The 72,089-nt window shown below is 38.6% G+C and overlaps 4 protein-coding genes and 1 long non-coding RNA gene across 6 annotated transcripts; 1 reads left to right on the top strand and 4 right to left on the bottom strand.

The window, feature by feature from the left end:
* The first annotated feature begins 14,080 nt into the window (after positions 1-14,080).
* LOC113277709 lies at positions 14,081-15,154 on the top strand. Its single transcript, XR_003325080.1, has 4 exons — positions 14,081-14,111; positions 14,388-14,449; positions 14,547-14,605; positions 14,957-15,154. It is a non-coding gene; the product is annotated as an uncharacterized LOC113277709 (long non-coding RNA).
* Positions 15,155-17,702: 2,548 nt separating this feature from the next.
* On the bottom strand, positions 17,703-19,888 carry LOC113282406 (serine/threonine-protein kinase HT1-like). Its single transcript, XM_026531399.1, has 3 exons — positions 19,250-19,888; positions 18,202-18,663; positions 17,703-18,103 (listed from the first exon to the last, which is right to left on the bottom strand). The coding sequence occupies exons 1-3, from the start codon at positions 19,625-19,627 to the stop codon at positions 17,855-17,857; spliced, it is 1,089 nt and encodes a 362-aa protein (XP_026387184.1). The 5' UTR covers positions 19,628-19,888; the 3' UTR covers positions 17,703-17,854.
* Positions 19,889-45,276: 25,388 nt separating this feature from the next.
* LOC113282405 (2-methylene-furan-3-one reductase-like) lies at positions 45,277-47,356 on the bottom strand. Its single transcript, XM_026531398.1, has 4 exons — positions 46,810-47,356; positions 46,102-46,425; positions 45,842-46,001; positions 45,277-45,739 (listed from the first exon to the last, which is right to left on the bottom strand). The coding sequence occupies exons 1-4, from the start codon at positions 47,224-47,226 to the stop codon at positions 45,474-45,476; spliced, it is 1,167 nt and encodes a 388-aa protein (XP_026387183.1). The 5' UTR covers positions 47,227-47,356; the 3' UTR covers positions 45,277-45,473.
* Positions 47,357-47,649: 293 nt separating this feature from the next.
* Positions 47,650-51,648, bottom strand: LOC113282403 (protein EXECUTER 2, chloroplastic). Of its 2 annotated transcripts, XM_026531395.1 has the most exons (11): positions 51,243-51,647; positions 51,034-51,150; positions 50,868-50,933; positions 50,459-50,565; positions 50,286-50,367; positions 49,263-49,988; positions 48,812-48,935; positions 48,553-48,713; positions 48,385-48,459; positions 48,201-48,293; positions 47,650-48,109 (listed from the first exon to the last, which is right to left on the bottom strand). In XM_026531395.1, the coding sequence occupies exons 1-11, from the start codon at positions 51,537-51,539 to the stop codon at positions 48,008-48,010; spliced, it is 1,950 nt and encodes a 649-aa protein (XP_026387180.1). In that variant the 5' UTR covers positions 51,540-51,647; the 3' UTR covers positions 47,650-48,007. The 2 variants fall into 2 exon arrangements, with proteins under 2 accessions (XP_026387180.1, XP_026387181.1); XM_026531396.1 differs by lacking the exons at positions 50,868-50,933; positions 51,034-51,150 and having other exon boundaries at positions 51,243-51,648.
* Positions 51,649-51,974: 326 nt separating this feature from the next.
* Positions 51,975-55,859, bottom strand: LOC113282404 (E3 ubiquitin-protein ligase SIS3-like). Its single transcript, XM_026531397.1, has 9 exons — positions 55,570-55,859; positions 55,367-55,472; positions 55,189-55,262; positions 54,531-54,669; positions 54,353-54,445; positions 53,655-53,720; positions 53,086-53,208; positions 52,827-52,940; positions 51,975-52,619 (listed from the first exon to the last, which is right to left on the bottom strand). The coding sequence occupies exons 1-9, from the start codon at positions 55,596-55,598 to the stop codon at positions 52,224-52,226; spliced, it is 1,140 nt and encodes a 379-aa protein (XP_026387182.1). The 5' UTR covers positions 55,599-55,859; the 3' UTR covers positions 51,975-52,223.
* Positions 55,860-72,089: the final 16,230 nt, after the last annotated feature.

Below are 72,089 nucleotides of genomic sequence, written 5' to 3'. Positions count from 1 at the left end.
TATAAGCTTAATTAAGACTAGATTTTCCTTAGTAATTTCATGTCCCTTCTTTGGTGGTGAGGCTATGTATTTATAGCATTCTTCGCATCGGTTACGTCTTCGTTATTGTAAGGCCCGTCGAGATCTTATGTGCCTTCCGTACAGGTTGTACCGTCGTTGGCCGCATGGCCACTCAAGTCGGACTCTGCCACCTCAGCTCGTCCACGTGCCCTCGGAGACTGTCCAACCTTTGGTCAAGTTGTACCTTGGCTCACTGCGAGCCTTCGCTAATCAGACACTGCCACCTCGTCCTTATCCACATATCTTGAGAACACACGCCAAGTTTGCTTTATTGCATTTAATGCTGATTGGATATGTCAATTGTTTTTGTCCCTTCGACAGCTGCCACCTCCCTGGCCTAGGTTTTAGACCTTTATCTTCACCCTCGAGGTATGCTTCCTCGACATGAGATAAAATAGATTGAAAAGGGATCCGCTGCTCCTCAGGATCCCGTGTATCGCTGGGGATACTCTGTTATTTTACATACGACCACTAATATCGTGACACGTGGTCACAGTATTATTGGTATTCACAGTATGCTTGATCAGGCAGACCTTATACTAAGGCCCCACTCAGACGCTCATTCTAATAGCTGTTGGTGGTGGTTTTTAGTTCATGGCTAAATTTGTAAAAGTCTATCTACCTGACCCGACATCAGATGTAGTAGACATTGATATGTCTATATTCCGCAGGGAATTTGGATAATATATCAAAATCTGATGAGTGCCTATGTCTCTCTTCATATTATATTGAAACTCAAGCTCCTAGATGAATTGTTCACTAGTATAGAGCCTAATGAGTGTATAAGCTCCTAGCTGCATCACTCACTAATGCCGGAGCCTGCCGAGTATTTTTCCTATGCAATGTTCCCCGGCTGAACCCTTAATATTAATATGGCATGACAATTTGTGTTCACTCGCAGCAGAGTACCATGAATTTCCAAGTATCAAGGTTAAAGTCCTTGCATAAAAGTACTCAATCGGAAAGCATACTGCTTTCTGGAAATAAACTTAAAGAACTCTGTGTCAACACATATAATTCAATCAATTTTGTGATAATTCACAAGATTCAGATATTATTCTGACTAATTTGCAAAAATTAGGGTTTTGCGTCATGCGCAGTATATTAGACCCCGTCGGTCGAAATTAAGCTTAGGCGAACTAGGCAATTAATCCGCCATGGAATAGTAGGTGCAAAATCCTACCCAAAATCAGAAAACAATGAATAAAAGGAGCCGCGGGATAGGAGCAGCAACAAAGGGAGGTGTGGCCATGCCATAGGCCAGCCGGCGCCACTTGCAAGTGGCCACACCCCATGTTTCCTGACGGGCCCCTGTTTCCCGTCGACCAATCAGGTAGCCTTAAACCCGCCAGACGCACATGAAGTTGTGGTTGGGCCCATACTTGTCGGCCCATATTTCCCATCGACCAATCAAGTCGTTTTAAATTCGTTACGCGCACTGGAAGTGTGGCCACGCCCATGCTTTGCCGACCCCTCTTTTTATCGATCAATCAGGTCGCTCTAAACCTGCCAAAGTATTAAAAGAGGCAAAATTGCACCAGATGGTCACAATGCCAAATTGACTTTCCAAAACCGCGCCAACATGCCAATGGCGTGCCAAACGTTCCATCCCGCTTCGCATGCTAATTGCATGCCAAACATGCCATGCCGCGATAATGCACTAAACGTGCATACCAAACATGCCAAACGTGTCACTTTGACGCAGAAGCATGCCGAATGTGCCAACATGCCATAAATAGCGCACCTACGTGCTAACCCACCTTCTGTTCATGGCCAATGCCATAACAGACTTCAATTAGGGTATCCTAATTAGAAACACGACCTTGCTTTAGTGGCGTTAATCGAAACCCTAATTTCCAGTCGTGGCCCAAGTTACGCCACTTCGGGCCCCACAACATGCCACGAGTCATGCGGGACCCAGGAAACCCTAAGAATGGCGCCATACCACAGCCACTCATAGCAACCCTTGATGTTGTGGCCGTTTCCACATTATGGCCTTGTTATAGTTCCTTTGGCATGGCTATGGCACCGTTTGCACAAAAAAATCACCGTGTCGTGGCCACATGCCACACACACATTAATTAGGGTTTCGGCATACCAAACCCTAATTTAGGTAAAAAATTTACGCCAACCAAGCCAAGTAATGCTACCCAGAGCAATGGGATTGATGTGGCAACTTGAACTAATGTTCTCAAGCCATATTTGGGTCTAACACCAATGTGCCAAAATCTAGCGGTCATGGCTACGCCAGGCGCTACTTGCACCACCGTGCCACCGGCATGCGCTAACTATGCCAACCATGCCATTGTGCCACTGGCATGCGCTAAATATGCCACATGCCAATGGCGCCATTGTGCTATTATCAGGCGCCAACAGAGTGTGGCCATAATCAATGGCCACCCTTTCTCATGAGTTACAATCTCAGCCGTCCAAATTCGCCACAGAATTGACAGGCCTGTGGCAAGTCTTAGGCGACCATCCAAGACAAGCCTAATAGCATCACATTCTATTCTCCTGCGGCAAGTCTCCTGACTTTGACTTGCCACACATAGCAATATGCTACACACTTTCCACGAAAACACTCAAGACATCAAACATGTCACAAACTGGGGGATGCTCATTAGGGTGTTGGTCTGGCGGTTTACAGCGTGCGGCGTGCAACACCTTCATTATAAGAAAGTGTCAGAAAGCAGGGCAGTTAGTGGCGGCAAGAAGTTGTGGGTGTAAACTAACTTGTTTCCTTCATAGTGGGAGGTTTTTGGCATTCACACATGACCCCACTTCTCCATCACTCCATCATTCCCACTTTCTATGAGATCGGGGTGCCTTCAATATGACTTGTATAAATAGGTTTTACCTATTTCAACCTGTTTGAGGGTGAAAACAGTTTCTGCTGGTTTCGGTAATTTCCTGTGTTGTGGGTGAGAAACGAGCTTAAACCCTAAACAATGTACTACAAGGGAGTACTTTAGATTTGAGAGATCAATCTGTACAAATTCGGCCTAAACCAAGAAATGGTCGTTCCAGACTTGCTTCGGTCACAAAGTGAATGAGAAGGGTTGGTTTTGGGGAGGGAAGCGAAGAGAGTGTTGAGACCAGAATGGTTGATTCTGGAAGAGTAGTTGTTTGACTTGTATCAGAAAGTGAAAGCTAACAGATGGGAAAGCTAACAAGTGATTTCTGAGTGTTGTATGCTCCTGACCAAAACTTGTTCTTTGGTGGAAATAGGTAAGACCTATTTATACAAGTCGTAACAAAACGTACTCTGGTCTCGTAAGAAATGGAAACGGCTGAGTAAAGTGGAAGGAGGTGGTAACGGGTAACGCTTAGAATTGATGTTCCATAATGAAAGAAACGTTTCACCATTACTCCTTGTATTTACTAACCGACTCATTCTTATGACACTTTCTTGTAACCGGCGTAGTGTACGCCGCACGCTGTAAACCGCCAAACCAATACCCTAATGAGCATCCCCCAGTTTGTGACATGTGTTGATGTCTCGAGTGTTTTCGTGGAAAACGTGTAGCATGTTGCTACATGTGGCGTGGCCAAAGGATTCGGCGTTTTTAGCCAAGTTGGTGTCGTGACCAAAGAATAGGCGTCGTAGCCAGGTTGGTGCCGTGACCATAGTGTTAGCACTGCAACCAAGACATTGCCATGAGTTTTTTGGTGGCAGGTTTGTACGGATGAGATTTGCATCTCAGGAGGAAGGGTGGTCGTAGATCGTTGCAACCCTTCGTTTGGCAACCGACAGCATGGTTTAGGGTCGGCATGGTTTTGGCATAATGTAGGCGTGGCCAAAATTAGAGTTTGGTAAAACCATGATGTTTGGCTTTGGGCCGCAAGTTGCCATGCGTTTGGTGGCAAACTTGGACGGATGAGATCTGCATCTCAGATGGAAGGGTAGTCGTTGATTGTTGCAACCCTTCGTTTGGCAGCCAGCGACATGGTTTAGGTCCGGCATGGCTTTGGCATTGTGTAGGCGCGACCAAAATTAGGGTTTTGGTAAAACCTTGATGTTTGGCTTTGGGCCGCAAGTTTCCATGCGTTTGGTGGCGAACTTGGACGGCTGAGATCTGCATCTCAGATGGAAGGGTAGCCGTTGATTGTTGCAACCCTTCGTTTGGCAGCCAGCGGCATGGTTTAGGGCCGGCATGGCTTTGGCATAGTGTAGGCGCGGCCAAAATTAGGGTTTTGGTAAAACCGTGATGTTTGGCTTTGGGCCGCAAGTTGCCATGCGTTTGGTGGCGAACTTGGACGGCTGAGATCTGCATCTCAGATGGAAGGGTACCCGTTGATTGTTGCAACCCTTTGTTTGGCAGCCAGTGACATGGTTTAGGGCCGCATGGCTTTGGCATAATGTAGGCGCGGCCAAAATTAGGGTTTTGGTAAAACTGTGATGTTTGGCTTTGGGCCGCAAGTTGCCATGCGTTTGGTGGCGAACTTGGACGGATGAGATCTGCATCTCAGATGGAAAGGTAGTCGTTGATTGTTGCAACCCTTTGTTTGGCATCCAGCGGCATGGTTTAGGGCCGGCATGGCTTTGGCATAGTGTAGGCGCGACTAAAATTAGGGTTTTGGTAAAACCGTGATGTTTGGCTTTGGGACGCAAGTTTCCATGCGTTTGGTGGCGAACTTGGACGACTGAGATTTGCATCTCAGACGGAAGGGTAGTCGTTGATTGTTGCAACCCTTCGTTTGGCAGCCAACGACATGGTTTAGGGCCGACATGGCTTTGGCATAGTGTAGGCACGGCCAAAATTAGGGTTTTGGTAAAACCGTGATGTTTGGCTTTTGGCCGCAAGTTGCCATGCGTTTGGTGGAGAACTTGGATGGTTGAGATATGCATCTCAGATGGAAGGGTAGTTGTTGATTGTTGCAACCCTTCGTTGGCAGCCAACGTCATAGTTTAGGTCCGGCATGGCTTTGGCATAGCGTAGACGCGGCCAAAATTAGGGTTTTGGTAAAACCGTGATGTTTGGCATAGTGTAGGCGCGGAGATGCGGCTGGCACGGCATGCCATTGGCACATGTGGCATGGTTGGCATGCCTTGGCGTGGAAAGATTGCACAACATACCATTGGCACACGTGGTGCGGCTGGCATGGTTGGCATTCCTTGGCGCGGAGATTTGGCTGGCACGACATGCCATTGGCACATGTGGTGCGGCTGGCATGGTTGGAATGCCTTGGCGCGGAGACGTGGCTGGCATGGTTTTCCATTGGCACATGTGGTGCGGCTGGCATAGTTGGCATGCCTTGGCGCGAAGATGTGGCTGGGATGGTTTGCTATTGGCACGGTGGTGCGGCTGGCATGGTTGGCATGCCTTGGTGCGAAGATGTGGCTGGTACGACATGCCATTGGCACATGTGGTGCGGCTGGCATGGTTGGAATGCCTTGGCGCGGAGACGTGGTTGGCATGGTTTGCCATTGGCACGGTGGTGCGGCTGGCATGGTTGGCATGCCTTGGCGCGGAGATGTGGCTGGCATGGCATGCCATTGGCATATGTGGTGCGGCTGGCATGGTTGGCATGCCTTGGCGCGGAGACGTGGCTGGCATGGTTGGCATGCCTTGGCGCGGCATGCCATTGGCACGGTGGTGCAACTGGCAGGGTTGGCATGCCTTGGTGCGGAGATGTGGCTGGCGCGGCATGCCATTGGCACATGTGGTGCGGATGGCATGGTTCACATGCCTTGGCGCGGAGACGTGGCTGGCATGGTTGGCATGCCTTGGTGCGGAGACGTGGTTGTCATGGTTTGTCATTGGCATGGTGGCGTGAGAATTAGGGTTTGGTATGAAGGTGATGTCGGTCAATACTAAGGGTTCTGCCGTGGAACATGACACATGCATAAAAAAAAGGTACCCTGGTAATTCTTACGTAGGCATGTTGGATGATTCAAAAAATGCGCTAGTGACGTCATGTCAGATGTTAGGTTTTACGATTTTAATCCTAAGCTAAAAACCACCATCAACATTAAGTCCCCTGCTTAGCTCGAAACATGAGCATTGTTGCGAGGTAAGCATAAGATGGTGACAGACAAGGACAAAATCGAAACGGAAAGTCATGGAAAGATGGTCAGGAAGACCCGACTAACCTTTTTCGAGAGGTAAGGAGAATTCGTGATTCTTGTGTTGGCGGCCTTGTGTGAATTATACCCGTGGTGTTGTTGGTTGGGCTGCGGAGTGGTAGAGACGATCGCTGGTCGAGATGCAAGTTATTGGCTTTGGTCTGGAATGGTTTTGCATCCTATGGGCTAGGCTTCAAAACGCAGAACGGAGCCGCTAGCGTAGATTTGGCGTGAAGGGAAGCCACTAGTATTGGCTTGGCTTGGAATGAGCCGTCAACATTGGTCGGCTTGGACTTGGAGCCGTTAGCATTGGTCGGATTGGAATGGATCTGTAAGCATTGGTCGGCTTGGAATGGAGCCGTCATCATTGGTCGGCTTGGAATGGAGTCGTCAGCATTGGTCGGCTTGGAATGGAGTCGTTTGTGTTGCGCGGCTTGGAGTGGAGCAGCAGGCGTTGCGCGGCTTGGAGTGGAGCTATCTTGAGTTCCTTGTAAGGATGACGACCGGCTTCAGTTCCGTGGAATGATGGCAACTTTGTCTAAATTAGTGTTTGGTACGCCGAAACCCTAATTAGCACCCTTTACTAGAATCGTTGTAGAATTCTGGTACGAAATCGGATTTTGACGGTCCGCCCCTCCGTTTCTATTGGAAAAGAATTTCATATCTCCTTACGCGAGAATATTTAGTTTCTGAGCTCGTTTAGGAGGTGAAAACATCCCGACAGTAAAATTCAGGAAGAATTCAAGAGGGATGCTGCAGGCCCGAGGTGGCATAGTCGCGCCCAGTCATCTATTCATGGAGCAAGAAGGAATCTTCACCCTGTTCAAACTCTAGAAACTCCATCCGCATGAAAAGAGGTATCAACCCTCTTATGTTGCTCGTCTGGATCTGTGCTTTCCTCTGCAGTGTCTCTCCAGTGGATTCCAAAATTTACCAAAACTCCACTGCATTCTTGGGATGGATGGATGAAATATATGCTCGGTAATGATCATGTCAGGGCAAATCTTGGAGATTGAGGTTGCGTTGTCGGTTCATCCTTGATTTTAGGTTGTTCAGTGTCTGGGCCTTCTGATCGCGATGATGATATGCCGTGGATGATTGCATGGTAGAAATCTTTCGAAGAAACAGGATGAAATAGATGAGTTGGGAGACATTCTGCTGTCGATGTGTTGCTATCAAGTCTTCAAGGACTTCACCCCAGGAGACACCCTTCGAACCAGCTTCTGAATCTTGGACTATCGTATAGAATGGGATGTGGTGAGCAGTCCCCAGTTATATTTCTGTTAGATCCGATGGCATGGCCGAATATGTGAATGTATCTTTGCGGTGTGCTTTTGGAGTCTTCGATGCACATGTACGGCTTCATGTTGAGAAATTCCTGCGGCTCGTGAAACTTCGGCAGTGATGATGTTGAAATCAGAAATAACCAGGTTGAGGGGAGTGAAAGAAACCCGTGCTGGTAGTCCCCTTGTGTAGCCTACTTTCATTGCATCGCCCTGAATTCATGTCCACGGGATTTGATATAAGCTTATTGTACTCTTCTGTATGTGTTGCTGGATGAACATGGACGAAATATTCTGGATAGCGAAGAGGTAAGAATGAGAGAGTTATGTTGTTTATCGTGTCTCCCTATGTTTCTTCAAGAAAATGTTTCAGCCGCGTCTCTGGAGTCATCTCATGAGTCTTTGATGGTCATCGAGATGGACTGAGATGAGCAGTCCCTGGTCGCATTTTTCTTTAGTTTCTGAAGTTGTTTTCCTCTGAGCAGGCTTGGGATCCGCCGCGGCCTCGTAAAGTGTTGAAGGCGTCTTCTAGACAGAGAGGTGATGATATTCTTGCGCTACACCCTTGAAGAGTAGATGACCTTGTTGTGGCTATGGCCTTTTGATTGACTGTGTCTTCTGAGCTTTGACAATGAAGGGATTCCGTGTAGATCTTTATAGTGATTGATGCTGCGGTGAAGCTCTGGATGGTATCAACAAATGAGCGGCAAAAGTTCTTGGTAGCAGATGTAATCAGAAGAGACTACATTGTTGTGGGAACAATGTAGGTTGGATAGAATTTTATGGGCATCCATGGAAGTAAAAGGATTGGCTGGATGCGTAAGCGAGCGAACTGTCCATGGTCACGAGTTTTGGCGAGATGGATCAAAAGGTGGCCATGACTACGAAGATTGGATGACTGCGATCATGATTCTTGACATGGGGAGTGCGGTGGCACGACCCTTTGCAGGAAGGAGTGGTGTTGAAGCGGCTTCGTCTCTTGGAGAGGACGTTGAAACTCAAGGAGCCAAGCGCTGAAGCTTCGGCTTAGGATCCTGGAGCATCTTATAGACAGAACGCTGAAGCGGAGCGACTTCTGGAGCGAACGTTGAAGCGGAGCGGCTGTTGAAGCGGAGCCGCTGCTGGAGAACGTTAAACCGGTGCCACTTCTGGAGAAAACGTTGAAACGGCGCCTTGCAACTCTCAGAGCCTTGAAAGTTACCATGTTGAAGTCGGAGACCGCGTTCGGTCAAACTCGACATCCCTCAAGTGAACAGAGGTTAGGAGTCCCCAGTTCCATCTATCGATCGTGCTTTCCAGGAGAGGTTGGGGTTGGGAACGGCTTCCCTAGATGGAAACACCTCCTTTCATGATGCAGTGCGGTTGAGGGATGCAAATATGTCTTGACGCTACGCCTTGGAGAAATATAGAATCTCACATAACTATTTCATCATACACTGCATGACTTTGTGGGCGAAATCCCCAGAAATCGTAAAGTCCTGACGGGAAGAGGGTCTCTGTGAACTCAGGAGGGTTGCTGATTTCCTTTGCCTCGATTTTGGAGAAGTCGTTCCTGATCTTTATGTGTGATGAAATTGGATTGTTGATTCCCTTCTACTGGGCGTTCAAGAGCAACGCGGGCCTCTTCATCTATAAACGCACGTCCTACTGAAGTGCCTGCGCCGGATGTTAAAAGTATTCTTTGTCAGCTCTCTCTTAGGTTGACGTGACTCTTATGGTGTCCGCCCCGTCAGTGTCTTGAGGAAATAGGTATCTCTTCCTGAGTTATAAACACGTTTGTCTGAGCCTTACGAGAACCTTTTGTCTTTTCATCAAATCAACAGTGGTAAAAGGAGGTCGCCTTCTTCCGGCTCTTCCGGTATCTTGCCATGATGGTGGAGTAGCAGCGTCTCTGGTGACGGTTGGAGCTATCATACTTGAAGAAACGTTGGGGTGGCGGAAGCGGCTCTGGTTCTGGTGATCGTAGGTGTATCGTGCAGAGATGGCACGGTTTTGATCACGGAGTGCTGGAGCCATGACGTTGTTTCGAAGGGTGAGGATGGCGCTGCTTTGGCTGGTTGTGGAGCAGAGAAGATGGTGCTGGAAGGGTGCAAGCTGTTAGCGCTGGAAGGATGCAAGTTGTTGGCGCTGGAAAGATGCAAGCTGCTGGCACTAGAAGGATGCAAGCTGCTAGCGCCGGAAAGGATGAAAGCTGCTGGCGCTGGAAAGGATGCAAGCTTCTAGCGCCGGAAATATGCAAGTTGTTAGCGCTGGATCGGCTTGGAATGGGTGCTGGCTTGGCATGGGCGGTGACTGTTGGCCTGGCACAGCGCTGGCTTGGCGTGGCGCGGACCGTTGGGCACCGTGAGGCTTGTTCTTGCGGGCCCAGTTGCCTCTTTCCATACGTAGCTCAAATAGGAAATCCTTTCCTTATTCAAATTCCAAAAGTGTTATGCCTATAAAAGGGGTTGGCTTAACTCTTTTTTTTTTCCCGAAAGGCAAACAAAGCGCCTGGTTTATGGTTTGATTTGAATTGATAGATAACTGTTATCTATGAGGGTTTTGGATTATTCTTTTGGAATGAATTTTTTTAGAATAATGTTGTTTTGGTTATGACTATAAGTAGCATAAGTACCCCAGGAAAGCCATGGAATTATGAATGTTGTGCGACAGTAGAAAGCACGAAATGAAACATATGAACAATATGGCTATCGGTTTTTATCATCTTTGTGAAGATTTGAAGTAGTAGACCATGTATTTTTTCTAGGCAAGACTTATTCGGTTTTTCGGATCTCTTAACGAAAAATGAATCTTCCGGGTGCAAGTCCGAGTTTTGTGGGAAACGCCGTCGTGATCGTGGAAAGTCCTCAGTCGTCCCTGAGCCACCTGATAACCGAGTCATCGATCCCTGGTCGGGTCGTTTTTTTCTATCCTCTGGGAAGTCCCCAGACATCCCTTGTCGTGTCATGACTGGTAATCGGGCCGTCCGGTAACTGAGTCGTCGATCCTTGAGCGGATCATTTGCTTCTACCTCCTTGATGTCAGGGTCGAAGTATGATATCGGGAATTCGAAATTGATATTGTAACCGAAAGATCAATATCCCACTGTGGTCGCCAATTGTTTGAGGGTGAAAACAGTTTCTGCTGGTTTCGGTAATTTCGTGTGTTATGGGTGAGAAACGAGCTTAAACCCTAAACAATGTAATACAAGGGAGTACTTTATATTCGAGAGATCAATCTGTACAAACCGGCCTAAACCAAGAAATGGTCGTTCCAGACTTGCTTCGGTCACAAAGTGAATGAGAAGGGTTGGTTTTGGGGAGGGAAGCGAAGAGAGTGTTGAGACCAGAATGGTTGATTCTGGAAGAGTAGTTGTTTGACTTGTATCAGAAAGTGAAAGCTAACAGATGGGAAATCTAACAAGTGATTTCTGAGTATTGTATGCTCCTGACCAAAACTTGTTCTTTGGTGGAAATAGATAATACCTATTTATACAAGTCGTAACAAAATGTACTCTGGTCTCGTAATAAATAGAAACGGCTGAGTAAAGTGGAAGGAGGTGGTAACGGGTAATGCCTGGAATTGATGTTCCATAATGAAAGAAAAGTTCCACCATTACTCCTTGTATTTACTAACCTACTCATTCTTATGACACTTTCTTGTAACGGGCGTAGTGTACGCCGCACGCTGTAAACCGCCAAACCAATACCCTAATGAGCATCCCCCAGTTTGTGACATGTGTTGATGTCTCAAGTGTTTTCGTGGAAAACGAGTAGCATGTTGCTACATGTGTCGTGGCCAAAGGATTCGGCGTTTGTATCCAAGTTGGTGTCGTGACCAAAGAATAGGCGTCGTAGCCAAGTTGGTGCCGCGACCAAAGTGTTAACATTGCAGCCAAGACATTGCCATGAGTCGTTTGGTGGCATGTTTGTACGGATGAGATCTGTATCTCAGGAGGAAGGGTGGTCGTAGATCGTTGCAACCCTTCATTTGGCAACCAGAAGCATGGTTTAGGGCCTGCATGGTTTTGGCATAATGTAGGCGCGGCCAAAATTAGGGTTTTGGTAAAACCGTGATGTTTGGCTTTGGGACGCAAGTTGCCATGCGTTTGGTGGCGAACTTGGACGCCTGAGATCTGCATCTCAGATAGAAGGGTATCCGTTGATTGTTGCAACCCTTTGTTTGGCAGCCAGCGACATGGTTTAGGTCCAGCATGGCTTTGGCATAGTGTACGCGCGGCCAAAATTAGGATTTTGGTAAAACCACGATGTTTGGCTTTGGGCCGCAAGTTGCCATGCGTTTGGTGGCGAACTTGGACGGCTGAGATCTGCATCTCAGATGGAAGGATAGTCGTTGATTGTTGCAACCCTTCGTTTGGCAGCCAACGGCATGGTTTAGGGCCGGCATGGCTTTGGCATAGTGTAAGCGCGGCCAAAATTAGGGTTTTGGTAAAACCGTGATGTTTGGCTTTGGGCCGCAAGTTTCCATGCGTTTGGTGGCGAACTTGGACGGCTGAGATCTGCATCTCAGATGGAAGGGTAATCGTTGATTGTTGCAACCCTTCGTTTGGCAGCCAGCTACATGGTTTAGGGCCGGCATGGCTTTGGCATAGTGTAGGCGCGGCCAAAATTAGGGTTTTGATAAAACCGTGATGTTTGGCTTTGGGCCGCAAGTTGCCCTGCGTTTGGTTGCGAACTTGGACGGCTGAGATTTGCATCTCAGATGGAAGGGTAGCCGTTGAATGTTGCAACCCTTCGTTTGGCAGCCAAAGGCATGGTTTAGGGCCGGCATGGCTTTGGCATAGTGTAGGCGCAGAGATGCGGCTGGCACGGCATGCCATTGGCACATGTGGCATGGTTGGCATGCCTTGGCGTGGAAAGATTGCACGACATGACATTGGCATAGTGGTGCGGCTGGCATGGTTGGCATGCCTTGGCGCGGAGATGTGGCTGGCACGGCATGCCATTGGCACATGTAGTGCGGCTGGCATGGTTGGCATGCCTTAACGCGGAGAGGTGGCTGGCATGGTTTGCCATTGGCACATGTGGTGCGGCTGGCATGGTTGGCATGCCTTGGCGCGGAGACGTGGCTGGCATGGTTTTCCATTGGCACGATGGTGCGGTTGGCATGGTTGGCATGCCTTGGCGCGGAGATGTGGCTGGCACAACATGCCATTGGCACATGTGGTACGGCTGGCATGGTTGGCATGCCTTGGCGCGGAGACGTGGCTGGCATGGGTTGTCATTGGAACGGTGGTGCGGCTGGCATGGTTGGCATGCCTTGGCGTGGAGATGTGGATGACACGGCATGCTACTGGCACATGTGGTGTGGCTGGCATGGTTGGCATGCCTTGGCGCGGAGACGTGGCTGGCATGGTTTTCCATTGGCACGGTGGTGCGGCTGGCATGGCTGGCATGCCTTGGCGCGGAGATGTGGCTGGCGCGGCATGCCATTGGCACGGTGGTGCAGCTGGCATGGTTGGCATGCCTTGGCGCTGAGATGTGGCTGGCGCGACATGCCATTGGCACATGTCGTGCGGCTGGCATGGTTGGCATGCCTTGGCGCGGAGACGTGGCTGGCATGGTTTTCCATTGGCACGGTGGCGTGAGAATTAGGGTTTGGTATGAAGGTGATGTCGGTCAATACTAAGGGTTCTGCCGTGGAACATGACACATGCATAAAAAAAGGGTACCCTGGTAATTCTTACGTAGGCATGTTGGATGATACAATAAATGCGCTAGTGACGTCATGTCAGATGTAAGGTTTTACGATTTTAACCCTAAGCTAAAAACCACCATCAGCACAACCAAACAACAAGTTTGGGTTAGAACAACAACAACACAAATACCAAAGAACTGATAGCTTTCATTCAGTAAGCCAGTTCAAAATTCTGATACAAGTCATAAAATAGCCACACCTTCAGAATTAACCATTCTGGTCTCAACACCTTCTTCGCTTCGCTCCCTAAGACCAACCCTTCTCCTTCACTTTGCGACCGAAACAAGACTGGAACGGCCATTTCTTAGTTTAGGCCAGGATTGTACAGATTGATCTCTCGAATCTAAAGTAGGGCTGCACAGGAACCGTCCCGTCCCATTGAACCGTACCGGAACCGCAGGAACCGTACCGGTACCGTCCCGGAACCGTGATCATACGGGTCAGGTACAAGTACCAAAAACTGGTACCGTGCCTAGAGTAGGTACAAGTAACGGTTCTAGGCTATTCCCGTCCCGTCCCGTAGTACCGAGGATCTGTATCCGTTGATTTTAGGATTAAATCCTGGTCGTTGATATTAGGGGTTATACCCTTTTCTTAGTCTCCATCGTATTCGCGGACATTCTCCTCGTTTCCTTCTCCTTCTTCCTTCTTCCCTCTCTCGTTTTTCAGTTTCCTCTCAGAGAAGAGAATATGCCAAACTTTTAGTTTTGATTTCATTTCCATCATCATCATCTGTATAAGACTTCAGTATCCATTTACGTAAAAGGATCTGCTCTAAAGAATTGTTTTTCTTTTGTATCAACAAAGAGGTGAAGAATCTGAAGATCGTTTAATCCTCTTTGTTCTTTGGTCTTTGTGTATTTTTTTTGGGGTTTATGTACTCTGAAGAACAAGGTTCATGTTCTAATAGATTTCATTTTGAATAATACTGCAGTTGGAAGTAGAGAACGAATATTTGAGGTCATCTTTCAGTGATAATTCTTCAGTTGCTACTGAAAATCGAGGTAAGGTCATCTTTAATCTCTAGTTTTATGTTTTGGGTTCAATTTTGGTTTTTATTTATTTTCGATTTTGATTTTGATTTTGTATGGAACTAAGAAATCATGATAAGCTTCAGTTATGTTTGGGTATGAATGAATTGAATTTTTTGTGAGAAACATATCTCAATTTCAGGCATTGCCATAAGTAAGTCCTTGTTATAATCTAAGGATGTGTAATTTCTTTTGAAATTGAAAGAATGATCTGCAACATGGTTATGTGAAATTGGTTTTGAAATCCAGATTAGCTTTCTGTAATTCCTTTGAATTTGTGGTGCTAACCAATAGTTTCTTTGAAGAAGACGGTGAGTTTCATTTCAAACCCTAGTTTCATTTACCTAATTTTACTTGTTTATCTCATCTCTCTTTTCTTCTCTAAGTGAGTTGCTGTGATTGTCACAGAATCCCGGCGCCAATTTCCTTCTAGTCGGAGTCTGATCGTGAATTTTCTACTCTATTAGGTATGTTAATATGTTATCTCGTTATTGTTCTTTACTGTAGTCTTATTACTGTTTTTTCTTTTTCTGATTTTTTTAGTTTAATTTGTTCTAAATTGGTTGATTAATCAGTTAGGAAGAGAAATCTAGGTTACGAGTGAACCTAATTTGTAGTGGATTGTTCGTAATTATGATATTTATTAAGTATTTGTGATGATTTTAGGTTTATTTACAGTCTATTGGTCATCTTTGGTTTGATCTCTTGCTGTGGAAAGATTATAGTTCTGACTCATTGTCTTACTCTTATCTGCTCTAAGATGCAGGTGGCCCTGGCCCTGTTTTGTTTAACACTTTAACTTTTGTTTTTCATTTCAGATGGATGCAAATACAACTCAAAGTGAAGCTGCAACTGAAATTGGTTCCTCTATTCACCCTACATCTGTACCTGCACCTTCTGCTGATACTCAGCAAGCTGCACAATCTGCTCCAACCGAAGCTAATTTAGAAGTTTAAAGATTTTTGTTAATGTATGAATTCAGGTCTTAAGACTCTTAAAAGTTAAAGTTTTTAAGCTTAGAACTTTCAAGTATTTTTGCTTTTTTTTTACATAAGTAGATATGCTACGGGTAAAGAACCGGATCCGTCCCGTCCCGTCCTGAGTTAAACAGGTACAGGTCCCGTCCCATACTACACAGGTACATGTACAAGGTACAAAGTACAGGTACCGGCCATAGGGAGGTACAAGTACTGAGTTAGACAAAAACCCGTACCGTCCCGTCCCATGTGCAGCCCTAATCTAAAGTACTCCCGTGTAGTGCATTTGCTTTAGGTTTAGATTTGTTTCTCATCCACACACCCAAATTTACCAAAACCAGCAGAAACAGTTTTTACCCATAAACAATAACTTACACGTCCACTATACTCACGCTTAACCTCGTACGTACATTGTACCTACGCCCCATCTGATTTGGTTATACAATAGTCTGGGTGTGACTAATTCTGGTCTCAAACCCTGGATAACCCGACCATACAGTAAAACTTGGATAAAATTAATAGTCTTTGGGACCGGAAAAATTATTATTTTAGCGAAGTTATTAATTTATCGAATTAAAATTTAGCGTGTACAAGTCTAATTGGGACCCGAGTATTTATTATTTTAGCGAAGTAAATAGTTTATGGAAGTTCTACTGTATTTGGATTTAATTCGTCCCACTGTGATTGAATCATAGACCATATTTGGGTATAATCCCCTATTTTAGTCGTGACTATGAACGCTCTGAGAATAGCTCTTATAGTCCTAAATGACTGTGTTGATAGACTGTGTTGGATACTTATAGTAGTGACAAGTGCATAACTATCTAATTATAGTGCCAAAATTCATACAATGAGATACGGCTGCATTCTAATTTATTCTAGCCTTACAATATAGATTTAGCAAGAAGTTGAAAGAAGGAACGGAACGTGTATGGATGCAAAAAAATAAAAAAAATGAGAAAAACCTTATCCGATTTCTTCGGCCGCAACTTGCCTTGAGTGATCATTTTAATTTGCACACAGACAAGCTGAATTTATTGCATATATGTAATGATTCTATAGATTGATACCTGATGTATTAAATCTGTGTTCTTGTTAGGATATTAAATCATGTTTCGTTCTCACCATGTGCTTTTTCAATGTCTTGTCTCCTACTGCATCATTATTTGTATGCTTAAAGCATCCACAGTGGGCGACTAAACCCAAATATTTGGTTTATTAACGAGACATAGTGGGACGGACTATCGATTAAATCCTGACCATCGACTATATTTCAGACTATATTTGGTCTGGGACCAAGACTAAACCCAAATTTAATCGCGTGGACCTGAAGGCTACGCCCCACACCAGGCATACATTTAGTTTACGCCCCACACCAGGCATACATTTAATCTCCGCGCCATTTTTTCTTTTTTCAATTTTGTATGGGGCGGACGTTTACACCTCCGCCCCATAAGATTACTTTGACTCTTTAGTGGGACGGGCGGAGATTTAATCGTCCGCCCCATTTTTTTTTTTTTTTTTTTTTTTAAAACAACGGGCGGATGCACAGTGTTACGCTCGATCAAATTTAGTCTTCCACCGTAGCGTCACACACCAGACTAAACTCAAATTTAGTCGTTTTTTTTGGTCTTTGATCTTTGGTTATACTCGCACCACTGCAGTTGCTCTTAGGCGAGCCAACTGTGTAGGATAATGGACTACCACTGGGCCAGTGCAGCAGAAATTAGGCTTGGAGTTAATATTGTACTAAGTCGGAATACTAGATTAGCTAAATTTGTGATTCATAAGCTTTCACATTTCAGACACTTGCTAGCTAGCTTAGCTTGTTAGGAGTACTAGTTCTTTTAGCTTCAGGGGTGATTTTGCTTCTGATATGATTACATAAAAATTAAAGGTAACAAAAATACGATCTAACATCCACAAATCTTGACAAATTTGAATCGTTTGTTCCTTCATATATTTACATTACAACATTGTAGGTGATCAATCAATAGACGCATAATTGGTGTGAGACAGAAAATCCAGATTCGGTGCCTGGCAGTTTCTTACATGCCAAGATCCAAATCTCTAAGAGCATCCACAGTGGGCGAGTATAACCAAATTTATGGGATGAGATCCTAACACAGTGGGACGGAGTAAAGATCAAATTTGGACCAAAGATCAAATTCCAGACCAAATATGGTCGCGACCAAATCCCAAATTCTAATATAGTCGGGCGTAAATTTAAAGTACGCTTGATGCTGGGCGTAAATTTAAAGTACGCTTGTTAACGGGCGGAGATTTAAATTACGCCCGATGAAATTTTAATTAAATAAAAAAAAAAAAGGAATGAGGCGGACTTTTAAAGTCCGCCTGTTAAAATTTGCAAAGAATGGGGCGGACTTTTAAAGTCCGCCCGATGGAAATTTAATGAGGCGGACTTTTAAAGTCCGCCTGTTAAAATTTACAAAGGATGGGGCGGACTTTTAAAGTCCGCCTGACGAAATTTTAATCATTTACCGTTGCGTCACACCACGGACTAAACCCAAATTTTGGTCTTTTTTTTGATCTTTGATCTTTGGTTTTGATCGCACCACTGCAGTTGCTCTAATGAACCCTTTTACATCCCTATTCGGCTATTTGGTTTTCATTTCATTTAACCAAGAATCATGGAAAGCAGAAAAACATACATGGTACTAATAATATATAGCTATTAAACTATGTTAGGTAGCACAAAATTAAACCGTGAAGAGAAATCTAAGATGCAAATGTAGCAGACTTACGGGCAGTAATACACCTAGGGATGTATCGCTTGAATTGTTGATGTCGCGAAGGTTTGTAAGATGAAAAGAATGTAGGATCTTCTTCAAATGCGTCTGCGTAGCCTTCAAGAATTGAAACAATCTCTTCAAAGTGTGGTCTCTTATTAGGATTGCTTGACCAACATCGCTTGATTAGGTTACTGAAAGCTATTGGGCAAGCCGGATGCAACGGCGGTCTTGCATTCTGCAACAGATCAAGGAAGTCATTGATACAAGTAAAATGAGGTTTAAAACATATGTCAAGGCATATAGAATACTGACAATGAAGCAAATGGTAAGTACCTTCTGGGAGACTGCAAAAGCAGCTTGTTCAGGAGTCATGTCTTGGAATGGTGTTAATGCTGTTAACAGCTCCCACAGGACTATACCAAAACTATAAACATCAACTTTCTTTGTATGATGTTCTTCGTTGATCATTTCTGGCGCCATCCAACGATAAGTGCCTGTGAAACCTTTACCACTTCCGCTCCCACATTGAGATTCTAAACATGAGATCCCGAAATCAGCAACTTTGACACACATATCTTCGTCGAGCAACAAATTTTCTGACTTAAGATCTCTATGAAGTACTCCTTGTGAGTGAAGAAACAACATTCCATGAGCTATGTCGAGGGAAAATTTTAGAACTATGTCTAACGGAACCGAATGAGGTTCATGCTGGTGGAGGTATTTTTTCAGGGATCCCCCTGCTAGATACTCGGTGATTATACAAAAGACGGGAGGTTTCTTACATGCTCCTACGAACTGAACAATAGAAAAAGAAAAACACACCCAAATTCAAAAACTAAAGCTTGGTGTAATAATATTACTGTACAGAAGACAACCAATTTTTTCGTCTCTGTTTCATATGTATCAATATCCCATAAAAGAAGAATTGCAGTACTAGAGTTGACATGAAAATATAATCATTAATGAGGAGCAAAACAGAATTTGCTTTCTGTCTACCAGTTCATCCTAAAGTAAACAACATCTTGAACCAGCTAAAAGGGCTAGGCACGCATAACCTACTAGACTAAAAAACCAACGTGCTAATAAGAATAACAGTTGTTAAATCCTAAAAACCAAACTTTCTTTGAGAGCCGACTTCCAAGGGACTGTCCAATTCATCCCCTCACTGCCGAGGTAAGCCAAACTTTTTGAATCAAGTGATACGTGCTAGACTTCATGTGGACCTAACTCTCTTTGAAAACCGGCTAACTGAAACAGGGTTATTGCCCGGGCGCGATGTGAAACTAAATTTACACTTAGGATCTCAGACATATACTATCAAGATGCAGTACATATGATTAATAAAAGTTGATAAACAAGATTAATAATGAAAAGGGATTACCATAATGATATTAGGATGATGCGGGAGTCGAAAAAGCAAAGCAACTTCAGAGTTAAACTGCTTCTCTACAAAAGAAGCTAAATGTTCATCTTCTTCAGGTTGACTGATCATCTTAATAGCAACATCTCTTTGTTTATAAATCCCTCTATAAATTCTACTATGTCTCCCTGATGCAAATTTTTGGCCTATGAATAATTTAGACATATCAGCGCTCCATTCTTCTTCTCCTTCTGCTCCTTTGATTTCTCCACCAGATGATACTAAATACTTGGACCATGATACTGCTCTTTTGTATTCACCTAGTGACAATCTCCTTGCAGCTCTACGGACACCATTGATGTTGTTGCTACTTGTATTTATCTGCTTAAACCAATTCATTAATCTTTTCTTTTCTTAAAAACCCTCTTACAGAATCTTCAATACTTTGCTAATCAAGCAAAAAATAGTTAATACACTAATACATAAACACCATTTTTCTTTCTTAATGAACACTTTGTGGGAGTGCATAAATAAGTCTTACTTTTTTGTTTTGTTTTTCAAGAGATGAGAAATTTCTGAGAAGATGCGGACGATGATGATTAGACTAGAGAATAGAGAGTGTGTTCGGTTGTTGGTGAAGCTTTTGTGGTGCAGTAAAAGCATTTGTTGTTTTAAGAGAGAAATTGGCAGTTTCTTTTGATTTCTCTGTCTGGAAAAGAAACGTAACGTGGGAAATCCACGATAAGGAGACAAACCGGGTACCCAAATATTAAATACACTTGGTATAGTTTTACCCTTTGGACGAGCACTTTTAATTGTATGAAGTGCCATTTCCCTTCATATTTATGATGGTCAATGACATACATGCTCCTCGGATGTACTTCTAATTATATCAAATGCCGTGGAGTGGAATGAAAGGGATATTAATGCCCCGTTTGGGATTGCTTTTTTTCAACCAAAAGCACTTTGTAACAAATTTTTATCAAAAATTGTGTTTGGTAAAAAAAATTCAAAGTGTTTTTGGAGAGAAGCACTTTCATTTTAGGCCTGCGTTTAAAAGCTACTCAGTACTAGCTTTTAAAAGCTGAAAAAGCAGAAGCTGTGGACCTATATAATTTGATTTAATTGATTCTCTATTTTAACCTTGTTATTTTATTATAAAGACATGTTTTACCCTTGAATATTGTATACTTATCATTATATTTCTAATTTCTATTTTATTTATTTATTTTTCATTTTTCATTTTAAAATAATAATTACAATATAATAATATTTTCTTAAGAAAACATAATCATAATTTTTTTATTAAATAATAACAATAATTGTATAAAATAAATAAAATAATAAAATAAATATTACTTATATTTTATTAAATATATTAGAATTAAAAATATAATTTATTCTAATTAAAGTGTATTGAAAACTAATTTTTGAAATATGTCTATTTTCGTCATTAACTACATCATCAACACTTTAAAATACAAGTTTACCAAACAGAATTTACAGTTTGTTAATTTCACAGTGCTTTTTAAATTATAGTTTACCAAACATCATGCCGATTTATTTCTACAGCACAACACAGCAGCGCGCAGCACAGCACAACAGAAAAGCACTTTTCTAAAACTCACAGCAATACCAAACTAGCCTTAAAAAGATAATGCACATTTTTTATGGATTATCCGATAATAACTAAATAGAGAAGATGGGAAGTATTGACGAAGGCAGTTCTCTCTAAGTATAAGTAAAGGTGGAATTGGAATTTCAAAGTTGAAACTGGTGATTAAAGCTTCGCACTGCAAGTAGATTTGGGGTTATGGTGGTGAGAAAGATGTTATTGGGAGATAAGAAGACAGATTAACCATCAAAAGTTTGGAGATAACCTCTTTCTTTCCCAATTATACTTCTCAGTTTGTTGGGCATAGTCCGTGAACAAGCATTCTTAAATTAAGAAACTATGCTAAAAAAACACTAAACTATTTCAAAAGTTTGACTGTTTAGACAACACAAAAGCAATCCCGTCAAATAATTTTCAATTGTGGGACCCAAAAGTGGACCCCTGCTAACTTGAAGTACGACGGGATCCATCCTATATGAGGACGTTGTTTTTGTGTTGTTTAGATGAGCGGTATGTATAGAGCTACTGAAACTATTTTCCATATTGGTATGAGCATTTGTTTCTGGCTTGACAAGTGGGATTGGTGTCTTTATTTTAAAGATAGTAATCCAGTAATTTACATAATTTCAAGAACTAAGTTTGTAACTGTTGAAGATAATTTTTAGTGATGGAATTTCGCGTTTTAATTTCAGGAAAAGCCTATATGCCCATATAAAGAGTTAGGTGTAATTGTCAATTTGTTGTCGTTGCTGGAAGATTTTTTAACTATGGTTTATTACTCTTTTGTTATGGATAACAAGGTAATGATTTTCAGTTTGCTAATTGCTATTTTTCAATTGGTGTGGATGACTTCTTGTATTTCCTTATAAATTAAAAAATTAAGAACCCAAAAATCACTTTGAGGTATTTTTTTTGGTTTGGTTTCTTTTCTATAAAGGTGCACCGTTTTCTTCAAAGTGGTAAAATCAACTCTAGCTTATGTTTGTTGTGTGGATCATGTATTCTTGCAGCGCTTTGAAACTAGAAAGTCTTGACATTACCTCATGGATAGTTCTGTTGTATTATAATATATGAGAATGGTTTAATAAGAAGAGCAACAATATGATAATAAAAATTTGGGGTCTTTAACCATTTGCTATTCAGTGGACTGTTTGAAAAGAAGATAACTGCAGACTTTATACAAGTACACGAAGAGCATAGCTCAGTTAATAGTTTATGTTAAGTACAATTTGTCTAACTGGTCTTTACATATTAGTCTTTTTGATGGTTATTGTTTGAATACCTCAATCTACAACTATGATGTTGTCATTGGAAACATCTTATGTTATACCCCCATTTCGTATTTTTCTCTTAATTCTCTTATTTTTGATGAGTGCTAACTTTTAACGAATTTTCCTATTTTTATCAAAATAAAATACTGAGTATAGTGTTGGGAAAACCTAACTAACATCACTAGCAACTAAAAATGCCATTTAACTAGCTTTCGATTTTTAGCTAAGTTTCCCGGCATATTTCTTTTTACAAATACGCGATAACTTCCATAATAAATATTCCCTGTACTGACGAGAGAAAATGGCTAAGAATATATATGCAAAACTTTATCCCTTTGGCCCAGGTCAAATATACAATTAATCCTGAAAGTTTTCTAATTGACCTTTAAGATTACCCTTCCATAAAATAAACTAAACTAATGGCAAGTTATGTAAGAAAAATCGGATTATCGTCCCTATCTAGCGGCAGGGAAGATCATTTAACTTTCTATTTTCATCTGAAATTTCCTAACATATTTTTTACAAATATATCGTAACTTCTATAAGAACTGTTATAAACGTGTAATTATGTTAAGAATATCTAAGGTGAATCTCGTTTATTATTGGAATGCCCTTGTGTCTTGCCCTATAAATAGAGGCTCTAATGTTTGTCTAACAATGATAATGAATAGAATTTTTCCCCTCTACTTTGTGTCTCCTTATCTATACTTTTCTAGTTTACAAGACGTGATCAGCAGACCATATAGCTTCCCGATGTGCCACGCTGATGCTACTCACCGGGCCTTAAAACTCCTCTTCGTGCCAGGAAAATACACGTTCATTTTCCCTTGCAAGCATGCTCCACAAGCATGATGCAACTAGACTTAGCTTCCATGTCGTTCAACCTATCCTTGTTCTGCGAAGATTTTAAAATCATAGAGGCTAATGTCGGGGTATTATTTCATGTATCATTGACTTTCGATTCCTTTTAGGCACAGTACATGCCTTAAACTTGCGCATAGGGCATTGTAAGCCTATATGCAGCTTTCTTACTTAACTTAGGCATCGCTGAAAGTATGCACTGATCTTGCTCGTGCCAAAGGTGCGTCAATAGGGATCATGCCATACTTTTCTTAGGCTTATGCAAGATCCGCTAACTTGCATGCCGATATTGCTTACTTTCCTGACCATACCCAATGCGCAATTGGTGCATGCCTACGTCGAAGTACTTGATAGAAAATATGAGCATCCAAGGAATGGAATGCAACTTGCCTCATCAAGTTTGGTTATAATCATTTCTTGCATCGTAATGCCGAGCCAGATGATATAAGAGGACAATGTGTCGCAATCATCTATCAATTAAATGATATGAGCGACAAGGTGTTGGATCGGTAATGCTGCAACTCATTATGGCTGCCTACGTACCCATCCCTATTCTAAAGGGATTAAGCATTGATCGTAGTTCATCCACGAAAGGACAAGCAACTCAAGTCAACTCATGTTACAAGGTCGTGGTCAATCAATATCACCTTCAACCAACTACCTCTTCCTATATATGTCTTAAGGACATTTCTACAACAACTTGGCGACCACTTTGACGTGTTTGTTTCACTAGTCATCCATGTACCTCAAAATAATTGTCCATGAGGTTGTGTTTACGTTCTGGCCCATAGGGAAATTCAAATATTTACATCCATGATGGTTGCATATTATCTCGGCCAGCCTGTTTTGATCTAATGCACCATTATGGTGCGATATTGGTCATAGGCTAATGACCTACGTAATGCGCTATGGTAGCGCTACTTTGCTCAAGACCATCCTCCTAACTGGTCTGATGCACCATTTGGTGCGACACTGGCCCTTGGCCAATATGTGTTACTAATGAGTCATACTTGGCGCAATATTTGCCCTTGGCTAATATGACCAATATAATCTATCATACTTGGCGCCATATTGGCTCTAGGCCAATGTTCCTCTTAACACACAACGGAAATTTGAGATGAAGCTTCATCTTATGAAAAGTGCGGATGTTACATTATTCACCCCCTTAATTTCGTCCCTGAAATTTAAAACAAATCTATTGTGGACAAGCTTCACGATTTGGATTTCCTGAGCAAAAGTCACATACCAGATACTCAGAAATCCAAAAATTATCTCAACGAGGTATCCTAATTGGGCATCTCAAACTACACTCTTAGGAGTCCTTAAGGTTCACAAGGTCGTTGCCAAGAATTTGGCAAAAATCCAACATGATAAGCCATTATTTCTGCAATATTGTGTGACCCAGTGTGATCAAAGTAGTTGGATCCGCCGGTCTTAAACCGTCCCCGACAGTTTACTTCCCTGGATGGTAGCCCACCGTCTTAGACGGCTTTTCGGAATGTCTGTAAGTTTTTTCAGACGTTAGCACTAGCATCACACTCCTTCCGGTTGACGAGTGTGGGGTGATCAACCCAAACACCATAGTAGTTAGATACCATCCAACTTTCCCAGACAGTCCCCGGTGGTCAAGTGCCTAAATTAGTCCAAGAGGCGGCACAGTACTTGACAAAGTCTAGGCTTACTGCAAAAATATTTGCCTACTCTCCAACTAGCATATAAATTGGCCTACAATTTCAACTTACAATTTTCTTTCAAAGAAATACTTGCTGACGAGTCCATTACGCACAACCCCTAGATTTATCTCGGAACTTGCTCTGATACCAATTGTGACAGATCGGAAAATTACGCCTAGTGTGTCAGGGCGCGCATGCCATAACTCAATATGCACCACTCTAATGCTACTATACGGGCGTTAATACTCCTCTTCGAGCCAGGAAAATGTGCATTTATTTTCCCTTACAAGCATGCTCGATAAGCATGATGCACCTAGACTTAGCTTCCACACATTTATAACCTACCCTTTTCTGCGAAGGATTTAAAGCCCTAAAGGCTAATGCCGATGCATTATTTCATTCATCACTGGATTTCTCGTTCTTTATAGGCACAACACATTCCTTGAACTTGCATGTAGGCCATTGTAAGCCTATTTTAATCTTCCTTACTTAACTTAGGCATCGCTCAAAGCATGCACTGATCTTTCTCGTGTTAATGGTGCATCAAGCAGGTTATGTCGTACTTTCCTTAGGCTTATGCAAGCTCCGCTGACTTGCATATTGATACTGATGTTGCTTATTTTCTTGGCCATGCGCAAGGCGCCATTGGTAGGAAGTATGAGCATCCAAGAAAAGAAATGTAACTTGCCTCATCAAGTTTCGACAGAATGCCGATCCAGATGATATGAGAGGCTAATATGTTTCACCATCTCGCAATTAGATGATATGATCAACAAGGTGTCGGACCGACAATGCTGCAACTAATTGTCGCTGCTTACATACCCTTTCATATTATAAAAGGATCTAGCATTGACCGTAGTTCATCCACGAAGGGACGGGCAACTTAAGCCAACTCGTGTTGCAAGGTTGTGGCGAAGTAGTAGGCCTAGTCCGTACAGGATATGCATCAAGGTGATGCATATTTAGTCCGCGACATGGCATAGTGCCTTCACATCATATACCCTATTTGGCAAGGTTGCGCAACTATAAATGAGTCCTTAGCATCATTTATGCTCTAGCGACTAAGCTATGAAGCGTATTTGCGCATATTCCGCATATGCACCTTCAACCAACTATTCATCCCTATATTTGTCTTAAGGACATTTCTACAACTTAAACTTGGGGACCACGTTGACGTGATTGCTTCACAATTCATGGTTGTTGCCACGTACCTGTAAATAACCGTCTATGGTGGTTGTGTTTCTGATCTGGCCCATAAGTCAATTCCAATATTTATATCCATAATAGATGCACGTTATCTCGTCTAGCCTTCTCTGGCCTAATGCACCTTTGAGGTGTGATATTGTCCATAGGCCAATGACCAGCGTAATGCGCTATGGTAGCGGTACTTCGTTTAAGGCCATCGTCACAACTTCCTGATGCACCATTTGGTGCGACATTGGCCCTTGGAAAATATAGCTTACGTAATGCACCATACTTGGCGTAATATTGTCCCTCGACCAATATGCCCAACATAATGCGCCATACTTGGCGCCACATTGGATCTAGGTCAATGTTCCTCGTAACATGCAACGAAAACTTTAGATGAAGTTTTATCTTAGGCCATGGAGCATCTTTGCGCGGGTGTTACATCTATCTACAGATTTTTAATAGTTAAATCCTCAAACAAACTTGAGTGGCCTTATATCAAAAGAGAAAAACCATAGAATAAACAAGTTTGGTCTATCAAAGATAACTATACCACTATAATCAAATCAATTAATCGAAAAACTAAATTAATAATAACACACAGACTCCCACCAACGGTATTACTAAAAGCTTGTTGATTCCAACGAATACTTTAAACGATCGCAACGCAAGATGTTTCACCTAATTAGATTACATATATATCTTAACAATTTGGCTTCCCACATAATTACTTAAGTTGTGTGTCAAGATGAGTTTGTAAGAATACAAGCTCTACTATTTATAGTGTTATGACGAAGGCTTGAGTGGAAGAAAAGTTATTACTAGATCTGAAAACCTTAAGATATGCAATGAATGTTTATTTCCGAATTTCACAAATACCAAATGTATTCCAACTAGTAAATCGTTGTACTCGTAGGTGAAACCTAAAATTAGCTTGCACACATCCATGTACTTATACTAATATAGAAACCAGAGATATTAAAACCTACGGGATATAGTAGGCATATATTTTTTGATATCTAACGGTTTCATGATTTTGACTTGAGTATCAAAGGAAAATACTCGAACATTAAGATATTAGAGTTTAGCACATGTTCAAATCACTATGTCGACATTATGTGAACTATCCAATCTAAGCCATTTACATCCTGGTGTCCGCGAAAACCATAGATAACAAACATATCGAAAATGTCAGGTACTTGGGATCAGTCCTGGATTGGATCCTTGGGATGATCCTTATTTGGAATTGGTCCTCTAATAGATTTTTGAATCTATCTTTTCAACTACGAAATAAGTTTCACAAGTAAATTCCCTTAAACTATGTAAAAGAACATAATTTTAAGGTATGGATGCATCCAGTAATTTAACATGTGCACTAAATAATAACGAATTACCAATTAGTGTTATGGCGATACTACGAAGTCCATGGGTAAACTATACTTTGTAACTCCATATACTTAAATTGTGAAACAACTGATACAACATTCCTTTATCATACTACCGTGACTAAGTCACCAATATTAAAGTCATTGTAAACATACTTTACTTCGTATGTTATGTTTTAATAAATACTAACTTGAAAGAACAAATGATAGAAATAGAACAAGTCAAGTCAATTGTTACTAACTTCGAACTGAAGGATGATGTCTTCATTGTTGTCGATACGTCTTCAGATGCTTCGTGAATAGCAAGAGTTGGGTTCAAACGAGCATTTCTGTAACAACACCTTTATTTTTTTATCCGATTTTTTGAAACGATTTTTCTTTGTTTTTTCCCATCTACATTTCTTCTTTCCTTCTAAGAAATGAAAGTTGTAATGATGGATAAGATAGTAACTGTTTGTTATAAATTGGGTCTGAACGCTGATTCTATAATTAGATTTCTCTTAAAATCTGACAAATACATAATAAAATTTTAAAGGAATATGAAAAACACACTAACCAAATTTAAAATATATAGGATTAAGTGAACCGAATAAAGAGATTTTACCGTAAAAAAAAAACCTCTATAAAAGAGATTTCATCCTAGAAAATAAGATGACATAAAAAAAAGTTCATTAATTTAGAAAACGAAACTACTAAATTACAAAATCATCTAGTAAAATGAACTTCCTTCCATGTTCCATTTATTCTAGCAGTTCATTTTCGAAGTTGTCACTCCCCAGTTCATTTTTGTAAATGACTTCTGAAACATCTAGCAAATGAATCGTCACCCGACGATTCTTCTCCGAAATGAATTGTCATCACATATTTATTTATTCTAGTAATTCATTATCTTAGTAAATAAACTCGTTCGACTTGGAGGACTTAATGGATGGAAAAAACTCAACTAGGTAGCATGCACGCGCCTAAAATGATCATGTGTCAGTGTCAGACTGGCGTCCGACATTTGGACGCGTGTGTCTCCGCATCAGACATATTGGTAACTTCATATGCATAGTCACACACTGTTTCAATATAAATGTACACTAATGATGCCTGATTTTTTGTATATATTATTATTTTATTGTAGTATATCTTACGCAAATTTATCATTTATCGACTAGTGGATTTACATCGTTGAGAAATCACGTTCATAATATGTACATTTTAAATATTATTACATAACGTGTTTGCATCGAACTTTTTGAGTATTTCACCATGTTTGTTTACTCTTGACTCATCTGAATCGTCTGAGTCTGAGTCATCTGGATCTGAGTGAAATCACATGACTCATCTGGATCTGACTCGATATGTTTGTTTCGAATCAGATCTGACTCAAAAAACGTGAGTCAGTGGTTTGGTCCCGTGAGTCAGGGGTATTTTGTTACCTGACTCAAATGGGACAAGTCAGGGGTTATGTCTGAGTCAGAGGTCGAGTCAGATCTGACTCAAAATGCAAAACAAACGGTCTGATTGCTGACTCGGCCCGAGTCAGGGGTTGACTCAGATCCAGATGTCGAATCAGCTGCAAACAAACAAGGTCTTTGTCTGTGTTAGCTTTCGGATCACCATGTACGCATGGTTTGGATTTTTTCTTTTTTTAAGCAGGCGAGATTGGGGTATACCCAGATTAATTGGGGTATACCCATTTTATTCCTATCCAAACTAGTGTGCTAAGGGGTGTCTAAAAGGTGTTAAAAGACCAAATTACACATACTAAAAAACCATGCCGACCAAAGCATATTAAAAAAAAATCAAAATCTTTCTTCTACACTCCAACTATACATGTGAAATCAAAAAAAAATAAAAAAAAATGAAGAATCAAAACGAACCAAAATTCGGCAGGGTATTTTTTGTCGACCTTGCCGACTAAAAAATAGTCGGCAAGGTATAAGGTTGAATACCATGCCGACTTTTCATCTCTGAAATTAGCAGTTACAGGGTCGGCAAGATATCCATCTCTATACCTTGCTGACTATATTTTAGTCGGCAGGTTATGAAATTAATACTTTGCCGACTAATCATGCATTTGTAATACCTTCTATGTATGTCAAAAATCCTATAGTCGGCAGGGTATTTTTTTTATCGATCTTGCCGGCATAAGTTGTCGACATGTTCTTCATCCACAGACCTTGTCGGTCGGATATAGTCGGCATGTTCTTCATCCGTAGACCTTGCCGACTTTTCATACTTTCAGAACTGAAAATGTTGATTCCTTCTATAATTTTGAGTATAAAATCGCCCATCAGCTCTACAATCCCATATTTATACGCGTTTGGGTAGTACGATTTCATTTCCGTTACAAGTAGAATTCTTTAAAAAAAAAATCTCAAAAATCTACCCACATCCATGAGTTCAATCTAAAATAAAACCTAATTCCAAAATTTTAATCAACTAATAATGTGATTATAATTTAAAACAAAAATCGAAAACATCCTTATCGGACAAGAAACTTGTCGGTAGCCGAGCAACAAGCTTGGCTCCAACCCCTTTTTGAATTACCACACTTAACCTATGAAATAAAAAATCACCAACTCGAACGTTAGCGTTATTGGAGCCCGGACAAGTCATTAAGGATGTTGTTGCTCGTATAAATTCCAAATACTTGGATAAGTGCACTTCTCAGGGTTATGGGTTTGGTGCTTTGGCCTTTATCAACTAATTAACTAATTAAATTAATTATCCTAATCACATTTATTAGTGTTAATTAATCAAGGGTAGATTAGCCATTTTTGTAAATATGTGGATAAGGGGCTTTGTGTTTTACTTCAAAATGACCTTATTTTGTCTCATTTGGTATACCCAATTAATTTGGGTATACCCCAATCAAGTCAGGTTGTGGTTCAGTGGTAGGATAAGTTTTTTCTTTTCTTTTCCTAGAATTTTAATAAAATAATATAATGAGAGGGTAGTTTTGGAAAAATTATAACTACAGTAATAACTAAATAGCCTAGCTTAATTAGGGGGCCATCGGAATTAATTGGGGCCATGCACTAGAGGACAAAAAAGGTCACCAGAACCTAATTTGGGTCAACGTTTATAAAAATATCTTTTAAATGGCTAAAATGCCCCTAAATGATTAGTGTTAAAATTTAATCAATTAGCGATAATCTTAATTAATTAGTGATAATCTTACTTAATTAGAGTTTAATTTTTTTTCCAGATTTTTTGTCTGCAATGTTTAGTCTAACTTTTTTTTTTTGCCCAGATAGTATGAAAAATCGTCAAGGTATTAAAAATTTTCATTGACGACTCTAAACTGTCGAAGATTCATTAATGACGGAAATGTACGACAGTTTTGGGTCGTCATAAAAATGATCAATTCCCTGACGATCCTTTGGAAGGGTCGTTACTGTTTTGGTTACGCATTTGACGACTTAAACAGTCGTTAATGTTTTAGAAATGTCGTTATAGACTGTCGTTAATCTCTAAAAAGATTCGTTAGTGTATGACAGTTTAGAGTCGTTATTGTTTTGATCAGGATGTATATGACGACCCTAAACTGTCGTTAATGTCGGTGAAGGGTCGTTACTTGAAAAAAAAATATTAATTAAGAATATAATAGTATATTCATCTTCCGATTTTTACACCCCTGAAAAATTTGGGGGGCAAACAAAATTCCATAACCCCCAATTAAGCTGGGCTAAATAGCACTATGCTGAAAATAAAAAAACGGTGGAGCATTTGTACTGGGTTTGATTCTCGTCAGGGCAAGGAAAGAAAGGGAGAGAAATAAGTGGGACCCGCAGTAACATGACATATCCGTGGGCGTGTCGGATCAGCCGTAGATTATTCCGTCCGTATACGGTCTGCGACTTACTATTCCCGATGAGCTCCCACTGTGGCCTTTTGTTTTGAGAATAATTTCTAAATATAGACTAGGACTGGATGTTTCTACCCTCAAGGAAAAATGCCTAAACTGGTCCTATACTACGTGGGTCTCGTTTTGAAAAGCAACTAATTGTTTTTCTTCAGTAATTTTATGCGTAGGAAAATTACCGACTTATGGCAACAGCACAAGGCAGTGATGTTTGTGGAATATGGACCTACTTTTCTTAGAAATTGAATCCTTAGCTGCTAGATTGTTTCAAGTTGATAAAGAGAAGCCTCGGTTGCTAAAAAAACTGGCAACAATCAGCACATGTAGAAGAGTTACCACAATGTTAAAGGTTATTTATGAATGACACAGCCTCAAGCTTAGAGAAATTACAACAAATGGTTTAGAAAGTACAAAAAAATGGGCGTAACTAGTAAAAACTTGGTTGCAACAAAAAATCCAGCTACTAAAATATAGCGACATGTACAGATAGTACAGATACGTACTAAAACACAGCACAGACAGAACATGAAAGAAATAGAGAGAAGGGACCACTGCTCGCTTAACGTCAGTGAATATGAGAGAGTAGAGCCAAAGAAGATCGCATTGTGTCCACAGACAGATGGTGCAAATGATGCAGCATTATCTAAATGCCTGTCATTACGCGCTATAAACTCGATCTAAAATGCAATCAGTTTGGCTTGATTATCTAGTCATTTTGTCTGCATAAACACAATTGACAAGAAGATTAGTAAGAATGGTCCCCGGCCCTGGTGGTCGAACATTTGTCCTTATCTTTAATCCCAAATGGGTGATGTCAGTTATTGTTGGGGATCAATTTGATTAAAAAAAAGAAGAAGATACGCTAACCTTTATTCACTGGCAATGGCATCAACATGGTAATCTAATCTCCTAATATCATCCGCACATGGACGTACAAAAAGGTACTGTCAAGTTGGTTTGAGTCACTGTACTGATTTTTATCCGAAATAAGTCCAATTGGTTGAACCAATGTAGTTGATTTCGGATTCCGATTTGTCTCGGTCCCTAACGAGACACTGGTACAACGTTGTTTCGGAGAGATTCCGTTTCCAAATCTCGGTATAGTTTCGGTTTCAACTTCTTTATATAAATAATTTTTATATATCAAGATATAATAAAATGCTATCAAATTAGCCAAAACAAAAACTAATATTCACTAAGAAAGCACAAATATTCATTAAGAAAACAACCTTTATACTGTATAACTAACACCTGTAATCCAATACATAATTCTCATGTACCACAAGTTAACACCTGTTCGCATGCCTTTCGGTTCAATTGAAAGGAAGCACCGTTGTTAGCATTAAGAAAATGAAGGAGAGGAATGAGAAGAGGGAATATACAATTAACTGCCTCATTTTTCTTTACAACTAAGTGTCTCTCTTTCTTTCTTCGAACCCTTTCACATGAGTAATTTATACGGAAGCATTGGGGTGAAGACTTTGGTTCTGCTTAGTGAGATCTTCCATGGAAAAGCTCGTTTAATGGATAATGGGTTTGGAGAAATTAAAAAGAGAATATCAAAGGAGATCAATGAAACAAGATTAGTGAGATATTTTTAATATCAACAGGGTTGATGACGGTGTTAAATTAGAAGAAATCTTCCTCACTAAAACATACGAAGGTCCTGCAATAGAGGTTTCTAGTGGGGTTCATCGATCTGGAAGTGGTTATACTGATTCGTGTATGGTATTATTTTTTTGATTATTTCTATCTGTCTCTTTCAAGAATATTAGTATTATTTGACTTTTAGCTCAAAAAATAAAATAAAGGACTCATGAAAACCATGATACCGTCAAATTGAGGAGTTTCAATTTAATGGAAATCATGGAACAGTTGAAGGTAAAACGAAATTCCGTCCGAGATAGCAGCCGAGATTGAATAATTCCGACGAGATTCCCGGTGAGATATCGTCTCGGCGAGAATGTGCTTATCGGCTTCCCAATGGCGGAAAACGGAAAAATCACCGAGATCTCGACCGAGACGGCCGAGATTGACTACACTGGGTTGAACAGACAATTTGGTTTTGGATTCTAACCTAATTGCCCACTATTTCTGGTTAGTTCGTAAGACTGGGCAAACTAGGTTCAAATAATCATATCATGAATATAGCCGCCTTATAAAATTTCAAGGCTGCTGATGAGTTACTAGTTTACTAGGAAAGTATCAAAATGCAGACTCGGCAAACTAGAAAATCTTCGGTCTTATATGGATTTTGACACCCTTCCCAATAATCTGACGCGTCCCATTAGCAATGTTGTAAAATTTACAGCATGTAAAAGAAGTTATAGCGTCTCATACTAAGAGTAACCAATTTACGAAAAAAATATGAATTTCAGGCAAATAATCGGACCCTGAACTTACATACCCAGGTAATTCCAAAACATTCACCATTTTGTTGAAATGGCTCCACGACTGCGTGGTATAATATTATTTATTTATTCCAATATTGATCAATTGTTAGAGGTGTATATTAAAAATATAAAAAAATTATTCAGACCGCCCAAATTTACAGAAAGAAAACCGCACGGACATATCAAAATCCAAAATGGACCTCTTGTTTCTTCCAGAAGGGCGGGATCTATTTACCATGTTTTTGTGCGGTTTTTACTTAGTCTGTTTTATGAATTTCTTTATGATAAATAATAGTTTTCATTAAATTTTTAGAAAGTGAGAAGGATTTTTGATAGAATTTAAACATGTTTTTGTTTAAACATTTTAAACCCAATCAGTTGACTCGGCTAAGATGGTTGGCTCAATAATTCAGTTTCAACTAGTTGAACGACTTAGTTCTCCCGTTGTTCTTCCTTTCACACTCGTAGTTGATTTGCTTTTGATCAAATTTAATGTAAAATAAGTATTGTAACTGAAAAGTTACGAAAATTCATCAGTGTGTGATCCTTTCATTCGTTTTATATTAGATATTATGCCCAAACGCTTGCAACTCTACGTTAGGTGTCATCTAAGGCACGTTTTTATCTTCTTTGTTGATCGTGAAACAGAGATTATATTGAAAAAAATAAGAATTGATTACTACCAGATACAACTTTCAACTGAAAGGGTAAGAGATAACCCAAAAAAAATCAATCAAGAATAATTTGTAAGAAAAGAAAACCAAGAGGCACAACCTCATCAAAGCCCAAAAATTCCATTACAAATTAAAAAGAGATATCCAAATGATAAATGGGAATTGCCCGTTAAGAAGAGATGATAACCCTTATTTAAACATCATCGTTACAAACTCGTCGTTGTAATCATCACCTACCGTTGCGAACCCTTTGCTTGGTTTGGGATCGTAATTATCAACCTAGTTATCAACATAAACCGACACCTTTGCCGATTAAGAATTGAAAATGGGAAGCTTGATTATCATAAGAACCCAACTCTTGTGTTGGTTAAATAACAAACTATGTGAAGAGTGTATAAGGAATGTTTGATGGAGGCCTTATTTTAGATTGAGATAAAGTGCTTGTATCATTGATGAAATTAGCAGAGAATTTCACTAATTTTGGAGATTTGGTAAAGAAGTAGTAGATAACAACCATCACCAACTTCAAACTAAGATGAGGTGAGATTTACAAAGGAAAAACAAAAGGGGGACAAATTTTTCAGTCCAGGTAATTGAAAAGTGATATTGGGAGGTAGAGAACAAGTATCCATGCTGGCTAATGACCTTTTGCAACAACCTAAAGAAACTCGATGACCAAAAAACTAAACCTACATATAAGTAAACCAAATAGAATTGAATCCTTGCTAGATCCGAGCAAGCAAGGAGCAACTAAAGTTTTTCGAGTTCTATAGTTCGGGTCCGAGAATGAGAGGTTTTGTCCCTCTAAAGTTTTTCTCAAGTTTTGCTTGACTAAGATCTAAAGCCTTATTCTACTCAATGTGGTTAGGCATCCCAAGAGGTAGTTAGAGCTCTAAACTAAAATCAGGATTCAATGTATGATACATAATTTACAGAGTGGATAGATTTGAGCAAATAAGATGAAGATTAAGATAATCTCAATCTATCGAGTCTTACTCTCATTACTATTTCATAAATTTGGAGAGTTAGATGTGATCTTCTTTTTCAGGAAAAGAAACTAGAGCTGGTAACAATAGTCAAGAAGATCACGACCTTTGCAGTTTTTTTTGCATAAATTAAATAACTCAAGCTTTTAATAGGGTCGTAGTTCAGTAGTGCATCAACATAGTATTACGCAACATGGGATTCCATGTGCTCACCCGTATATATCTAGCAATTAATTGTGATGCATTGGATAATAATATTAACAAGAGTAGGATTGCTCTGATATATTTCCCATGATTGTGCATGGATGTTTAAAAGATGCAAGTCCAAGTTCATGCATGGATATTTTGATGTTGAGCAGGTTGAGAGATTAGAAATCTATGAAGTTGTGTTAATTATGGGCTAAAGGAAGACTTTTCTATGAATCCATCTGGTGAGAAATTTGAAAGGAATAAATGTCTTCATGAAGTGCAAGTAAATAAATCTTTTAAGAAAACTGCATCCTTGTAGAAGTTGGAATACTTTCTAATAGTTTCTAAAATTGGGAAATTGGTTATATATACATTAGCAACAATAAGAATAAAACGGAAGATATTCCTGTTCTCGTTGGAACTCGGTTCTTACAATTGTTCGGATATATACTAGGTTGATACTTCGATATTGACTTCTAAGATCGTTCAAGTAAAACTTGTCTTCATATCAGGTATCAGATCTTTATTGTTGATCTGTACAAGTGATTGTGATAAGTTTGTCCATACAGGTTTCCGAACAAAAAATTTGATGGTGTACTAAGTACCCTGTCTTTTTCAGTTGGTGAAAATGCGGGGGTCTAATAATCACATCCAACAATTCATTTGGCAATCCGAGGAGACTTACTCCAATACACTTTCTAGAGAATCAACTAGACAGTCAGACTCAATCTAGAATAAAGCATATCAAAGAGTTTAATATATCTAACTCGTAATTCAATTTGCAATCACCAAATAGAAATCTGCGAGCCCGATTGAATATAAGAGGAAGTACTTGACCGGTACCAAAGACCAATGTTCAAATGTCAATCAATGTAAATCAACAACCCAAGGTTGGATATTCTAATTGATTGATCTTAACGCACAACCTGTGATATTTCAATTATATAACAAAATATAATGCGGAAAAGAAATAATACAGACACCAGAATTTTGTTAACGAGGAAACCGCAAATGCAGAAAAACTTCGGGACCTAGTCCAGATTGAACACCACGCTGTATTAAGCCGCTACAAACACTAGCCTACTACCAATTAACTTCGGACTAGACTGTATTTGAACCCTAATCAATCTCACACCGATTCAAGGTACAGTTGCGCTTCTTACGTCTCTGATCCTAGCAGGATACTACGCACTTGATTCCCTTAGCTTATGTGATGGACCGAAAAATTACGCCTTTGGAGCGTTGCCCCGCAGGCCGTAATCTCCCCGATGCGTCAAGATGAAGCTACGATCCAGGCCTTAAGGCTAGGAAAATGCACGTTCATTCGCCCTTGCAAACATGATCGTGGAGCATGATGCAGATATTTAAGCTTCCACACCGTTCCAACTTACCCTTGTTCCGCAAAGGGTTTATTAAGAAAATAAAAACTTTCCTAATACGGCAGAAAACGACCTTTTGAGGCCCTAAACAATGGAATTTGTTTAAATTCTGGTGACCATGTGGATCTATAGATCGACATGTCTTGATCTTTGGTTCGTTTCCCATCAAAATGGACTCCTCTTGAGCTAAATTACGACACTCGGGTTTTTAGCCTATGTCGAACGCCTTGATAGGAAGTATGAGCATCCAGTGAATGGAATGCAACTTGCCTCATCAAGTTTGGCCACAATCATCTCTTGCGTCAATCTACCGAGCCAGATGATATGAGAGGCCAGAATGTCACAATCATCTCACAATTAGATGATATGAGCGACAAAGTGCTGGACCGGCAATGCTGCAACTCATTGCGGCTTCCTACATACCCTTCCCTACTCTAAAGGGATCAAGCACAGACCGTAGTTCATCCTCGAAGGGACGAGCAACTTAAACTAACTCGTTTGCTAGGCTGTGGCCAAGCAATAGTGGTAATGGCCTAGTCCGTATAGGTCTTTCCGTCAAATACATCCAAGTGATGCATCATCGAGTCCGTGGAATGGCGTAGTGATGCCTCAGCATCATATGCTCCATTCATAAGGCTACGCAACTTAGAATGATCCTTAGGCATCATTCATAGCGCTCTGGCGAAGCTGTGAAGCTTACTTGGTACATGGTCCGCATATGCACCTTCAACCAACTACCCGTCCCTATATATGTTAATTTGACATTTTTACAACTCTGATTAGGGGACCAAAAATCTTTCATCAACTCCTCATTTACTATTCATGGACGTTGCCATGTATTTTCTTGAATAACCGTCCAAGATGGTTGTACATTCAGTTCTGGCTCACATGCCAGTTCTTATTCCCGACCAGGATGGCTGAACACTTATTGAGCCAAACCCGGTGAAGGGCCGTGATGGCTGTATTTCCAACTTTGGCCCATAGGCCACTCAAATACCAACTCGATGTCCAGCCATGTTGGCTGTACATATTCAAGGACATCTACCCAACTGGCCTAATGCATCATTTGATGCAAGATTGGCTCTTGGACAATGTAGCCTCCAACTAATGCCATATTTTTCTTAGCCAATACGCATACGCAATGTGCCTTACTTGGCACCGGATATTGGCCCTGGGACAAATGCATATCACATGCAACAGAAGCTTTGGATGAAGCTTCATCTAGAGCAATGGCGCATCTTTTTACATGCGCCATGCTAAAAATACGGGGTGTTACAGCTTATCTCACCCACAACTAAGAGTTGCTACGACCCAAAGTCGAAGACTTGATAGATAAATTTGTCTCACACAGAAAAGTCTATAGGATTGAATAAATCTGTCTCCCACAGAAATACCCAAGAGTTTTTGTTCCGTCTTTTGATAAATCAAGGTGAACATGAACCAATTGATAACACAGACTTATATTCCCGAAGAACAACCTAGTATTATCAATCACCTCACAATAAACTTAATCGACTAGAGAAACAAGTTATTGCGGAATCACAAACGATGAGACAAGTTTTTTTTGTGATTACTTTTCTATCTTGCCTATCGGAGATATAAAATCTCGAGCCAATTATTTCAATTGCACTCAACACGATAGAAACAACAAGATCGGATCACGCAACTACAAAGATAATAGTTGGGTCTGGCTTCACAATCCCAATGAAGTCTTCAAGTTTTTAACCTACATGGTCTCGAGAAGAAACCTAAGGTTAAAGGAATCGACTCTAGTTATGCAACTAGTAACACACAGGAGGTGTGGGGATTAGTTTTCCTAGTTGCTAGAGTTCTCCTTTATATAGTTTGCAAATCAGGGTTTGCAATCCAAGTTACCTTGGTAACAAAGCATTCAATAATCATCATTAGATGAAAAACCTGATTCAACCAAGCTAATATCTTTCAACCGTTAGATCGAACTTAGCTTGTTACATACAAATGAAATGTACCCTAATTTAGGTTTATGTAACCATACCTAAACGTGTACACCAGGTTGGTTAACAAATATTTAACCGAGGTTAGCCATATGATTACTCTCATATCAACCTTATTCATCTTAACCATAACTAGTTCAAATGACTCAAATGAAACTAATTAAAGAGTTGTTCAATTGTTTAGAAAATACAATGAAACCAAATCGGTTTGATTCACTTGAATCAATCATGTACATTATTTATAGCCACGGTTTGCAAAGATCGCATCCTTATGATTTAAATGTCTAAGTCCATGAACTGACCGATTTAACAAAGTAACCAGCTTAAGTATGCGTACGGGTATGCGTACTTAAGCAACCGGATTTTGATTTTGTTAAGTTTCCAAACTCATACTTAAGGTGACCAGTTTAGGAGTTTTTAATTCCCAAACTCAGCAGATATTTTCGTTTCGAAAACTTCCGCCAGTATGCGTACGGGTAAGCATACTTATCTTGACTCCTTCACCAATTTTGTATACACACATATGCATACTCTTGGTTCCTGGTTTATGTATTTATACACTAATGTGCAAACACACTATATATGCTTATATCCAAAGATGGTTACATCATCAACTCTTTATTTCAATCATTGAAACATTCTTCTATAATTACAACAGTCGTTTTCACACACTATTAGCATCAAAGCAATTTTCAAGATATTGAAATAATCATTATCGAAACATTCCAAGCCTACATCAAATGATTGTATCACACAAACCATGTAAGATGTTACTCGGCAATTTTCTCATGATATAAGATGAACTTGGTCGAAGCGAAAGCTTACCAACACATATTTCGAGAAATATGTAAGCGAGATATACTCAGCTCGAAATCTCAAATGTGTATAGAGAAAACTGTATCGTAACACGACTTATGTCACAATATAGGAGATAGTAGAAATAGACTTTCCAAGTGATAGGTGAGTTCAAGTCTCCACATACCTTTTGTCGAAGAAGTTCCACAAGATCCCATTAGTAGTTTTTCGTCTTCAAGAGATGAACGTCGAGAGATCTAAGCTCAACTACACTATATATGTCCTAGTCTGAGACATCTATAAATAGGCTAGCAATCAAGACTTATAGTTTTGATCACTAACATTGACAAACATGCTTGAGATAGCAACGCATGCGAGTTCAACCGAGCAATGCTCTAACAATCTCCCCCTTTGTCAATTTTAGTGACAAAACTATCAATACATATGGATTACAAAAAAGATAAAAAAAAATGTAGCTTCTCATCCACATGCTTGATCTCCTTGGCATCTTCAACGCGACTCGAAATCTTCGTCACTTCCAAGTACTCCATGATCCTAAAGGTTGTAAGTTCAGCATCACAGTTGTTGAAGATCTGTGGCTATAATAATGAGAAACAAAATGCTCTCAATCATTGTTATACAGTGTCGTAGTATTATTACATAGCATCAAAGTTCAATTGTATCACAACTTTGACAAAAATACTATGGTGATATGTATCCCTCCCCCTTAGTCAATACATATCTCAACATGAAAACCACTCCCCCTTATATAATGATCCGTAAACCATATGTATTTGTAGTGTGAACTACACATTAATTCTCCCCCTTTTTGTCAAAAAAAATTTGGCAAAGGTACGAAAATTAGTGGGATCCTAATGAAATTTCCACGGAGATACTTCATGACCAAAAGGTGTATTAACATACCAACAAATTTAGATGCAATCATAAAGCCGAAGCTAAATGCATTCATCAAGGAGTTAATAAAGATACAAGATAACCCCTAAAAATTCCACAGCCGCACTCCCCACAAAGATTTGGCAATTAAGCACAAGTTCAAAATGAACTCTCCCCCATAAAATGTCATCCCCGAAGGAACAACAAAGGCGACCCTACTTTCACAAGAAAAGAAGGATTTTTTTTGGACAAACAAATCACATGAAAAACATGAATTTGAATCCAAAAATATTCAATTGAAATAACCACAAGAGAACCCATGGTTAGTTCAATCAAAAAATACAACCAAATTAATCACAAGAAATCCCATTATTAATTTAATTGAAATACACAACCAAATTAACCACAAAGTGATCAATTCAATTGGTCATGCTCGACATAAGAGAACTTACGGAGCAACAATTAAAATAACCATAAGAGAATGATCAATTTAGTTGGTCATGCTCAAACATAAGGAACCTTACGGAGCAACACAGTATATGCACAAAAATGTGGATCGGAGATCGACCAAATACTGTGGAATACACAAGGATTCATCCTATTCACCATCACTATTTGCACAATGATATACAATAGGGTTAATCCTTGTAATCAAAAGTTTTATCCTTTCTTCCATCAAAATAATAACATAAAAGGCTTTAACTTTTGTAGTGTCAAAAGTTCATTCTATCTTCTATCAATACACTCATACTGACATAATAGAGATAACTTTTGAACAAGTATGGGAAAATCACTGGTTCACGTACGTAAACAACATATCCCATAACAATTTGCAATATATAAAATCATAAAGATTAAAATTGCAAAAATTATCTTCCAAAAACTTAGAATTTGAATAAATAAATCTAAAAACATGAAGAAGAAAAATTGTTGGACATAGCTATGTGTACTCACAATAATGGCTATTCCAAACCCTAGTTATTCTTCTAAAAACGTAACAAAGAATATTTACTAGATATTGAGACCTCTGAAGAATTCTTTATCGTCCCCAAACTCCTTGTCGTTAACAGCCATTGGTACATAGGGTTCATGGAGAAAGGAGTCGAATCCAACAAACCTTCTAGGCTGATGATGTCGAACCAGGGCCTTCTGAATTTCGAGAGTTCTCATAAAAAAAGACTTTATTTGTTTAATCTCCTTCCTTACTTCCTTCAACTCTTCAAGAACATCAGAAAACTTCTGAGAATTTGAAGGAACAACTCTTGGCTTCCTCACATTCCTTCTTTTTCTTTTCAAAGTTGGAGGCAATGAAGATTTTTCTTTTTCCTTCATGATTGATGGCTTAACAATCATATTAACATCTTTTCCATCAGAACACATGATGCTTGGAGTCTCCATACGTGTATGGGTTTGTGAGAGGAAATCACAATATAAACGCAATAGGCAGTCTTAAGATGAAAAGAGTTTCAGAGAAGAAAAAAAGAGTGTAGGGTCACGGAACCTTAAGCAGTACATGTTCACGCACGCACAATTCACAACCCTAAAGAGAGTAGAATTGTCGAGAATAACCCTCTTTTGATAAACAGGGAGGTTCCTTCCAATATCAATTAGATATGAAAGAATTCCAAATCATACTAAGAAAAGCAAAACAAAAAGTGTTTTTTTTTCTTTTAAGCCTGAGTTGTGCACAATCTTGTCTCTTTTAGTCAGGCACATGAGACAAGATGCACCAAAACAACACAATCAAGTTGTGCCGCGGTGAACAACAATTTGTCCACCATGACCCTTTTGAAAGGAATTCATAGATCCATGTCTATCAACATGTTTAGACCATACTCTTTCTCTAGTGGTCTTGACCTATCTTTGGAAACCAACTTCTTTGAAGAGGATAAAATCTTACATACCTCGGCAGTTTTTTGAACAAGTTTGAGCTTGTTTGTTAGGCGATTTTCTCTTCGTTACATGTCTTGTTAATCAAACAAATACATTAATTGAATCAATTCAACTTGAATAGCCTAGATTGTCATCATCAGTGCATTTTCTTGAAGATTAATTCAAAATGGAGGGGAATAGATAATGAGATCCAGTTTCAGCAAATTAAATTGAAGATTTCGTCATTGAAAGCCATTTGAAAGGTAAGTTTAAACTACTCTTAGTGTTTAATTTGATCGCATTAATTTATTGATTCATAATCGATTTTAAGAAGAAAAATATTACGGTTTCATAAACCTAATTACTTCGATTTCAGTTGGAATTTCTTATTCGGTTCGTGGTGAGAGTTTAGATCTATAATTATCTCATGTTAATATTTGTTTTGAGAAAAAAAAAGATCGTCAAAAATTTCACAAAATTTTTTATAGGCCATCTCTATGAAGTTAACATGGCTTTCGATTTGTCCTGTTTCAATATTTTGATTCATTTGTTTCTGTTTCAATATTGTGATTCATTTGCTTTAATGGTATTAAGTATCTCTGTTGTTTTCATTTCTTGTATGTTGGTAACTAGTTGCAAATGTTAATACCAAATTACATCGTGTAGACCATGTGATATGGAGTTACAAGGCCAACTCGAGCTTTGATAATTATGTCATCAGAGTCATCATCTGCCTCACCTTAGTCATAAAACTTGCTCAGTTTAGCTTGCTAAATTTTTTGTGGTGTATGATTTGGCATGGTTTCATTAGAAGAGTACAAGGAAATATGGTATTGATTCAGTTCAGAAGCATGATTTGGGTTTTCTCACCGCTCATTTATTTTCTTATATTAAATTTACATTAACATAACAGATTATGTCTGTCTCATGAATTTATTGCCTGTTGAGGTATAAATCAACAACGTTTAACGTCTTCATATCGATTGATCAAATTAAGATGTTAGTTGTTAGATTTGTGTTTTTCTTTTACAGAAATTTGATAAAACTTTCTTGGATTTCGGTTTCAAAGATAGCTTAAGATTTTTGCAAGTATAAAAAATACCGATTCTTGATAAAACCTAAGTTGTTGTTTTTCGATAGCATGAGTGATTTTAATGCATGCTTGTTATGTGTTTAGGTACTTTTCGAGGGAGCTTAAGAAAGTGGAGAAGAACAATGGACAGGTTCTGTAGATGGACGATTTTCTGGATTTTTTTTATCTTAATAGCATGCTTGCTATGTGTGAGGTTTCGATAGCATGCTTGTTAGCAGTGTGCTTAGGTAGACGATTCAAGTTGTATATGATGTTCAAACTGGTGCACCTTGTCTTGTCTTTAAATTTTTTTGGATTTTTGTAGATGTGTACATGTTTGTACAACAGTGCAAACTAAATTTTTTAAAAAACGAAAATTATATAGTCATATGGGTACTCTTTTTGTAGATTTCGGAAAGAGCTTTCCGAATATATAAAGTTTGTGAATTTTGGATGAACAGCTCAAAAGATAAATTGATTTTTAATTATTTTTATCTTATTTAAAGTTGCTGACATCATCGTGAGTCACTTTGGTCTAAGTTGTAAATATTTGGACTAAATTTTAAATCATGAAGGTTATTTATGTATTTTTCATATTTTAAATAGCTTTTGGACTATTCTGTACCTAATTGACTCAACCTGGACTAAATTGTACTTTGTAATGCGTTTTTGGACTAAACCGTATTTTTCCCGATAAACAATCATGATACTTTTGCCCCTGTTGTAAAACTAGTTATTATCAGAGCAGGGACGGACCCAGGATTCTCCCTTGGGTAGGGCTGGATTGTAACAGTCGATAATGCGGCCGAAGGTCGCGGCAATTTTTTTTGGAATACATCACATAATTAGTGGTCAAATAGTGATCCACCCGTACAATACTAAATAGCTAGGGAAATAAAAGTTAAAACGAACACAAATAACAGAAAAACAAAGTGATTACCAAAAGAGAAGAAAGCAGGAGTAGGAAGGTAATGAGTGGAAGAAGATTATTTACTTTAAACATGACTTAAATTTTGATCACCTCATAGTATGGGCTAAAAATCACATACAATTATCTAAATACAACTAATATGTGGGCTAAACATAAAATTTAACCTAAGTTTCTATACTAAAATTTTTTTACCCAAAAATTAGGGACGGGCTATAGCCTCCTTTAACCCCTTGCTAGGCCCGTCCCTGTATCAGAGTTTGCTTTATTTAGATGCCATAAAGGATTGGCATTTACACCAACTTGATCCTACTAACATTATTTTCCATCAAAAACCTTGGACGCTTACAAATAAAAATTTGGGAATTGAGGTTTCCCGCTGATCCGATGAAATTTTTGTTTGCCAACATAAATACATTGTTGATAATTTACATGATGATGGCTTAACAGGTACGGAGATATCTCCTTTTCCCATGAAGCAACATCTAAAATTGTTTCCTCATAAGTCGTCTACTTTATCTCGTATTAACCGGACCCGATATTATTTATGCGGTTACTTATTTGAGCCAATTTTTGTCTTCTCCTAGGTAGCTTTTTACTTTTAGTTAAAGATTCATATTAGGCTCGACTGGATATTTTAGTTTATTGGTGATAGAAATTCAAGAAGCAATATAGGATAGCCTTGATAGAAGTATGTGGGCTTCCAACTCAAATCCAATTGGCAATGAGTGGAGTGGCTCCACACCTTTTATTAGGACCATAAGGAGGTAGTAAGCAATGTGGGACTAAGATGTGACTAAAACTTTCCTTAGCCTCCATTAAGCCTGACTAGGTGAGTTTAGAATTAGTCGAGGCTCATCTCGTATCTATATAAAGCTATGTAGACCGTACATGCTAAATTGATCTAGTTGTACACAAAAATGAGATGAAGCAGTTCGGGGGTGTATCGTATCGGTATTGGTACCGGCACGGGTATGGCCGCTCCCTTCGGCGCGACCCAGCTTACCGTATATCATCCGCGGGAAACATTTGAAAGAATGATCAAGAGAGGTAACTTTGTAATTGCCCACTTTCAACTGACCAGTCCCCCAAATGGAAATGTTATTTAAGGTTAATTATGATTCACGTCTCGAATCTAGTACAAGACAGAGAGGGACGAAACTGAATGAAAGTACTTGGTTGATATATGCGTATGTAGTACCCTTTCAGTTGGAGATGTTGATCATGCACGATTTTAAAGCTCATTGAATCGGATGTATAACCACCTTTCCAGTAGCTCTGCCTGCTTCAAGATAAGTAAATGCTTCGATGACTTGAGAGAATGGAAATGGACCCTTGGGATCGATCATTGGTTTGATCTTCCCACTTTCCAAATATGGGTTCAGTTTATTTAGCACCTCTCTGTTGGAAGTGACTACAAATCTAAAACCGGGTGGAGTGACTGCACCTGTTAGCACCACAACACTTCCACCTTCTTTAATGGCTTTCACCGCCTTATCTGACTGCCCTGTTTCATAGAAAAAGGAAAAAGTATTTAGTAACTCGAAGGTTTAAACTGTTGCTTCAATTCATATATTATTATCACTGTAGGAGATTGCCAATGTCTTACCAACTGCATCAAAAACAACATCGAATTTCTCTGGAAGATCTTCAAAATTTTCCTTGGTGTAGTCAATGGCCAAATCGACACCCAAGCTTTTCAATAGCTCTATTTTCCCTGTGCTAGATGTAGCTGCGACTTTTGATGCCCCGAATACCTGCTTTGCCAGCTTTCCTCGGGAAGTACAGAAAGAAAACAAAATTATTCATTTATTGGTTCCATCCAACACAATCACATAAAAAGCATAGGGAACAAAAAGCAAAAGATACCTGAATTGCCAGTGATCCAACTCCACCAGCACCACCTAAAACAAGAACTGATTTACCAGCCGATAACCCCGTTCTTTCAAGACCTTCGTAAGCCGTTTGGATGGCGAGAGGAAGTCCAGCAGCCTGACTGAAGTCCAAATTCTTGGGCTTTAAAGCCAACAATTTCTCCTCAACTGCAGTGAACTCAGCTAATGATCCAAACTGGTGGGGGTTCTCCAAAGCCTTCTCATTTATGTTTCCGTATACTTCATCGCCATTTTTCAAATTCTTCACTTGGCTTCCAACTTTAACAACTATACCAGCAACATCATAGCCCGGAACAGTCTACACAGAAACTCCCGTTTAATAAATGAATAAATCCATCTTACGCAGTGGTCACAGCAATTGAGTACCCAGTCATGCTTACATAGATTAGGCAGGATGCTACACTAAACTTTGATTTCAATTAGCATTTTGTACCTAATAGCTAATAGAGAGGCAAGAGAGTTTGAGTTTTTGCCTTTCATGGTGTGATTCTGTCCATGTATGGCACTTTTTTTAAAGACTTGATAGAAACTAGTCAGCTACAATAAAATTCAACATTGTCCCCACCCCCTCACAAATTATGGCGCACTTACCTATGCATCATGCAAATCTTTCATGTGTAGCAAACAGACTCCAAGTAGAAGAAAACTAGAAGAATTTCAGAAATCCAGAAAAAAAACTTACAGGTAGAGGAGAATCAGTTGCTTTAAATTTTCCTTGTCTTCTCTTTCCATCAACTGGATTGAGTGCTGCAGCAACAACCTTGAGTAGAACTTGGTCCTCACTGATTTCAGGAACTGAAACTTTTGAGTCAAACTTGAGAACATCAATGCCACCATACTCTCCATAAACCCAAGCCTTCATTTCCGAAGGTACAGCAGAAACTGCAGTAGCAGTCTCTGTTGAAGAAGCAGGAGTAGATGCAGAAATTCTTAGAGATGGGTATCTTGAAGTTGTGGAGATAATGTTTGCTCTTGTTCTTAATGTTTTGGAGAAGAGTGAGCAAGGTTTTAGAGAGAGAGCTAATGGGCGTAGCGATGCCAGAGAAGAATCACACAGAGGAGCATGAAATTGGTTAGTGTTGGTACATAGAGCTTCCATTGCTATTTGCTAGCAGCCTAGCAAGTGTTGGTATACTTTCTTTCTTTTCTTCCCCAACTTATCACTTCCCTGCCCTCACAGAGGTTTTATATCCAAGTGTTTGTTTGATTTTTTTTCTGTTGCTGGATATAATTACTTTTTCTGTTCTTTTATTTTTTGTACCAATAGTAGTAGTACCATGCACAATTGATGATTCACTTGTTACCTTGAAAGATCCGTAGAGAAGGATAAGAAAAGGATTGTGATCCACATTAGACATAGGATAAAGAAACTCGCGTTATTTCCATCACCCTCATGAAAAGTGAGTGAACAAACTCGTCCGTCCACCAAATAAAAACCGTGGTCTTGCACCCGCACGACTGATCAGTGGTTTGCGCATCTGAAGAAGCAAAGATCACACGAGCGGATATAAAAAGACAGAAATGTTATGGAATGAGTACTTATAGGATTCTGTATATAGTATTGAAACGTTTAAGAAGAAGGTATGATTCTTACACTCGGATATACATTGATACAAAAGAAACAAACAGGTATTAATACATTGCACAACAAGAAACCCCTTGGAAATGAGAAAGGGAAAAAAGACCCGAGGAATTCGCATGGAGAAGATGAAGTTACTCGGTATTGTGTTCATCAAGTGGGGGACTGGTGCTTTTTCATGTTGTGTTACGATTAAGAACATTCCCACCGTATCTGTCTCAACCGGCCACCACTAACGTATCTCCGACTCTGGGGAGCCTCTGATCAAAGGATACTTAGATAAAATACTATAACAAATGACTCACTCCGGCAGTTTCAAGCGGCTGAATAAAACAAGGAAGCTTTGCTCTGGCACAACATACAGGAAACCCAGGTCTGCACCTTTGATATATGGTCCCATGCCCTGCGAATCAAGGAGAGAGTTAATATATGAAATGAAACTACTTGACCATTGAAAGGAACAATAAAAACTTATGAATATCCTCTTTAATTACCTTTCCTCTAAGTTGCAGTAGTTCACCGTCAACCCACTGTGGTTTGCGAAACCCAAATTCTGCTATTCTTCCTTGACCTTTGTAACTAGCAACCTGGAATAAACACCAGTTAACAAATCAGCTCCTAGAATTTAGGAAATGGACAGCAAATTTTTATGGATACCCAATGGAAGGTAATATTTACCACTCCAAGTTCATCTGGAAAAGCCCCACGGTTGGCATTCCTGTTTGCTTTACCAATTTTAGCTCGAAAAGTTACCTGCACAGCAAAATTTAACAGAAAATGCTTAATTTATTTCACAGGATGAAAAGAGAAGAAACATCTAATTACATACAGGGTTTTGATAAATACCTCCCCAGCAGGAACATTAAGATCACCCGTCAATTTTACTGCCTCAACGTACTCAAAAAATTCCACATTTTCTACATCATCTGTACTATTCCAGTAACCGAACTTACGGGTTAACTGTACCACCTCTGGGCCATATGGGCCAAAAGCTCCAATATAGAGACCTGCATATTGATGAGCTTGTGTTATCCTCAAAAAACACTGAAGTGTTGTTACTTATATAAAGTCAAGCTGCAGAACTAAGTAAATGGAAGTAACTCACCAGTAAAGGGATCGGAATCATCATTTGAGATGATTCGGCTGAAATTTGTATTCGTTGATAGTCTGTTGTGCTTTTGGGCCTGACTAACTGCAAGCTTGACAATCTCACGAACATCTTTTGAAATCTGAGAACCAGCAGTAAGTAATAAGATGACATATTTGATCACAAACGACACCCTAAACCAAATTGTTTCTTCACAATACAACAGATTCTAACTAGAATAAAACATGATCTAAGACACACTGCATATACTTCCCAACAAAAGGAGAAATGAATGGCCTATAATACTTTACATAACTTTCCTATGTTACCATATACTAGATACTCGCATAAACCATCGGAGGACCAAAATATCAGTCTGAGAAACAACAACTATAAAATATCTAACTTTGAGGTAATCAAAGTCAATTCTTAACAAAATGAAAGCATTGTTTCTCCACAATTAACTCACCTTAGAAGGAACCTTATCCACACTCCAAAATGCCTTGGCAACATCACGTGGCATGAGCTCAGAAACTCCCTCAGCTGCAACAGTTGCCAATTTGACCTCAGACACTTCCATCTCACCAATATCAGCATCTACAATTTTCTCGGGAATATGTAGGACAAACGAATCCTTTTCCATATCCCTTATTTCCGCTGGAGAGCGTACAAAATCATCTTTTAACGGTACATCATCCTTGTTGTGTAGTACGCCACCAATAAAAAGTTTCATAGCCAAACTCTTGCTCTCATCCCTTGTGCTGGGACCTTCTCTCAGTTGAATACCCTCCGGAAGAACCTCATCTAGGCTTTCAGTTTCGTCTTCAGAAGTCTCAGAAGCATCTGTCTTCTCATTTTCATTTTCATTTTCTTGCACTAGCTGCTCCAGGGATTCACCATCTTCTATTATCTCCTCTGATACATTTACATTCATGACTTTGAGTTTTAATCCAGGAATTTTATCTTTAAGAAAGTTAATAACTCCTTTAATCCCTTCTTCACTTGTATCCCTAATGTTCACGCTCTTCGTATCCTGGCTCTTATGTGGCTCATCTTCTTCATTATCCACACTCTTGTCTGTAGCATTTTCAGAATCGACATTGGGTGGATCCTCTGACACTTTTGATGGTGATGTTGATGATGATGACGACAAAGAAACTGTTGAACTTCCTTTGTTTCGTCGCAAAAATACCACCTGTCCAGATACAAGAATGTTATCATCGAACCTTCAAATATCATTGAAACTAATAGAAGAGATCACACGTCATTAACTTCACAACCATACGTTTCCGCTTAGTCAAAACAAGTCTCACTTGTATTAGCGGTGACATTAATACTGAGAAACACTGTAAATTTGCTCATTTAAAGGAAAACCCAACTCGATTCAATATAGAAATAGGCGTAACATAACTGACTCTGAACAACCAACATTCAGTCATTGTGTTTGATACAAGCATATTGGTTTCTGACACAATCAATGCCCGCATATTACCTGTTGCATGTATCTATCATTGGCATCTTTGACGACAAAAATTTCAAATAAGGGGGTCCCCGAAGATTTAGTAACCAATTGCCTGGAACAAACATAACCCATTTTTTAGATTTGCCGTCAATAGAATCAGTGAAAACCAAGACAATGAATGATATGCTAGAAAAAGTGTCCACCTTGGAGTATAACTCTTGGCCACAAATCTACCAACACCAGGGGTTATTCTTACAACTCTTCCGAAAGGATCATCAAAATCCTTCGAACAGCCAACCCACCAGCCTACCTGCAAAAACATGACCCAGTACCACTATTTTTATCTCTTTAACTTTAATAGCCAGTTATGCTAGGGTGCACTGCACATGTCCCACATGGATACCCTATTCACTGATGGATGGCAACCCATTCGGGTAAATGCCTAGCATGTACGGAAGATAGGACACCACATGCACCATATGCTAGAGCAGTATAACATTTTTATTTACTTGCTTACTAGTTTCTTGTATGAGACTACCAAGTAAACAAAATTATATGTCAGACAAAGATAACAAGTAACAGCGTCTGATGACTAAAGCTTAAGAAAATTACCAGGTTGCTTCCTGAAATTCTACATAGTTTCGACGCATCATGGTAACGCTCTTCATCTATCGCATTCTACAAAAATAGACGTACACATTCACACTCAGTTGCTTCATATAAGTATATGTAAATGGATGCAAATCATACCAGTACTGACCGTTAATAGTTAAATTACCTTCAATTGGGACATGATTTCAGCAACAGAATCCTTGGATGTCGCTTCTGCAATTGCCCTTTTTAGCTTTACAGCTTCTTCAAAATCTTCCTTCTCAACTGCATCTCTCAGTTGATACTGTAATAATATACATATAACATAAACACTCAACATCGAGAATAAAATGGCACTTTGGTTATTTTTTGCAAAAACATGGGTGTTAGTATTACCTTAAGAACAGAAGAGATACTCTCAGTTTCTTCAATTTCTGAAAAACGTTGATTCCAACGTGACCAATCCCATTCAGTAGATGATGACGAAGAAGAAGATGAATTACTACACCGACAAGAGAAATTCTTATTACTAAGATTTCGAGATTTCCTGAAACTTGGTGTTTTTTGAGGTATTGAACAGAAAAACCTGAGATTAATTTCTTTTCCAGTGATAAGTGAAAAATCTGATTGAGGCTTTCTCATTTGGAATATAGGGTTTGCATTCTGCAATCCTAATCCACTTGCTACCACCATCTCTTCTTCTTCTTCTTCTTTGCAAGTCTTTCTCTAGAAGGACTGCTCTGGAGAAAGAAGAAGAACGAAAGCAAATATTTTAAGGATAAAGGTGGAAAATCTTTGAAGACGTGGCTATATGTTTGTTTGCTTTATACCGTGAATATCCCCAGATACAAACATTTGCAGCCCTGCCGAGAGAGTATGATACTACTGTGAGTTTTACAAAACAAAAAAATGCTTTGCGAAAATTACCACCAACCGGTTACATACGCACAAAAACCCCACTAGTAAACGGATCCTTCCTTCTTACCAAGGATCAAAACTGGCTCTGGTAACCACACAAAAGCGCTGCAGATATTTGCAACCCTGTTTAAATTTTAATGACAGGTCTTTCAAAAAAAGAAAAAAAAAGAGGGCAACCGACTACTTCATACACAGGAAAACATTGGAGAATTTAGTTGACAGCGGAAAACACAAAATATGTTATTCTCTTTCCTTCAATGTGAAGCCAGTACTTGGTGTGGTGATATAAGTCCAAAAAACCAAACCAAACAGAACACTTAAACTCAGGGCTGTACATGGTAATAACTCTCTTAATCCATTAAAACAGTTACATAGATGAGCTATATGTATATGTTATCTTCTGTTTCTGCAACTCTCTTACTCCTAGTTTTGCGATGGAGATGATGAGTGAGCAGTGAATTATGGTACTGACACTACAGTGCCTGCATGAGGAGTCCGCGCTACTACTGTTGTTGATCTTCCTTCCTCTACTGCTTCCAAACCAGTGTCTGAATCTGTATTGCCTACAGCATTCTCGGTGCGGATTGGGTGTAGAAAACCCTGCAATCTGAACAGATAGCTCCGGCTAGGAGTAGGTTGTGCTTGCACAAAATGTGTTGATGTTGACGTTGCTGTAGTTGTTGCTGTTGTCACACTGGCAGAAGGGTGGCCTGTGTCAGCTCCAATATTGGTAAGGGCACTGAGATCAAGATTAGGAAATACAGAACAACGGCATCTTGGACACTTCACATTCAGGCGAAGCCACTCGTCGATACATTCCACATGGAAATTATGAGCACAGGGGAGGCCTCGTACCTGCATAAACAAACTTAGTACGGTAAGAGAGATTTGAAAATTTGTCACTTGTTTTATTGCATCTAGCCAGTCAGGAAAGCTGTTGAGCGATCCAAGAGGGGATAAAACCCTGCATGATGGGGAGGCACTATGACGGAAAATGCAATGAATGTTGAAAGTTTTCGAAGTCATTAACTCGTTTGATGGCGACCGAGTGGATAATAATACCTCGTTTCCCATGCAAAACTCCTCAAGGCAGATTGGACATTCACTACAATCAACTGGAACAGCCTTTAGCCTAAATTTAGGAAGTTCCTGAATGAGAGCCTCAACCGCTTCTCTCTGCAGGTACCATCATAATTAATAGGAATGAGTGGCTTACTAAAACCAAGATATCAACAGCAGATAACATCTATCTAACTAATGCAGGCATATACTATGATACTTATAATGCATACTTATTATAAAAGAAGGTACCAGGCTTTACCTGGGTTGTAGTCAAGTAAAACCCTGGATGGTATGCAGCAGCATCTTGACCCATCCCTCTCAACTCCTGACCTGCAGCAGCTTCAAAGGCCCAACCTGGAACACGTACCATGTCTAGCAAAACCTGATATGGTAGAATAGAAGCAACATTGTATTGCAGATGAATTGGAATTATGATACCAAAATGTAATTGATGAGGCCAATCTAACTCAAAGCAGATAATTGAAATAAAATATGCTTGGCGAAAGCCAAACAGAAGTAATTTCCCCATTGTTTGTCAAGTTGTATCTTTCCTTCCCCTATTTTTTATAGTAGTTGTTTATAAGATACATGGTGGTCTTTTGATTTATGTAGGATTCCTAGTTTTTGTCAAGTGGTATGTTTGCTTCCTTCGCAGCCAAAGAAGTTTGAAGCCCCTTAAAAATCCTGATAAGAAAAACTGTCTGCAAAGAAGCGGACTCGAGGTCTCCCTATCAATAGCAAAAGTTGCCTAACTTCGAGTGAAGTAGACACACATGGCATAGATTTCCTGCATTAAATGAGAGTTCTAGAGAAGATAACTGATCGCACCCCATATTCTGATATAGGAATCCCTTGTTGAGCACGTTGCATATGTGCTTCTCTCCTTGTGAACCACTACAACAAAAATAAAAGATTAGGATCGGATACAAGAATATCTTACATGAGCAAATCAAGGGCAAAAATAGTTTAATTGGACCAATAAAACTCATGTCAAACAACTATTTCAAACTAGCCTGGTGTAATAAAACTACATGAAACAGGAAACAAAGAAACCCCATTTACAAATATAGACACATAGATAGACAGCAATGCAAACACGTGCAAAAAGAGGCTTGTCTATACAATATTTTGGAAAATTACTTATTACTGGGTCTTTTTTTCTCGAGTTTTCCATTACAAGTCTCTGACTTTCAGTGAGCTCGTAGTGTTGTCCTACTTCAAGATACTTGAGTTTTCTCTAGAATGATAAATCATGAACATTCTCACACCAGTTGTTTGCTGTGTAACTTGTAAATCTCGAATCGATAAAAGAAACTTTTCATCTTTTGCTTAATACATGCTTTATCCATGTGAGAAACTCCACTCATGGATAATGCATGCGCCATGCAGTATCTATGGACCATGACTTTTAATCTCATGGAAAACTGTTGACATGTTGTGATAGATGAAAGTTCTACGCTGGTATATAACTAAACAATTTATTCATTTTTTATTATGTTAGACTTGTGAAACTCAAAGAACCATACCTTCCCCATAGACATGCAAGCAATGGAAACTAGTCCACAATAGCTAAAAAGTAACCATATTAGGAAACCCCATTTCTGACCTTCCTCGGGCAGCTGTGTGCATATATGAAACAGATCCGTTAAGAAGCTTTATCCAAATTAAGATCTCAATAACAAACAAAAAAAATGCAGAACTTACACAGCTCCTTGCGCTTGTAAACCATAGGGTACCAATCACAGTCCAAGCCCACAAAAAGGGGTAAAGTAGCAAGGTAAGAACTGTCAAAACTACAATGCGCCCACAGAAGCGAGTTTTTCTTTGCTGCCAACCCAGATCCCTATAAGCATATAAAATCGAGGGGAAAACAGATCTTATCACAAGCAGTCGTACATATCGAAGAAGCAGAAGATTTTTTTCAAAAGGAAACCCAGGTTGGAGAGATTTAACCCATAATCCGCAGTTCACATATATTTTAGAGAATATCTCAAGAGGTCATGCAATTTATAACAAAAATAACCACACAATTCCATGAACCAGTACTCAATTTTTGATGTTCTAGATATAAGAAAGGATAAAAATAATAAAATTACACCATGCAATCTCTACTGAAGTAGATATAGTCTACAGAAAAGAATAATAATGTTGCATTCAATGAGCATTTAGGATCATAAATTTCAACATACTCAATTTCGCCTGGCAAGAAAAACATCCACGACCTATTACAAACTAGATTCTAAATTTGTCGAACATTTCCAACACAGGGAGATTGTGCAAGCAATATCAAACTCCAAAACATAAGACACAGAAAATCCATACACTAGTACCAGTCTCAAATGAGAGTCATGAGACTACTTACAAACCCATCCCTGCAGCAAGCCCATTGTCTACGAACATCAAAAGCCGGAAAATGAAAACCGTTGTATAATCAACCTATAGAAGAAAAACAAAAATATCTGACTATCCTTAAAATCAAAAATAACACAAAAATAATTAATGAATGAAATGATCAAAGGAATGATAGAGAAATCATTTACCACTATCCATATATGCAATGGGTGTGTACAAAGATGGTATCTTTTCCAATTGATAGAAACAATTATTACACTCATTGCTAACATAGACAAGAAAAATCCATCATACCTGAAACAAAAAGCAAGAACAACAAATAAGGACTTGCCCCATATCAATAAACCAAATTCACAAACAACAAATAAACTACTCTAAATTAAAACCTTACCACTTGAAATCAATGCCTCTGATAGACATAACAGATGAACTTTAAACTACAGCCAAAAACCCTAGTGCTTTATCAAAATTTCTTCAAGATTCAAGCAAACAGACTAATCAAATGTTTAAATTTTTGAGAATTGATGGATGAGATTGTGATGAATTTATCAATTTGAGGAATTATTAAAACCCTAAAATTTGAATGAGAATTGACTAGCGAGGAAAACAAGAGTCAAGAGAGAAGAAGTGGGAGTAGACAGAATCAGTCTGAATCAGCAAAGATCAGTTCTTGAGAATAATAGGAAGGCTTTTCGTGGAAAAGTTACGGCTGTTATGACGGGGTTAAAATTAAAATGAGTGACGATTACCATACTGTTCACCCACTTGTATTATTGCGTGAATAAAACGTACAGTACTCTTAAACACGTGGTATACGGACGGATCTACGAACGAGTAACGTATATTTGCCATTTTTGAACCCATTATGGATATGGCAAAGTGGCAAGTATAAGTGGCTAAAAGCAACTCTAATGGGCATGGAAAACTTACTAATTCTCCCATTATACACCTACAGTAGGATAGAAAAACGAGTAAAGTGGATGGACAAACCCTCAAATAAAAGGGTTTGTCCATGCGTTTCAGGTTGAGTCGAATGAATCAACCAGAGACGACCGCGGAAACTTGGCCGACCGGCAAGTTTGAGACGTTGCTCGTATTACTTTCAGCCGATCGGTCTTAACTAAGTCAGTAACGGATAGTTTATCCAACGGCTATCAATCCCCTTCCTATAAATTGAATCGAATTGAACTCCAATGCAACACCTTCCTTCTACACCAAAATTTTTTCTGACTGATGGCTTAACCGTATATCAATTCCGACGGAATTTACGATTGAAGATTTGTCGCTTTGTCGAAAATACGAAGCTTTATATCCGGCTAGGGGTGCAGAACGACGTCAAAATGACTTAATGAGTATGAATTATATCCATAGAATCTATGAAAACTTCTGCCATGATACAGGTAACCCCAATAACTGCAATGCGGCTTGGTTGGTTTGTCTAATTGGTGATATAAAAAAAGAAGTTGGAGAATTTATAACTCTGGTTCGGCTTATTAATCGTTATCGACTTAGGGGTGAGACAAATGTTGATGTTGTATTGCAAGCTCGAGAGGAATGGCGAAGATGGAAAATGCGAATTTTTACTTATGAAGCTCATTACGCAATCTTAAAGGATTTTTTTGATATCTCGTTTTGGATATTGAAAGTATAGATACTAATCGAGCAAAATATTGATGTAGTTGTTTTCAATTTTAATTAAATGAACGTCTCAAATTAAGTTTTAATTTACTTTCTAGATAAATTATTACTGATTACATGTGACGGTTACATAAGTAGATTAACTAATTATAACTTCAGTTTAAAAATATTAAATAAAGCAAAATGTTATTCGACTCCGTTCCAGTTCTTGTAATACGTGCCCGCCCTGTATCAAACTCCCAAATCCTTGATATGATCCTCCAGGTTGAGACCCTTGAATATTGTGTGCTCGACTCTGACCTCCAACCCATGGACACGAAGAATCAGCTGGAGATTCATCGAAGTTTAATGATCTCCTATAATCTTGATAACCTTGGGGAGTTAGTTGACTGAGCTAACGATACGAAGATTGTTGCACTGGACGAATTGGAGAACGTTGCACTAAATGATATGGAGATTGTTTCCCAAGAGGTACTTGTGTTTCTAGCATTGCTTCATGTTAATATGGAGTTGTTGTGCTCTGAGAAAAATTGGGACTGAAGTTCATGGTCTCCCCAAATATGTGCAACTGTTGTAGGTATATACGTCTAGTTTCAGTATATCTTAACTCCATTTTGATTCAATTGTTCTTGAGTTGTCGATGTTCCTGTATAAGAATTGGGACGATGAGACCTTGTGATACAATGGGAAGCATGTGACGATCTCTGGCAAGATTAACAGTCTCTAGCTCCCGACTCAAAACTGGAAAATCAGACTCGGCCGATGAAGAAGAATATCTAGTTCGTCGTCATGAAGGGGTCGATGATCGGATTTTTATGGTGGTAAGAGAAGTGGTTCGTTAAGACTTGTGAACCTTTTCGATTTTGGACTTAATTTTTATAACTAAAAATAAAGAAAAATAAACAAAGTTGATGCCAAGATTATAGAGAGATTGGGACTAAGGATCTCACTATTTACCTATATCAAGTGATTTAAATTCACTAATTATAATCATGCAATTCACATGTTTAAGTTGATTCTAAATTATTACAACAATAGATTTTTCGGAAATAAAAATTGTTAATCCAAAGCATGAGACATCAAAACCTTAGGCTCAGCATGCTCCATCAATAAAAAACACAATTGTTTAACAAAAAATCGTAAAATCAAATTTTAATATAGGCAAATAATCATAAATAAGATTGCGCAAATTAAATAATTAAAAAATACCATTTTTGTGTTGCCAAAATAGCTTCCTCCGTCGCCCCAGCGATTAGATTTAGCTCATTATGTTGGAAAATCTCTCAAAATATTAATTCATTGCTCAAAGTGTACAACCGATGAAAAGGAGAGAAAATGGTGAAAACCGGAAATTTACAACGCTTATATTCGTTGCAAATTTCACTGTTACAAAAAACGATAAAACAAATGCGTTGCAGTTACTGTTGGTCTGTCACTAAAATATTGTTGGAAACTATATGAAAAGATGACAGTCTTTTACGACTGTCTTTGGCAGCACTTTGTTCTTTGTGTTTTTCAGTTATCACCGGCAACAAACTTTTCTGAAAATCGATAATTCTTCACTCTGCTCTCTCCCAAACTCTCTTTGTTCGACTCTAGTACTCCCATCTACCTATTTATACACAACAAGACTAAGAATCTCCCCTAATAACTCCCAAAATCTCCGTAATAAATAAAATAAATCTTCACGGGATTATTTTTTGTTATTGCTTCTTCACGTGTTTGTTGGTGTCGACACACACCCAACATGTTGATTTCATACCTCACCTGACGTTGAACACATTGTAGCTTCACGCCAACCTTCCAAAAATAATTAAAAATCCCGATATATCTTCAACTGAAATACACGTTGTTAGAGCATTGCTCGGTTGAACCCACCAAGCGTTGGTATGTCAAGTTTGGTTGTCATATTTTTGTATCAAAACTCAATTAGGGTCGCTTGATTAAATGTACTAGAGTCAACTTCGTTTAGGTTAGACTAGAAATTTTAGGAATGTTGAGATATATAAGTTTTACCTTGAAGAACGTAAAGACGTATCGACTACAATGAAGACATCATCCTTCCATTCGAGGTTACTGATACTGACTTGACTTGTTTCCATTCCTATTGTTACTTTCAAGTTATTTAAGATTGAAAACATAACATGCGAGGTTATATTTAATACTCTAGTATTAAACTTGGTCATTTTATTATGATCAAAGTGTCAAGGAAGAATATTTAGTTATGAAGTATAACGTTTATCTTTTGAACTTCGTAAATGTGACATCGGCATAATCTATGTAACTCGTTACTTGATTGTGTATTGGATATAGGTGTGATTTCATCCTAGAAACTATGTTTCGTTACATATGTTTAAAGGAAGTACATACACGAAACTTGTTTCGTAATAGAAAAGAAATCAATACGTGTTTTGGTACGATTTTCTATGAAGATCTATTGGATGAACAATTCGAACCTATGTGGGAATTCTGATACAACTGATCTTCACTTATGTTGAGAGTTATGGTAGAACAAATCCTTGCCTACTTTGGGATTCATGGTATAACCGATCCTAGCTTTTGTTGAGAGTCTTGGTAGAACCGATCCGTACCTATATTGGGATTCTTGGTAGAACCGATCCTAGATTTTGTTGGGAGTCAAGGTAGAAACGGTCCCCACCTATATTTGGAGACTTGGTAAACCCTATCTTAAAATATGTTAGGAGTCATGATAGAGCCGGTCCCAAGAGCAAAACCGATTTTCAACATTCACATATTACTTACGGTTTTGTGTAAGTTTGGAATGAGGGTTTTCTAAATAGTAATGTTCTAGATGTCAACATGATTTGTACATGTACATAATTTTTATCTTTAATTCTTCAAATATATTCCGATCTCAAACCGAAATATTCAGAATCTTTTAAATAAGCTTTTCGAATTATATGTTTTTGATTTTTCAGCAATCAAAACATATCTCTTGAAAAGCTATAATATTTAAGTGCTAAACTAATATTGGATAGTTTCTAAAGAGAGATTTCAGAATTACAGGTTGGATATTAGTTGGAAATATGAAAACCAAAATTAGGTACTTATTGCATATCTTGAGAATCTTTCGGTTTTGGAATTTCCTTATTGTCCAAACAAGCTTGGTCTATAAATATTTAAGTTTGCATTTCTTGCAAACTATCCTAAGAGTCATGCAAACTTCATTCGTGTTATTTTTGGTGGAGCCGACTATAGGAAACTACCCTAATTAGGTGAAATATCTTATGTCCGCTCGTTCAAAAACTTATGTGGGATCAAGAAGCTCTACGAGTATCGTTGGTGGGAAACTAGATAATTGCATTGTTATTTTAGTTTTCGATTAATGATTTGATTGACTAATGGTTTTTGAAACTTTGATTGCACCTAGTTTGATTATTCTTGAGAGCCTTCTCTTCTAACATAAGGTCACTCAAACTAGATCAAAGTATTGGTGGGATCTTCAAACTGTTTTTAGATCTGAAGATAACTTGTGATCATCCACTGTTAACATACTCCATTCTGTGTGTGATTGATCATAAGTAGAATCAAGTTTGTGGTGTGCATGTACAACAGAAGGCAATTGAAGATTTGAAGACAAAAAGATTTTTCTGATTGGTTTTCGCATCTCGTGATATTTGTGCACACATCTTGATCGGCTGGGATCCGACTAAGATCTAATTTATCTCTGATATATTTTATCATATGGTCGTTTATATCGGCAACTATCATTTGGTGGTATTCTTCAGTATCCGGATCTGATAGTCGTGAATCTAGGTCTGATTATTTCGGATTTGGATTGATCTTACCCGACAAAGGAGTTTACTATTTTAAAAGGAATAGCCTTTGTCAAAACTCAACATATCTTTGCTTAAAATATTATAGGAGTAGTTACCAAACATCTTTGCTCCTTTACTGTTTGGAAGACGATCAAAATGAGTTATGTTACAGCATTGCTCGGTCGAACTCGCAAGCGTTGTTATCTCAAGCTTGTTTGTCAAGTTTAGTTGCCAAAACTATAAGTCTTGATTTCTAGTCTACTTATAGCTAAGTCTCAGATTAGGATAGTAATTGTAGTTGATCTTTAGACTCCACGACGTTCATCAAATGAAGACGAAGAACTACTCAAGGAACTTGTGGAACTTCATCGACAAAAGGTATGTGGAGACTTGAACTTATTTATCACTCAAAAGTCTATTTATTCTATATCCTATTTTGAGACAAAAGTCGTAGTGCTATATAGACTTCAATTATACACATTTGCTATTTCGAGCCGAGTTTATCTCGCTTATATTTCTCAAAATATGTGTTGGTAAGTTTTCGATTTGGCCAAGTTCATCTTTACTCGTGATGAAAGCCATGTTGATTATTTCGATAACTTGAATATCGCTTTGATGAAAATAGTTTGTGGACAACGACTATTTTAACATCCTCTAAGAAAGTTTCAATGATTGAAATGAGAGTTTAGAACAAGTAACCATGTTTGGATATAAACATAGTGTGTTCTCACATTTGTGTAAAAGTCCAAAACCGGGAACCTAAAGTATGCGTACCCATACCCCTACCGGCGGTTGTTGGAAATCTGGGCAAGTATGTGTACCCGTACGCATACTGGCGGAAGTTTCATGTCCGTGAATTTCTGCTGGAGTTTGGAAGTGAGAATTGGTACGCGCACCCATACGCGTACTGGCGTAACCATACTCGGTCTGGCTACTTAGGTATGCGTACCCGTTTGCATACTTAAGTAGGTTACTTTCTAAAATCGGTTTGTTCATGAACTAAAACATTTATATAATAAGGAATGCAATCTTTGCAAACCGTGGATATAATGTTCATGAATTGATTCGAGTGAATCAAAATCGATTTTGCTTCGATTGTGCCTTGTATACATCTATGAGATCTAAGCAATTGAAAAACTCTCTAACTAGTTCATTTGAGTCATTTGAACTAGTTATGGTGAAGATGAATAAGGTTGATATGAAAGTGTTCATATGAAGGTGCATTTCATTTGTGTATAACAAGCTAAGTTTGATCTAACTTTTGAAAGATATTAGCTTGAATCTAATCAGGTTTTCATCTAACGGTGAATATTGAATGCTTTGTTACCAAGGTAACTTAAATTCCAAACCCTGATTTGAAATCTATAAAAAGGAGAACTCTAGAAACTGGGAAACCTAATCCCCACACCTCATGTGTGATACTAGTTGTATAAGCTAGAGTCGATTCTCCTTTAACCTTAGGTTTTTCACGAAACCCTGTAGGTTAACGACTTGAAGACTTCATTGGGATTGTGAAGCAAGACCCAACTATTTTCTCTGTAGTTGCGTGATCTGATCTTGATGTCTTCTATCATGTGTGAGTACAATCGTAAGATTGGCTGATATTTATATCTCTGACAGGCAAGATAAAAAAGTAGTCACAAACACCTTCATCTCATCGTTTTTGATTCCACAATATCTTGTTTTGTTAATCGATTAAGATTATTGTGAGGTGATTGATAATACTAGGATGTTCTTCGGGAATATAAGTCCGGTTATCAATTGGTTCCTGTTCACCTTGATTTATCAAAAGAAGAAACAAAAACCCGTAGGTATATCTGTGGGAGACAGCTTTATCTATTCAATATCCTTTTCTGTGTGAGACAGATTTGTTTATCAAGTCTTCGACTTTGGGTCGTAGAAACTCTTAGTTGTGGGGGAGATCAACTAAGGGAATCAAGTGCGTAGTATCCTGATGGGATCAGAGACGTAAGGAGCGCAACTGTACCTTGAATCAGTGTGAGATTGATTAGGGTTCAACTACAGTCCAGACCGAAGTTAGCTTTGCAGTAGGCTAGTGTCTGTAGCGGCTTAATATAGTGTGGTGTAATCTGGACTAGGTTCTAGGGTTTTCTGCATTTGCGGTTTCCTCGTTAACAAAACTTCTGGTGTCTGTGTTATTTATTTTCCGCATTATATTTTGTTATATAATTGAAATATCACAGGTTGTGCATTGTATCGATCAATTGGTAAATCCAACCTTTGGTTGTTGTTTGAAATTGATTGATCCTTGAACATTGGTCTTTGCTACCGTTCAAGTTATTTCTCTTATATTCAATCAGGCTCGCAAATTCTTATTTGTTTGATTGCGGATTGAATTGAGAGATTGAGATATAACTCTTTGATATACTTTTCTTAAGATTGAGTCTAACTTTCTAGTTGATTCTATTGAAAGTATATTGGAGTTAGTCCATACAGATTGTTGAGCGAAATATTGGATGAGGTTGTTAGACCCCCGCTTTTCCAATTGGTATCAGAGCAGGCAAACACGTTCAAGATCTCATAAGTCTGTGTTTGTAGCGATCTTACTCTATGGACAGAAGTGTTATCTCAATAAACATACCACCAGTCTTCGATGGACCGAATTACTTATGGTGGAAAATTGCGATGCGTGCCTTTATTCAAGCGCGTGATTTTCAATCATGGGTTTACGTGGTTAATGGCTATAGTCCTCCGGTTGTTACAATAGGCACTGTAACGGTTCCAAAGGATATTGGCGATTATGATGCTGCCGAGAGATTCTTGCTGCGAAGAAAAATTCTGACGGATTGAATGCAATCATCCATGCCATTACCCCAGATCTTCAGCATCACGTGACTACTTGCACAAAGTCTAAAGATGCTTGGGATATCTAAGAAACCGCATTTGAAGGGAATACCTGTGAAAAGGAACCTAGGCTTCAAAACCTAAATTCTGATTGGTAAAACCTTCGTATGGCAGATGAAGATTCATTTGATGAGTTTAATCACAAAGTGTCTGAAATTGTTAATGCATCTTTTGCATTGGGTAAGACTATTCCTGAAAAGGACATTGTGATGAAGATTCTCAGATCTCTGCCATCTAGATACGATTTTAAGAAACACGTCATCGTTGAAGGAAATAACCTTGATGTGCTTTCCAGAAATACTCTTGTTGGGAAGTTAAAGATCTTTGATCACGAGCATATATTCAAATCGGGAAAGGATATTGCTTTCAAGGCACAAAAGAACACTAAATTGCTTGATAAAAGTAAAAGTGTTGGCATCTCCGATGATGATCTTTCTGAGACTGATTCTTTATGAAGATCTTGACAAGTCAGTCTCATTGATCACAAGACAGTTTAGAGATCTTCTTTTGAAGAGAAGTAAACAGTTCACTAGAGACAAACCTAAGTCATCAGTTAAACCCCATAGTCGTATTCCTCCTAAAAACAGGGATACTGACGATACTGATGACGAAGATATGACACATTGCTTCAAATGTAAAGGTTTTGGTCATTTTGCAAATGAGTGTCCAAATCGTAGAAAGTACACTGGAAACAAAGGTTTTGATGCAAATCTTGATGAAATGTCTGACCATTATGATTCTAATGAAGAAGAAAAATCAAATGTTGCACTCTTCTGTGAAAATATCGATATTGATAACTGTAACAATACGTTCATCAACCTCGATATTCTTCCAGAAGAAACTTTGACTACATTGGAGGATAAAATGGATTTCTCTTTACTCTCTGGAAATTCTGTTTCTAATTTTGCAGGTTCCGCAGTATGTCTAGCAGCCTGCACAGATGAGATGTATAAACCTTCCTCCAGTTTGACATGTTCTTATTGTACTCTCAGAGGTCATGAGTTATCGAAATTTTTCAATTACAAACATAAGATAAGATATGTCAACAAACTTCAACGAGAGCAAATCGATTAGCTAACAAGCTCAAACTTGTTCAAAAATCGACTAAGGTATGTAATTTTAGCTCCTCTTCAAAGAAGTTTATATCCAAAGATGTGTCTAGAGCATTGAGAAAAAGATATTGAACAGTCTGGGAAACAAAAAACTAGGAATTCCATTCAAGAAAGGTATGGTAGACAGATTGTTGTTCACCCCAACACAAAGTAATTGTGTTAGTTAAGTGTATTGTCTCACGATCCTGGTTCAAAAGAGACAAGACTTGGCACTCCGCAGGCTTTAGGAAAAAATGGTGTTTCTTGGTTTTGTTGTTGATTTTTTTTTGGAATTCTTCCATCTTTTCATATTTTATTGATATTGAAAGGACTCTTCTCTATTTTATCATTAAAAGAGGGTTAACATAGAAAATTCTGCCTTTTTTAGGGTAAGAGTTGTGCGTACGTGAATCCTTTAAGTGTATAAAGATTTCGTAACCCTACATTCCTTTTTCCTTCCCTAGAAACTCTTTTATCACAAGTTTGCTTGTAGAGCTTGTTCTGAGAATTTCCTCTCACAAACCCATATTGTTATCGAGACTCCAAGCATCATAACTTCTGATAGAAAAGATGTTAATATGATTGTTAAGCCATCAATCATTAAGGAAAAAGAAATTCCTCCTGTTCACTCAAACTTGAAAAGAAAAGGGAGGAATGTGAGAAAACCAAGAGCTGTCCTTCCAAATCTTCAGAAATTTTCTAGTGTTCATGAAGAATTGAAGGAATTAAGAAAGGAAGTGCAGCAAATAAAGGCTTTTGTATTTAGGACTCTTGAGATTCAGAAGGCCCTGGTTCGGCATTAGTCAAGAAGGTTTGTTGATATCAACTCCTATCTTCATGAACTTTATGTCCCAATGGTTGTTGACGACAAGGAGTTCGGGGACGATAAAGAATCTTTCAAAGGTCTTAATATCTAGGAAACTTCTTATGAGAATTTATTCATGTGTCTTAAGAAGGATAACTAGGGTTTGGAATAACAATTATTGTGAGTACACATAGCTATTTCCAACGATTTCATCTTACAATGTTTTTAGATTTATTTATTTAAATTCTAAAGTTTTTTTGGAAGATGATTTTGCAGTATTAATCTTTATGGTTTCGTATATTGCAACTTGTTATGGGATATGTGTGTTTGCGTCCGTGAACTATGATTGTCCCATAGATGGTCAAAAGTTAAGTCTTTTATATGTCATTATGCAAGTATTGATAAAAGATTGAATGAACTTTTGACAAACAAAAGTTAAGCCTATTATGTCATTATGCAAATATTGATGGAAGATACGATGAACTTTTGTTTACAAAGATTAAGTCTATTGTATGTCATTGTGCAAATAGTGATTAAAAATAGAATTAATCTTTGTTTATTCCGCAGTGTTGACCTTCCCTAATCCATATCTTTATGAAAATACTGTGTGGCTCCGTAAGTTCTCTTATGTGAGCATTTCCGATTAAATTAATCATGGGTTCTCTTGTGGTTAATTTAATTGAGATTTTTGGATACAAATTCATGGTTCATGTGATTTGTTAATGTCCAAAGAAATCCTTCTTTTCTTGTGAAAGTAAGGTCGCTATTGTTGTACTTTCGAGAATGACATTTTATGGGGGAGAGTTCTTAACTGAACTTGTGCTTAATTGTCAAATCTATGTGGGGAGTGCGGTTATGGAATATTATAGGGGTTATATTGTATCTTTATAAAATCCTTGATGGATGCATTTAGTCTCGGCTATATGATTGCATCTAAAAAAGTTGATATGTGCTTTTCTTTTGGTCATGAAGTATCTTTATGGAAATTTCATTAGGATCCCACTAATTTTCGTACATTTGCCAATTTTATTGACAAAAAGGGGGAGATCTAATGTGTAGTTCACACTAAAAATACATATGGTTTACGATCATTATATAAGGGGGAGTGGTTTTCATGTGAGATGAAGTATTGACTAAGGGGGAGTGATACATATCACCATAGTACTTTTGTCAAAGTTATGATACAATTGAACTTTGATGCTGTATAATAATACTATGACATTGTATAACAATGATTGAGAGTAATTGTTTTCTCATTGTTATAGCTACGGATCTTCAACAACGATGACGCTGAACTGAACATATTTAGAATCATTAGATTACTTGGAAGTGACGAAGATTTCGAGTAATGTTGAAGAACCAAGGAGATCAAGCATTTGAATGAGAAGCTACAAAGTTTATTTATTTTGTATTCCATATGTATTGATAGTTTTGTCACAAAAATTGACAAAGGGGGAGATTGTTAGAGCATTGCTCGGTCGAACTCGCAAGCGTTGCTATCTCAAGCTTGTTTGTCAAGTTTGGTTGCCAAAACTGTAAGTCTTGATTTATAGTCGACTTATAGATAAGTCTCGAATTAGGATACTAATTATAGTTGAGCTTTAGACTCCGCGACGTTCATCAAATGAATACGAAGAACTACTCAAGGAACTTGTGGAACTTCATCGAAAAAAGGTATGTGGAGACTTGAACTTATCTATCACTCAAAAGTCTATCTATTTTATATCATATTTTGAGACAAAAGTCGTATTGCTATATAGACTTTAATTATACACATTTGCTATTTCGAGCCGAGTTCATCTCGCTTATATATTTCTCGAAATATGTGTTGGTAAGCTTTCGCTTTGGCCAAGTTCATCTTTACTCGTGACGAAAGCCATGTTGATTATTTCAATAACTTGAAAATCGCTTTGATGAAAATAATTTGTGGATAACGACTATTTTAACATCCTCTAAGAAAGTTTCAATGATTGAAATGAGATTTTAGAATAAGTAACCATGTTTGGATATAAACATAGTGCGTTCTCACATTTGTGTAAAATTCCAAAACCGGGAACCTAAAGTATGCGTACCCGTACGCCTACCGGCGGTTGTTGGAAATCTGGGCAAGTATGCGTACGCATACTGGCGAAAGTTTCACGTCCGTGAATTTCTGCTGGAGTTTGGAAGTGTGAATTGGTACGCGCACCCGTACGCGTACTGGCGTAACCAAACTCGGTCCGGCTACTTAGGTATGCGTACCCATTTGCATACTTAAGTAGGTTACTTTCTAAAATCGGTTTGTTCATGAACTAAACAATTTATATAATAAGGAATGCAATTTTTGCAAACCGTGGCTATAATGTTCGTGAATTAATTCGAGTGAATCAAAATCGATTTTGCTTCGACTGTTTCTTGTATACTTCTATGAGATCTAAGCAATTGAAAAACTCTCTAACTAGTTCATTTGAGTCATTTGAACTAGTTATGGTGAAGATGAATAAGGTTAATATGAAAGTGTTCATATGAAGATTCATTTCATTTGTGTATAACAAGCTAAGTTTGATCTAACGATTGAAAGATATTAGCTTGAATCTAATCAGGTTTTCATCTAACGGTGAATATTGATTGCTTTGTTACCAAGGTAACTTAAATTGCAAACCCTGATTTTAAATTTATATAAAGGAGAAGTCTAGCAACTGGAAAACCTAATCCCCACACCTCCTGTGTGATGCTAGTTGTATAAGCTAGAGTCGATTCTCTTTTAATCTTAGGTTTTTCACGAAACCCTGTAGGTCAACGACTTGAAGACTTCATTGGGATTGTGAAGCCAAACCCAACTATTTTCTCTATAGCTGCGTGATCTGATCTTGATGTTTTCTATCATGTGTGAGTACAATCGTAAGATTGGCTTGAGATTTATATCTCCGATATGCAAGATAGAAAAGTAGTCACAAACACCTTCGTCTCATCGTTTGTGATTCCACAATATCCTGTTTCGTTAATCGATTAAGATTATTGTGAGGTGATTGCACTACACCATATCCAAGATTTTCCAATATTTAGTTTTTCGGGTTTGCAACGCATATTGACGTTGCATACCTTAATACTTTTCTCATAACCATAAATGGGTTGCACCAAATCGGGAATATTAGAAATAAAAAATGAAAGTAGGACATGCTTGCCTTTGTTAGAGTAGTTGGGGGTTAAAATGTCTATCGAAAGTGATAATACCTAATTATTCTCCTTTTTCTTTTATTCTCTCTCTTTCTTTTCTCCATCCCTCTCCCTCTCTCTCACCCAAAACTTATCTTGTTCTCTTTACTTCAAAATCGATATCTACGACATAAAAAACCCCTGTCTCCCTTAGCCAAAACTGATTTGCTCTCGTCTTTTTTCCTTCTTTTTTCCTTCAGAAATAATCTTCCAATAAATTGTTGGTGTTAAGAGACTGTATCAATTGAAAGAAATTAGAAATTTGTTTATCCCAGCCATGAATGTTATTGAATCTGTTACCGAGAGCAAGGTATAGTTTCTCTATCAAAATTTTGATTTCTTAGATCTTGATATCTAGATTTACTGCTTGTTTAATTATATTTTGAGTTTTTTCTGTTAACCATTATCGTAATTTTGGGTTTGCTTTAATATTTAGGATTTTTCTGTTAAAAATTTGTTATGTTTTAGTTATTTTATTCACATTTGGTTTTGGATCTATAAATTCAGACTAAATCTCAATTTATTACTTTAAATGATCATGGGTAGTAGTTGTTTGTACTAATAAAAATGTTTTTTTTTTATGAAAAATCAATATGCTTTGTATCCAGCATTTGTTTGGGCTCGTATAATTGTGACTGAAATTGATCCAATCTGTGCTCTTTAAGTCTTGACCTTGGAAGGTGTTATTTTAGAAGCTTACATTTTTGCTACAACCACAGGTAACAAATGAAAAAGCGGGGGTCTAACAACACCACCCAATATTTCGCTTAGCAATCTGTATGGACTAACTCCGAAATACTTTCCTAGAGAATCAACTAGACAGTCAGACTCAATCTAGATAAAAGTATCTCAATGAGTTAATATATCTCTCTTGATTTGATTTTTACTCAAGCTTAAAACAATAGTGAGTCTTTATCAAATACAAGGAATAACTTGGGCGGTACCAAAGACCAATGTCCAAGGACCAATCAATATCAATCAACAACCAAATGTTGGATTTCCAATTGATGATCACGAACGCACAACCTGTATTATTTCAATTATATAAAATATAATGCGGAAAAGAAATAACACAGACACCAGAAATTTTGTTAACGAGGAAACCACAAATGCAAAAAAAACCCCGGGATCTAGTCCAGATTGAATACACACTGTATTAAGCCGCTACAGAAACTAGCCTACTCCAAGCTAACTTCGGAACAGACTATAGTTGAACCCCAATCAGTCTCCCACTGATCCAAGGTACAATTTTACTCCTACACCTCTGATCCCAGCAGGATACTGCGCACTTGATTCCCTTAGCTGATCTCACCCACAACCAAGAGTTGCTGCAACCCAAAATCGCAGACTTGATAATAAACAAATCTGTCTCACACAGAAAAGTCTATCAAAGGATAAATCTGTCTCCCACAGATAAACCCTAGGTTTTGTTTCGTATTAAGATATGAAATCAAGGTGAACAGGAGCCAATTGATAGTCCGGTCTTATTTCCCGAAGAAAAGCCTATATTAATCAATCACCTCTCTACAATCCTTCCTGACTACATAGGCGGTTTGTCGAGGAATCACAAACAGTGAGATGAAGATGTTTGTGACTTCTTTATCTTGCCTATCGGAGAACTCTCACGATCTCAAGCCAATTAAAGATTGTACTCGTACGATAGAAGATGCAAGATCAGATCACACAACTACGATAAAAGTAGTGTCGGTCTGGCTTCACAATCCCAGTGAATTCTTTAAGTCGTTAACCTGGTTTTAGAGAAGAAACCCAAAGGTTAAAGGATAATCGACTCTAGCGAGCGCACTAGTATCACACAGACGTGTGGGGATTAGTTTTGCACAATGCTAGATGTCTTCTTTATATAGCCTTCAAATCAGGGTTTTGCCTTAGTTACAAAGCAATCCATATTCACCGTTAGATGAAAACCTGATTTAGATTCAAGCTAATATTTCTAAACCGTTAGATTGAAAACTTAGCTTGTCACACACACTTGGGTAGACGTTTACTGGGTTTGTGAAAACCATGCCCAAACGTGTACATGTATGTTGGTTCAACATAGTAACCCAAAAGGTTAACCATCTGAGCATTTCATATTAACCTAGTTCTTCTTCATCATAACTAGTTCAATTGACTCAAATGAACTAGTTAGAGAGTTGTTCAATTGCTATGAGATCTTATGTAACTACACAAGACACAATTGAAACAAAGATGATTCGATTCGATTGAATCGACTCATGAACTTTATATCCACGGTTTGCATAAAGCATTCCTTAGTAATTTAAGTTTCATGTTCAGAGCACATCTTTAGATCATAACCTCTTAAACTCACAAACAAGTTCGCGGACTTAAGACAACCGGTGGAGTTTTCCAAACTCAGCAGAAAATCTCGGCAAAGATACTTTCGCCATTTCGCGGACTAGGTTCGCGGACTTACACGCAAACGAGTTTTTGGAAAATCCCAGCAGAAATTCTCGGTACAAGAACTTCCGTCAGTTCGGGGACTGGGTTCGCGGACTTGGCAAAGCCAATTCCTTAGGTTTCTCTCAATCAACAAAGTTCGAAAACTTCGGATTTAGGAATACATGGTTATGTAATCTAAACTCTCATTCCAATCATTGAAACATTCTCAGAGGACGTTATATAGCCGTTATTCACAGACCGTTTCGCGTCAGAGCAATTCTCAAAGTAATTGAAACTTTTCATGACTTTCGTCACTAGGTGAAGATAAACTTGATCAAAGCGAAACGCTTTACCAACACATGATTTCGAGATATAGATAGGCGAGATATACTCGGCTCAAAATATCAAATGTGTATGATCCAGTCTATATAACATACGACTTTTGTCTCATAAAAAGTAGGAGATAGATGAGATATACTTTTGAGTGATAGATAAGTTCAAGTCTCCACATACCTTTTTGTTGATGAAGTTCCACGGTTCCTTGAGTAGATCTTCGTCGTTGTATGATGAATCGCCATGAAGTCCTTGAGCTCAACTACACTTTTCTATCCTAGTCCGAGACTTAGCTATGTAGGTTAGAAATCAAGACTCATAGTTTTGATCACTAACATTGACAAACATGCTTGAGATAGCAACGCATGCGAGGTCGACCGACTCTATGCTCTAACAATCTCCCCCTTTGTCAATTTTAGTGAAAAAACTATTAACACATATGAAATACAAAACAGATAAACTTTAGTGGCTCATATTCCATAGTCTAATCTTCAACGTTCCGTGAAATCTTCGTCCTTCCAAGTACTCCAATGATCCCAAAGGTTGTAAGATTAGCATCACCGTTGTTGAAGATCCGTAGCTATAACAATGAGAGAAATCGAGATTCTCGATCATTATTATAGTGTCATAGTATTATTATATAACATCAAAGTCCAATTGTATCACGACTTTAACAATAATACTATAGTGATATGTATCACTCCCCCTAGTCAATAATCCATCTCGATCATGGAAACCACTCCCCCTTACACAATGATCCAAAAACCATATGTACTTGTAGTGTGAACTACAATATTTCTCCCCC

Source organism: Papaver somniferum, chromosome 5, assembly GCF_003573695.1.
Source record: "Papaver somniferum cultivar HN1 chromosome 5, ASM357369v1, whole genome shotgun sequence".
NCBI classification, from domain to species: domain Eukaryota; kingdom Viridiplantae; phylum Streptophyta; class Magnoliopsida; order Ranunculales; family Papaveraceae; genus Papaver; species Papaver somniferum.
The sequence above is the reverse complement of the archived record's forward strand: the minus strand, read 5'-3'. Positions and strand labels throughout refer to the sequence as shown.

Coding starts and splice junctions, on each gene's coding strand:
- LOC113282405 (XM_026531398.1), bottom strand. CDS start 47,226: ATGGAAGCTCTATGTACCAACACTAACCAATTTCATGCTCCTCTGTGT. Junction 46,002..46,101: donor TTGGATCACTGGCAATTCAG/GTATCTTTTGCT, acceptor TCCCGAGGAAAG/CTGGCAAAGCAGGTATTCGG. Junction 45,740..45,841: donor TGTTGTTTTTGATGCAGTTG/GTAAGACATTGG, acceptor TCTATGAAACAG/GGCAGTCAGATAAGGCGGTG.
- LOC113282404 (XM_026531397.1), bottom strand. CDS start 55,598: ATGTCTATCAGAGGCATTGATTTCAAGTG. Junction 55,263..55,366: donor CATTGCATATATGGATAGTG/GTAAATGATTTC, acceptor TTTCTTCTATAG/GTTGATTATACAACGGTTTT. Junction 53,209..53,654: donor TTCCTATATCAGAATATGGG/GTGCGATCAGTT, acceptor CTACCATATCAG/GTTTTGCTAGACATGGTACG.
- LOC113282403 (XM_026531395.1), bottom strand. CDS start 51,539: ATGGTGGTAGCAAGTGGATTAGGATTGCAGAATGCAAACCCTATATTC. Junction 50,368..50,458: donor GCCAAGAGTTATACTCCAAG/GTGGACACTTTT, acceptor TGTTTGTTCCAG/GCAATTGGTTACTAAATCTT. Junction 48,460..48,552: donor TTAATGTTCCTGCTGGGGAG/GTATTTATCAAA, acceptor TTTGCTGTGCAG/GTAACTTTTCGAGCTAAAAT.
- LOC113282406 (XM_026531399.1), bottom strand. CDS start 19,627: ATGAATTGGTTTAAGCAGATAAATACAAGTAGCAACAACATCAATGGT. Junction 18,664..19,249: donor ATCATCCTAATATCATTATG/GTAATCCCTTTT, acceptor TCTATTGTTCAG/TTCGTAGGAGCATGTAAGAA. Junction 18,104..18,201: donor CTTTTGCAGTCTCCCAGAAG/GTACTTACCATT, acceptor GATCTGTTGCAG/AATGCAAGACCGCCGTTGCA.